At 36.2% G+C, this 72,089-nt stretch overlaps 3 protein-coding genes, 3 long non-coding RNA genes, 1 other non-coding gene and 1 pseudogene across 7 annotated transcripts; 2 read left to right on the top strand and 6 right to left on the bottom strand.

Annotated features, from left to right (window-relative positions):
* Positions 1–14,579: 14,579 nt before the first annotated feature.
* LOC114535452 lies at positions 14,580–16,081 on the top strand (annotated as a pseudogene).
* Positions 16,082–20,899: 4,818 nt separating this feature from the next.
* LOC114535451 (mediator of RNA polymerase II transcription subunit 19-B-like) lies at positions 20,900–21,502 on the bottom strand. Its single transcript, XM_028556759.1, has one exon. The coding sequence runs from the start codon at positions 21,500–21,502 to the stop codon at positions 20,900–20,902; it is 603 nt and encodes a 200-aa protein (XP_028412560.1).
* Positions 21,503–44,798: 23,296 nt separating this feature from the next.
* Positions 44,799–46,638, bottom strand: LOC114535434. Its single transcript, XM_028556742.1, has 2 exons — positions 46,059–46,638; positions 44,799–45,599 (listed from the first exon to the last, which is right to left on the bottom strand). The coding sequence occupies exons 1-2, from the start codon at positions 46,141–46,143 to the stop codon at positions 45,289–45,291; spliced, it is 396 nt and encodes a 131-aa protein (XP_028412543.1). The 5' UTR covers positions 46,144–46,638; the 3' UTR covers positions 44,799–45,288.
* A 3,456-nt stretch (positions 46,639–50,094) lies between these two features.
* Trnaa-agc lies at positions 50,095–50,167 on the top strand. The gene has a single exon. It is a non-coding gene; the product is annotated as a tRNA-Ala (tRNA).
* A 1,080-nt stretch (positions 50,168–51,247) lies between these two features.
* LOC114535450 (ubiquitin-like-specific protease 1) lies at positions 51,248–52,918 on the bottom strand. Its single transcript, XM_028556758.1, has 7 exons — positions 52,746–52,918; positions 52,608–52,649; positions 52,093–52,182; positions 51,947–52,015; positions 51,563–51,654; positions 51,351–51,479; positions 51,248–51,251 (listed from the first exon to the last, which is right to left on the bottom strand). Exons 1-7 carry the CDS (start codon positions 52,860–52,862, stop codon positions 51,248–51,250), a joined length of 543 nt encoding a protein of 180 aa, XP_028412559.1. The 5' UTR covers positions 52,863–52,918.
* A 163-nt stretch (positions 52,919–53,081) lies between these two features.
* Positions 53,082–53,717, bottom strand: LOC114535432. The gene is made up of 3 exons (XR_003688305.1): positions 53,699–53,717; positions 53,399–53,452; positions 53,082–53,115 (listed from the first exon to the last, which is right to left on the bottom strand). It is a non-coding gene; the product is annotated as an uncharacterized LOC114535432 (long non-coding RNA).
* A 28-nt stretch (positions 53,718–53,745) lies between these two features.
* Positions 53,746–54,424, bottom strand: LOC114535431. The gene is made up of 3 exons (XR_003688304.1): positions 54,246–54,424; positions 53,952–54,144; positions 53,746–53,855 (listed from the first exon to the last, which is right to left on the bottom strand). It is a non-coding gene; the product is annotated as an uncharacterized LOC114535431 (long non-coding RNA).
* Positions 54,425–54,664: 240 nt separating this feature from the next.
* LOC114535428 lies at positions 54,665–55,024 on the bottom strand. The gene is made up of 3 exons (XR_003688302.1): positions 54,952–55,024; positions 54,802–54,831; positions 54,665–54,703 (listed from the first exon to the last, which is right to left on the bottom strand). It is a non-coding gene; the product is annotated as an uncharacterized LOC114535428 (long non-coding RNA).
* Positions 55,025–72,089: the final 17,065 nt, after the last annotated feature.

The raw sequence follows: 72,089 nt of genomic DNA, 5'->3' as shown, positions 1-72,089 counted from the left end.
AATTTCAGCTGAAACGAAGGAGGATCAGGAAATACTTATCAATAAGAGATCAAAGCTTAAAGGTCCATCTGAACCTGAGATTGATTTTACCTTGTGAAATTTAGCAATGTGTGTTAGGGCAAATAAAAAATAAATGCCGAGAAAGATTCACAGTCAGTGTGTTGTTTAAAGACGTCGAAGGAAATTCCAATACAACCCTAATGCTGTTTGATAATAAGCTCCAGCAACTGACCCAAATATACAAAGAAGATAATAACCGGATAATAACTTATCATATTGATTTTAAAACAGTTAGTGATAGTCGACTACCTAATGGAAATCCTGTTGACAGTTGACGGCAAGATATTCTACAATGCAAATAAAGAATGTCGTTTCAGTATGCAGAAAAGAGTAACTTTAAATCAGCAACAGGAGTTTTATTGAGCCAAAGACTATACTAAAACTGACTGTTGATATTTTCCGTTTTGTTCTGTTTGTATCTCTAAGCATTAAGACAGTATATGATCATTGTCAAGCACAATAAACTATTATTCATAGGTTATAATTATTATAGTTGCAATTCTGATTTGTTTTGTTATTAAATTGTATAACAAGTTCTATGTGAATTCTTTCATGAAGTTTCACAATATTGCTTCCCATATTAACTCTTCTTGTAGTAGGTATTCAATAACTTTAATAAGCCTACTGTAGTGTAGCCGTCTTCAGTTAAAAGGCTGCTACTAAAAAGAGTTCCATACACTTAGGGACCATAAGTTTCACAATATTGCTTCCTATATTAACTCTTCTTGTAGTAGGTATTCAATAACTTTAATAAGCCTACTGTAGTGTAGCCGTCTTCAGTTATCAGCCAGCTACTAAAAAGATTTCCATACACTTAGGGACCATTATTTTTGCGATTTTTGACTGTGAAAATGATTTAAGTTGGGCCAAAAACAATGGGATTGCAAATCATCGCAGACATGGGGAATCAGGCTCTAGCCCCGGTTCTCGTATATCACCAACGTTTGGTCATTGATACCACAGTTCATATTACGTAAAATACTTTGTTTACCTAAACCATTTTTTCCTCTTTGCCGACATGAGAACCAGACTTAATGTATGTCACTAATTGCCTGTTTTCATTTTGGGTGAAATATTTTCCTTCTGTTTAATTATGTGACTGTACTAAACTTCACGGGCAGCATTCAGTACCCTATGGGTACATTAATTCAATATATATTCAAAGTTCCTTGTTGGAGGAATATATCAAAGAGTCTGGTGTCTTACATGAAGGGCAGTTTTCATTTCAAAAAGGCAATATTTCCTTTAAACAAACAAACATAATAAAACTACAATAAAAAAGCAATTCATGTCATACAGTACTGTTAGTGCCTGCTTCGTAACTCTTAAGTTAGACTAAGTTTGTCTGGTGTTAGCCAGAACAAAATTTCAATGGGTGTTCATCATGGATAAGTTAAGGTTGCACATAAAGTGAAAGAATGCATATATAAACCTGATTTAATCTTTGAACAATTATCCTATTTTTTTATTGGTGAATCCGAGTCAAAAAATTTCCCATCCCAAATTTCTCGGTTGTGAAAAGCTGAACCAGAATGTATTTTCTCATCACAAACCACACAAAGAATAAATGATAGGCCATACTGGTGACATTGTATATGTGCATCTTTCCCAAGGGAAAATAAACATTTCTCTGGTTGTAAATTTTCAGCAGAAATAACACAATTAAATATGATGTTTCTTGCCTTGGCCCAGTCTTCATGAAAAACTGTCATTCGTTCTTCCTAAGTAGATACTTTATTGGTAATAACAGGAGAATTCAATAATGTCTTGCATCTATTAACTGCAGTAAGCAGAGTTTCTTCATCTAAATTATAAGATTTTCTTTGACTTTTAAATAAATATTAAAATATCAGATTATCCAGTAAGAACATGAATGCAGAAAATTATTTGTGCTGAAAACAATAAAAATGATGTTAATTAATTGGGGTATAAGTTCAAGGTAAAAAGGTTTTCTTATTGATCCTATAACTCAGCAATTAAATTCCTGTATTGCTTGTTTGATTGATTTTCATTATCCACCATTAGAAAGTAAACTACTGTATTCATAAATACAAGTGTGGTATACCATAACTGTTTACATCTATCTTTACACTGACACACATTTATATTTTAATATTTTGTAACATGAATGTAATAACTGTAAATCAGAGAAATATGGAGTCTAATACACAATCCTGGGTTATTAAAGTCATTATAAAGCAAATATCAGATCAAACACTGTATCAACAAGGATGGTCCGACGGTCACTCAGTCAGTGCTGACATCATAAAACATATGATACAGTATAATAGTTGCATTGCTATTGAATAAACAACAGAAGGACTGCATGCTTACTTGACTACCCTGTATTGCCTTAAACACTTTTCTACAACTAAAAGAACTAACCTTGGCTTCTGGTTCTTCTATATAGGTCATACTTTTATGAAGATTGTGAAACTTGTTCGTTGATTATAATGAACACACACAGGTTTACAGCCAAACTCGATATCTATTACACATTACAGCCACAGAGCACATTTTTTTACAAGATACACACCCTATAGTCACATAATCACGCGGAATAAAATATAAAATATAGTTAATAATATTAAATATCCTGTCATTACACTCCCCAATGTTTATTCACTGAATCCGTGAAGTGATAAACGTTTCTAACAAAACAATTGTGTAACAATAAACCTACTGTATACAATAATTCTTAAAATATTAAACTACTAAAGTGTTAACTACTAAACTACTCCGTCCCTTCGTTTCATTTCACCAACTACTGCGGCAGTTCTTCGACTTCTTCTCTCGCATTCTCCTCCTCTTGTTTCCCTTTCTCGCCAACAGGCGCTTGTGATGACAACCTCTTCGGGTTAACGATCGATTAGTGCTTACGACTTCATGATGTGAACTGTTTGGGCTTGTAGTTATACGTCGACCATAAATGAGATTTGAAGGAGTTAAAGGGTCGTAGTTGGACTCTTCGTCATGGTAGACATACGTCAAAGGTTTTGTGTTAATTATTGCTTCGATTTCGACTAGAATGGTATGTAATTTGTCGTATCTCAAAGTTGAGCGACCAACTACGCGCTTTAGAGGCCTTTTGACACTTCGCACCAAGCGCTCCTAAAATCCGCCCCACCAAGGGGCATGTTCAACAATAAACTGCCACTTTACTCGTCTATTGACTAGGTACCGCCACACTTCTTGCAATCGAATTATCTTGTCAATTTCCTTGCTGGACGACTTGAAAGCCTTAGCGTTGTCGGATGTAAGAGTAGCTGGCAACCCATGTCAACTAGAAAACCGTCTAAACGCGAGTAAGAATGCTTGTACGACAGACATTGCAGTGTCGAATGATCCTCTTGACTGCATCTCGTCCACGTAAGATCCAAAATCGCTCTTTGATTGTGGGTATGGAGAATTAGCCTTTCGACAAACGGGTGCTTGCTTGGTAAGAAAATCGGATTCTTGCTACCGGGTGGAAGAGAAGACTCATTAACTCTCCTTGGAGTTCGAATTACCTTGAGCATCGCTTGCGGGCTTGGCCAGCAATTTAATCTCCTATGGAAAACTACATCATTAAGTTGCACGCACCCATAACATTTCGGCGGCCTTGAGATTTTCAACATTGTTACCAACCGTTGATTCTTTAACTAATCCGGCAACCTTGACCTTAACTTCTTGATAAAGCTCAATACCTTTGCAGTAACTCGTAACAAACGTTGCAAACTACTATACCATTCGACATGCATTATTTCGTCAATTTTGGCTGGTTCTATATGGTTTGCTTCCTTGGCAACCATGCTGTTACTTGACAACCATGCTGTTACAACCATGGCATTTTACTGCCTCCTGGCCGGCGTCCTTGCTAGTCCCTGTCAAGTGATGCTCTGATGGCCATTCGTCTACGGGTTTGCGTAGGAAGTTGGGACCACTCCACCACGTTTCCATGGTTTATCATTTCTAATCCAGCATAGAGTCATCATCGAATCCACCCAAAGTGACTGGAAAGTTCCCAAGGGTACTTGTGATTTTCTGACAAAGTCTAGCTAGTAATACAGCTCCAAGGAGTTCAAGGCGGGGAATGGATTGTCTCTTTAAAGGAGCAACCCTTCATTTGCTGGCCACCAACTGAACTCGTACCCTACCATTCTTGTAAACCGATCTGATATAGACCACGGCCGATTACGCTAGTGACGATACATCGCTGAAACCCTGAAGCTCGACTGGAATAGGTTTAGATGGAAAATCGAAATAACATCTTGGTACTCATATGGAGTGAAGATATGATATTTCTCGAATAACCGCTTGGAACTGAGAGAGAAAGTTGCCAGTGAGGGCTTTGTCCCAATCGACCTTTTTCGTGCATAAAATCTGGAAAACAATTTTCATTGATATGGTAAGAGGTGCTAGGATCAAATATCTTAGTGGTTAGTCCCAGTAATGATCACTTCATAGGCGGAATAGAGGTCTTCTTTCCACTTGTCGAAATTATATATAAGAACCTTAACACTGCCATTTGAGGGGTCATCTGCGTTGTGGTCAGTCATCAATTTTGCGTACGATTCATCTTCTTCTGAAGTATGGAGTGGGATCTTTCGTTGTTCTTGGGGCGGTTTGTCGTTGGGAGTTCGCTTGGCATTCTTGTGCGTTTCAATTCTATGCATAAGTGGTTGTAAATTGGGGTTCCATTTGCGTAGATTGAAACCTCCTTCTGCCATGATTTCTCTCGAGCATTTGTAGATGTTACAGGATAAAAGGATTCTTTAATGCTTTCCTCCCCAGTTACGAGGTCGTCAACGTAAAATGATTCCTTCAACAGTGACACTAGCTTCAAGTCAGATTGCGAATATCCTTCTAGATGATAGGATATAGTAAATCCAAGGATGGCTAGCGATGGTCTTAGCCCAAATACCAAATCATTTAAATCTTAGGATGAAACTGGTTGGGGTCGGCAAACCACAAAAAACGTAACACATTACGATCAGCATTCTTGATGCCGACCATTAGGAACGCCTTCTCTATATCAGCGGTTACAGCAATTGAGTTCCATCGAAACTTAACTAGGGTGTTGAAAACGTGTGGCGTATAATTGGGGCCCGTCTCGAGACACTCGTTTAATGACCTTTCGTCTCTCGAGGACTTTGCTGATCCATCATAACTGAAGTGTACTTTGACGCGTGGTGTCTTTATCACTTCGAATTACGGGATGATGAGGTAAATAAGTCACTCATTCACATTTTCAGTAGGTTTCTGTCATATCGGGTACTTGTTCAATAATACCGTTTTTGAGTTGCTCGCGAATTTTCTTATCGTACTCGTTTAACAGCGCTGGTTCCTGACGTAATTTTTGCTGAAGGGACTGAAGACAGTTGCAACACGCGTGATAACCATCAGAACTGGGGAAACGACCCTCCTTCAATGGCAAACTGACTCCGTAATTTCTTCCCTTAAACATGACTTCTTTGATAAAACCTTTGTTGGTAGCGTAATCATCAACTTTGTGAACCTCTTTATTCCTGTAGATGCCACATCTCTATTAAACTCGTAGACTGATATTCATACGGTTTCTATATTATACAAAGTTACAAAATTAAAGGTACCGGTACAATCACGTTTGAATCTTTCGATTGTTCATCTACATGTCTTTGGTTCATCCACACCCTTTGACGGTGTTCAGTCAAAAGCACAAAGTTCTTGCTACGTGTTATTACGCAACATGCATAATTAAATTAAAATAACGGAAGTTACATATCCCGGCCCCTTGAAATATCTTGGGGCAAAATGTATCATTCCAATAGAATGCACTTGTTTATTGGTCTTTCTAAAACAGCTGATTTAGTTCTTAACTTTACCTTTCTTACTTGACCTTTGGCATCAGGGTATACATCAATAATTCTTGCCAAGTACACCTTGGGGTTGTTGTATCAACCATTAAGACAACATCATTCGGTGCAAAATTTTTACGAGAAGCGTTCCATTTTTGTCTTTCTGGCAATAGTGGCAGATACTCGCAGGTCCAGCGTTGCCAAAACTGGTTTGCTAAATATTGAATCTGTCGCCATCTTCATCGTGAGTAACGATCATGTTTTGTAAACATTCCAGGTGGTAAGGTTGGTCCGGAGCGAAGTAGAAGGAGGTGGTTCGGTGTTAATGCTTCTAAATCTCTTGGGTCATTTGAGACGGCTGTAAGTGGTCTCCCATTCAAAATTGATTCTACCTCACACATCAACGTTGGTAGGCTTTCGTCATCCAAGCTTTGTTGGCGAAGTAATGCTGCTAATATCTTTCGTACGGACCTTATACACCTTTCCCATATTCCACCGTGATGTGAACCTCCAGGGGGGGTTTAAAAGCCATTGTGTTTCGCGTTGAAGAAGGAACTCGTGAATCTGATTATGATTCCAAGCTTTGATCGCTAATCGAATCTCTTTCTCCCCACCGACAAAGTTGGTACCATTATCGCTTCTTATCTTTACTGGATTGCCTCTTCTTGCGATAAAGCAACGTAAGGCATTTAAGAATGAACTTGTGTCCAGTGAGTCGGTTATTTCGATGTGAATCACTCTGGTTGATAAACAGGTAAAGATGCATCCATATCTCTTAACTTTTGCTCAACCTCTTTTGACGATAAACGGTCCAAAGAAATGGACTCCAACTTCGGTGAATGGCGATTGATCTGCAGTCACTCTTTCTGTGGGCAAGTCTGACATTTTCTGCTCCCCTGGTAATCCTTGTCTTAAACGACAATCGACGCATCTGCTAAGTAATCTTCTGATGGTAGAATTTGCGTGTATTACCCAGAACTTGCCTCGCAGTAGCGATAGTACGTATTCTCTACCCGAATGTCCAGATATCTGATTATAATGGCAAATGATAAGATCAGTAACAAGAACTGATGTCGTTTTGGAATAATTATCTGGTGCTTAGCATCTTCAGGAACCGAAGCACGGTGTAATCGACTACCAACTCGTAATAAATCGTCAATTAAAAGTGGATCCAACTTGAATTTTGTACTAGTTTTCTTTATTCTTGTTTTTCGCGTTGACTCGTTACTTGTAAGAAAACATGCTAGCTCTTCGGAAAAATTTGTTCTTTGAATGTGTTTTAACAACTCTTTCTCTGCCGTTTTCATCTCATTCACCGTGATAGACTAAATGACATTTTCCCGATTGTTCTTACGCGGTAATTTCTGTTTTCTGTTACGACACGCTTTGAAGAGGTTTTCTTTATATCGCAGAATCCAAGCAACAAATTTCTTCAACTGATTCCATGAAGAGAATTGCTCAAAAATTCGATCCACCAACTTAATGTCTTCTGTAATCGAGGCATACGTTATTGCATTCTTTTTTACTTCAGGATCGTCAGAGGGAACTTCTCCAATGCCATTGGTTCGTTTTGGCCATTGTTGAGCTGGTTCCCATAGAAATTGCGGTCCCTGCAGCCACCTTGTGTTGTTAAGGAAGTTATCAGCAGTCAAACCTCTTGATGCGTCATCTGCCGGATTGGATTTCCCATCAACATGTTTCCACTGCGACGAAGATGATCCGCTTCGAATAGCGCCGATCCTGCTGGTTCTCGACGTATCGGAGGACTGACATACTATCAGTCCAGAACATCGAATTGTCAACTGGTAAATCCAATTCTCTTCTTTCCAATTTGTCAAGTCGAACTGAAACAGTTGCAGCGGATAGTTCTAATCGGGGCACTGTCATGGGCTTCAGTGGGGCAACCCGCGATTTTCCGATAAGAAATGTACAGTGGATGCGTCCATCTCTGTTAACAATTCGCACGTACGAGACTGCACCATATGCATTTAGAGATGCGTCAGAGAAATTATGTAATTGGCACGATACGATTTGACCAAAATCAGTGGGTTTTAGACAACGATTGACCATAAGCCCGGATAGCTTTGGTAGCTCTGCCAACCATCTCTCCCAACGTATCCAATATTCCTCCGGTATTGGCTCGTCCCAATCAATTCCTGGATGACAAAGTTCTTGCAAAATAAGTTTGGCTGGTAAGATAAATGGTGCTGCTAGATCCAATGGATCATAGATCGAGGTGACGATGGACAAGATTCCACGTCGGGTTGATGGTCAAGATTTGACGGTGATTTCAAAGCCAAATATGTCCAGTTGGATATTCCATTGTATTCCTAGGGCTCTTTCAATAGGTAAATCTTCTAGATAAAGATTTTTTACAGTGACAGCTCTTTCTGATTCTTGGATAGATTCGAGAACAGGACGAGAGTTGGATAACCATTTCGTCCAACGGAAGCCCGCTTTCGCCAAGAGTTGTTGGAGTTCATGCACCAGCATTATTGCAATGACATTGTTTTCTACGGATTTTAAACAATCGTCCACATAAAAGCTTCGTCTCACCGTTTCGATTGTCTTATCTTTGAATAATTTGATGTGATCTTCTGCGGTTCTTTGTATCGCGAAACTGCAACAGCTTGGCGAAGATACTGCACCAAAAAGATGTACTCGCATCCGATACTCAACAGGGTCTTGAGTTAAATCGCTTTCAGGCCACCAAAGAAATCGTAAATAATCTCGATGATCGGGAAAAACGCGAACTTGGTGAAACATCGCTTCAATGTCACTCATCACAGCCACAGGATTTTGTCTAAATCTCATCAAAACGCCAACTAAGGTATGAGTCAGGTTGGGTCCAGATAAAAGTTGGTTGTTGAGCGAGACATCGTGATATTTTGCGGAACAATCAAATACTACTTGTAATTTCTTTTTTGTGGGGTGAAATACTGGGTGATGCGGCAGGTACCAAACATGTCCATCTGACCGATAATGCTCTTGTTCTGGGATTCATTTGGCGTAACACTTCTGTAATAAGTCTTCAATAAACTTAGAGTAACCTTCAAATAATTGTTGATCTTTGGCGAATCTTCTTTTAAGAAGGTTTAAACGATGCTGGGCTAAGGTCTTGTTATCAGGTAAAGAAGGTGGTGTTTCAGTTCTCCACGGCAAAGCGATCCCATAATGAAATCTAACTGAATTTTTCATAATATCGTACGCTTTATGATCCTCTTGGGAGAATTCTAGCTTCCACTCATCAATTGTATCATTGAATTCTCTGTATCAAAACTGTTCGAATTGTTGAGTAAGCTTAGCTTCAGTCTTAACAAAATTTGAAGATCTTGTTGTGCAACCATCCATGCTTGGTCCGTTCAGCGTCCATCCAAACTGAGTTCTGACAGCGTATGGTCCTCGGTTCTCTGCCTTTCGTATTTCTTCTGGTTCAAGTGCCTTGATGTTATCGTTGCCGATCAATAAGCCAACTTCCGCGTTTATGTGATTGAGCTTTATTCCTTTGAGGCCATCTATCAACATCAAGCTTGCTTGGGAATATCAGCTGGACTGACGGGCATTGACGGCATTGTAAACACTGTTGGCAATTCAATAAAGGCGTTTTCTTCTAGGTCGCACAGCTCGAGGCTGATGATAGAACTTTTCGTTTCTTTATTCTTCTTTGCCATAGTGGTTAGTGAGAATTTGGTTATCTCGCCCTTCAAGCCGAGTAGATCTTTTAGCGCTTTGGTGCAAAATGTGGTGTTAGAGCCACTGTCTAACAGAGCGTAAGTCAATACAAAATCATTTGGACTTCCAGGTCTTGCAGTTTTAACTTTAACTGGTACGAATGACAAACCTACGGTTGGTCTTGGTACTTTAATGGCCGTACAAGATCCTTTCTCCTTATTCAGTTGACCGAATTTCAAAAACTTTCATCAGTTTGAACGTGCCGCTCGACGGTCTGTCGCTCTACGATGGGTTGATCATTTGAACGCCAATTTTCGTTTTTCGATGCAGGTGAAGGATGCAACATTGTAGAATGTCTACGACCACACTCCCTACATCTCCTCTGTCTTCGACAATCCTTCGCCATGTGGCAAGGAGTAAAGCAATTGAAGCAGAGTCCCTTTTTCTTAACCAATTCGATGCGTTCTTCATGAGGCATGGTTCAAATGTTGCACATTCTTCCAGTGTATGAGCTTGATGACAAATAATACAATTCTTGGTTAATCTGTTCTGCTCATTGTGACGTGTGCTTTCGCTCGCTACGTTCTTCGAGAGTTTATCGAAGTTCGAACCAGTATTGGTATGAAAACTTGTACCTTTGAGCTTTCCGTCACCAGGTCTCTTCGCTTGTTTGCCAGTACTTGGGTAATCTATAGAAATGTCACCAAATACGGGATGATTAGCTATATGTGCTTGTTTCTCCACAAAACTGGAAATATCGCTGAAAGAAATTTCTCTGTCTTCTTCTTCTGTAATGTTATCTGCCTTGATACGCCACTTCTTTCTAGTATCATAGGGTAGTCTCCCAATCATCATCTTTAAAGTTTCAGGATTTTCCACTTTGTTTGTATAGCCAATTTCTTTGAGAGTATTCAAACATGACTTTAGTTGAACTGAAAATCATTGCAGTGCTGGGCCGTCTTCTTTTTTAATTGGCCGTTCTTTAGTTATCTTTCTCTACGTACGCTGTGGCAATTCTGTAATTCTGTCCAAACCGTTTCTTTAGCAGTTGCTTCGCTTCAACGTAACCTTTATCAGAATCCATGGCCAAACAGCTACGCATCAGCTCGCGGACTTCGCCGGTGGTATATTGTACGAGGTAATATAGCCTTGCGCTGGAACTCATCGTATTGGCTTCGATTATATTTTCAAAGGCTCAAATGAAGTTGGAATATTCCATCGCATCGCCACCGAATAATGGTACTTCTGGTTTCGGTAATGACAACGCCATAGAGTTCATTTGCTGCTGAATAAACAGATCATTCAAGTTTAAGGCGCCCTTTGATTGAGTTTGCATTGGTTCAATCAATTGTTGTTTTGTGTTGTAAATTTCTTTGCTATTGTCCGGTTTTAATAGGTATTTAGAGTTCGGTTTCATGTTTGACTTGATCTCTAGTTTCTTTCGGTCGGGCTTGGATGACGTAGCCCTTGACGACGGAGCATTAGTATTCATCTTGGGGCCTTCGTCAGCGTGCTCGGCTGCTTCGGCTTCGGCAAAGACTTGCTCTCTCGCAACGCATTGTGCTAATTCAGATTGCAGTGTTAATCGTTCTTGTTCCTGCTGCAAACGCATACTTTCTTCTTCTAGAACTTGCTTATTATGCAACGACTGAAATTTAGCCTCCAGCGCCCATTTGGGTTGCGGCTTCTTCGACCAAGCGTAACCTCGTTGAACTCGATGTTGAAACCGTAGACCATTTGCTGATTCCCGTTTTTACGCGAGAACTTACTTGACTAATGGAGTCTTCAGGTTGAATTTCGTACTGACTTTTATTTTTCAATTCCACGTCTTTAATCCATGACTCGACTGCCTTATCCGACAGTATAGCTTGTTCGTATTGTTCTCTATAATAACAATCGGATTGTTCGATCTCGCTTTGTTCATAAAGTTGGCTGTGAATATTTATTTGAGCTAAAGTGAAATTATTAAAGACTTCGTCAATTTCTTTCTGCTTACTCTTTATCTCGTCAATGTTATCATCGTCTTTCATTAATTTGAGAAGTTCCTTTCGTTTTCTCGTCAATGTAGCCTTGTAGCCCAATCTGGTTCGCTGAAGTTGCCGAATTCATTCGTTCACGACTGATAAGTCTTGAATTTGGGCCGCATAGCGTCTACTGCTCACATCATTTAAGTTTGTATCTTCCTCACTCAGGTTTTGAGTGGCCATTATCATGTATTGATCCTCGTGATTAAACTATTGTAGACGCCACATCTCGATTAAACTCGTAGACTGATATTCATACGGTTTCTATATTATACAAAGTTACAAAATTAAAGGTACCGGTACATAATACATTTACAATTATTTACACATACACATTACTTACAATCACGTTTGAATCTTTCGGTTGTTCATCTACATGTCTCTGGTTCATCCACACCATTTGACAGTGTGCAGTCAAAAGCACAACGTTCTTGCTACATGTTATTACGCAACATGCATAATTAAATTAAAATAACGGAAGTTACAATTCCTATTGTTTCAGTTTCCCAAAATCTTCGCAAAACATCCACTAATTGATCATCCTGCTGATTGACATTTGTGGATATGGCTTTCCCAGAAAGCATCCAACTAAAAACACTATTGACTGCTATTGGACCAGAATCCCATTAAATTTACATGATGATTTGCTATCATTATGTTTGATGTTTATTCATTTATAGTTATGTGTGCTATATATAGTACATACCAGGTTTCATGTTGAAAATACAAAAAATATTGGACACATGTCAATAGTACTGAAATATTTATACCTTAATACATTAACATCTTGCTCTTGCACTTTCCAGGATCTCCAACCGATTCTCAAACAGTCAATTTGGAAAATATGTGACAACGACGACTTACTTGACTGAAGCATTCACCATTCAGCAATATTTTAGGACTAGGTAGAGTTTTTTAGCGGATTTGGTACCACCACTCAGTTCTTGGTACACTCAACCATTGCAGAATGCAAGTTCCAACAGTTTGCAACATCAAAAATTGCAGAATGCGACAAACAACATTACATTGATACATATTGCTCAATGTCAAGATGGTTGCTGAGTTGTCATGTTCAATTTCACAGTCCCTTAATTTTAACTTTTTTGGCTTCCCAAGATGCAATGTCAGATATTTTTCCTAACCACTGATCTGTAAAATTACTGATATAAGGGACTATGGAGGAGTCAGCTAGCCTACATACACCCCCAAATTTTCAATATAATTTTTAGTAAAAATTTTTGTATCATGTATTGTTATTGTGTGCGTACCATACTGTGTGTTAACATATAGCCATTCAGCGACGAGCTTAGTTAAGCCAATCAGCTTTTAGCTTACATCTCGCAGATGCATAACCTGCAAATATTCTGGCTGTGATTTGGGTGTTATTTATTTTGTCAGCCATTTTCACATTTTGGCTTCAAAAATATATTGATACCTTGTGAAGTTTTTTGAAGTTATCCTTGGCTGTGAACATGGAAACCTCTCCTCACTGGTTTGACAAAAACAGTTAAAAAAAATCACAAATTAGAGCCCTCTGTCCCATTTCCGGTACTAATGATAGCCATAAACGACAAGAAATGCGACTTATCCAACGGTGTGTTGTATATGGTTGTAACAACACAGCTAGTTCAGAGAAATGTATGGACAAATGGCTACCAAGTGCTAGCTCTCTAAACACTTTGTGGAAGAGTGTTTTGATTATGGTTCGAGCACTGTAGAGAAGTAGAAGACCCCAAAGCTTAAGCGTGATGAAATTGAGTGAGTTACTGTTGTGCCTTCTCTGCTGCCAGAAGCGACATCTTTTGATAGTGAACGCACCATGCGCTTACAATGCTGAGGGAAGGTATGTGTCATATCTTGTGTATACTCTTATATTGCATTTTTAATTGTGCATTTTACTAGCTTTGGTTTGTACTTATATGTTTTATTACTTTTAATAGGTTGTATTTAAAGCTAAGATATAAAATCTTTTGAATAATTTTTAGAGAGCACTTGAAAGACCCCCAACTGTGGAAGATCCTCAGCCTTCTACGTCAACAAACGTGAGTATTTTAGATTTTAATACATATTATTGGTTTGGTGTATTTACAAAACAATATCTACAATTATATATTACATTTGTGGAAAGAGTTTCAACTGGTGAGGAACCTATACCTTCAACCTCTACAGAAAGAAAAGAGGTGAAATTTTTGGACTATGGAATCGATGGTATCATGTGTCATAGAGTGATGTTTAGAAAATGTCAGTCAGTGGTCATGCATACCCTGATAAGGCCATATACTAATGACAGATGCTTGTGTTGTAAACATACAAAAGGTCTACAGTATGTTGCCCAGTCAGTACCAGTGTACAGTGAAAAAATTTTCGATTCGAGATTTCTCGTTCGGAAAATTAATTAAAAGCAAACGAATTGTTCCGAAGGAAAGACGAACATTCCCTTATATGGATCATGCTTTTTGGCGGGTTTCGTTCAAGCATACTTGAGAAAGAAGCGCTGTTTTTTAGGTGAGTTGGATATTTAATACTGAAATTTATGCTTTTTACTGCGAATTAAAATTGTCTCGTGTAATAAGACGCTTTGTTCAGTATGCAGGTTTTTCTTTAAAAGCGAAATAGTTCTTACACAAGAAGTTTAAAGATAACTATACTTAAATAACTTGTTTGTTTTCGTAAACATAGAGTTTTTTTCAGAAAAAAAACAGTCAAATACTCAGCTTGCATTTAGCTTTTGTGCTCCTGTATATGGTCTCTTTCACTTAATAACTAGGTTTTGAAATTTTGAGTAATAATTTACATTTTTTCATCTATTTTTCTGCTGCGAGGCTTTATATACGAACATCTTTAGTTTAGGTAAAAATTTTGTGAATAAGTTTATAAGAGGTCAGACGCCGACTTACCATATGACATTATACAGCAATGTACGGGTCACTGATTCTCTAAGTAAAAGGCTCTATGCAATGTTTTACAGTGAACTATTACTAAGTCAAAATGAATAAACAATATATGAATGTCTCATGAGAAATACATTAATGCTGCGAAAGACGTCCGTGAATATGGAATAAGTTGCAGACGAGCTGCCGAGAAGTGGTGAGTAAGTAGAACTTCGTTACAAGACCGACTTAATGGAAAGATAGAATTCCATTAACGCAAAGGCCCAGCCCCAGTTTTAACTAAAGCTGAAGAGGATCAGTTTACCAGTTGGTTAATTAACTTGTCAAATCGAGGATTTGGTTTATCGAAAAAGGAATTCCTGGATTCAGTTAAACAATTTTTAGACAAGGACGGAAGAAGTAATCCTTTTATAAACAACAGACCAGGGAACAAATGGTACAGAAATTTCATAAAGCGAAATCCTAAACTAAAAATTCGCAAGGCATGTCCGTTGAAAAAGAAACGCGCTTGCACCACTAAAACTGATGTCGAATCATGGTTTGCTGGTTTTGAGGCTTTCCTGATAGACAAAGGTTTGGCAAACCGGCCGTCGCAGATATGGAACTGCGATGAGACCGGGTTCGATTTGCAAGGTCGGGCTGAGAAGATTATCGGTCCTTCAGATCGGAAACAAGCTCCGTACCGAGTTTTAAGTGGAAGCCGAGAACATAATACATTGTTACCTTGCTTTAATGCATGCGAGCAGTGGATGCCACCGTACTTTCTCTTTCCGGGAAAGCGGGTTCCTGTAACTTACAATCCCCTTGAAGGTGGTGTAGAAGGCAGCGTTTTTCCATGTCAAATACTGGATATATGGATGCGGAGACATTTTATATGTGGTTTGCAAATCACTTTATCGTGGACTTGCCACCAGCTAGGCCTGTGGTCCTTCTAATTGATGGCCATGATTCTCATGTTGATTTGCATATGTTCCAGCTCGCTGAAAATAATCAGATATACATGTACTCTCTTTTAAAAAACGCGACTCATCTCGTCCAACCAGCTGATGTAGGATTGTTTGGTGTTATGAAGAAGTATTGGTACTCTTCAGTTAAAGAATATACCCAGAAGAATCCCAATTGTGAAATTAATAAAAAGAATTTCTGCTCTGTATTCAAGCCAACGTGGGAATGTGTCATGCGGCTTGATATACTTACAATGGCATTTCAAAAATCCGGTATTTACCCTTTGGATAAAGAGAAGGTGTCAAAAAGCGTATTTGATGATTCATCTGATCTTCATGACCAAAGTGTTAGTTCTAACGATCCAGAAATTGATACAAGTTACAATGCGACAACCTCTGCTTCAAACCAAGCATTTAATGCGCTAGATGATGCACTATCTACACCAACCAGAAGAAGGTATCATCAGAGAGTGGAGGAAAATTATGACTTGGAAGGCAGTCCAGCATTTAAATCTTGGAAGATATTACATGCTTTAGCTCATTCAAAGTCTGACGAAGGTGTCCAAACATGTTTTGCAATAGAAAAAACTAGCTCACTGAAACAGCCCGTTATTAACGAAACACCAAACCTGACACCATCTTCTGAATTGCGTTATGTGCATGTGCCAGTGTGAACTACCAAGCTCTTGATTGGTCGAGACAAAAATTTGTATTTTGAAACGTCAATGAATAAATGTCATTCAGCAAAATTTTGATGAAATTTACAAATTTATATTTTCATAAATATAGAATATATGTATTTTTACTAAATTAGAGGGAAACTTGAATGAGGTCAGGACTTTTCACGGTTTAACAAATAACAAGACCAAATTTTCGACTGAATTCACCATGTATAATGATGTCGGAAGATTTTACACTTGATAATATTTGATCCGGCACAGCTTTTTGTAATAAACACAACTTTAATATTCTCAAATGTATTTCCCTATAAATCTGAATGTGTTATGTGATAAACAACATTATAATTTCATTTACAAACTCTGTTTTCATAACAACAAAAATAAAGAAAATCAAAGCATTCCTGTGCAAAAACCAGTCGAAGCGTAACATAAAACTTTGGAAGTTGTATGAGACATCTGATGTTATTTTTCATGGTATTTAATAATTAAAATAATTTACCATAACACTGACGGCTAGATTAAAGAATACCCGTCCACTAGTAATTCTCTCATCTCGTAGAAAAACAGAAAATAAGTCCTGACCCTTATTTTCATATTGCCAAAGAAATTCTGCTAGGTGAGAGGAAAAGGCAATCTTGGGCTTCCTAGCATTTTTAGCCTATTAAGGTTATTTCTCGAAGCCTGTGCCTATCATTTATATTATTTATAACTGTAATTTCACTATGTAAATTGATTCAAGGTACAAATAAATTGTTTCTTCTTTTTCACTCCAAAGGATGGTAATTTACATTTCGCTTGCCTCCAGTGTCCTTCTATTTTATCAGTATGAAATCCTTCAGTGTTCACAAATTCTTTAGAATGATTCACCACCAATGTTCGTAGCCATATTTTTCAAAATTAATATAAGCTTTCCAACAATCTGAAACTATGGATGTTTCCTTCGCAATGTTTTGGAGAATTATTGGTAAAAGAGTTGCTTCATCTCGTTTCTCTACCACTGCCATAAAACTTTTTCTAGAATCTTCTTCAATTCCTCCAAACACCCACTGTCCTTCCACGCAATGGCTGCGGTGGTATTTCTTCTTTCCGAATTTACTCTCATCAATCTGCACAACCTTGCCTGGCCTGCCAATTTGCCTTATCCATTTATTTCTACAGATGCTTGCAGTCTCACCTTCAGCAAAATTCCAACATCACACTTCACTAAAGACTAAAGATTGACACCCTGTTATCACGCCGGAAATTCTATCTCACAATGCAGCTTTCGTTCGACACTTATATTTATAATTCGATAGTCATTAGTCTCCTTTTTTAGTCGCTAAGTTTTTAAGATTGATACTCGCTACCAAACAGTCCGCGTTTCTTGTATGGCCTGAGATCTACGATGTTTTGAATAAGCTACTGAAAAATGACAACAAAAACACTAGTGGTGATGCCATGTTGTTATTCATATCCACTTTCGTTTCAGTTCATTAAAGCCATAACACATGCCCGTGATGCACCAAGACTAAAACCAACAACTGCAGATGTGAAAACGGCCATACTCCTTTTTCCTGGACCTGTTGTGACATCAATGCTTCCGACAATGTGCACCTAGGTATGTTGGTGGCTCAACGAAGAAGGAATATGATAATGCAGTTGAACAACTCAAGCAACACTTGGGCTCAAGTGTCTCACGGAAGTATTTATCAAAAAGACACCCAATTTGTCAACACCGTGGCTCTATTCTTACTTCTGTGAGTTTTTGAACTTCGCAGACAAATTTGCCTTGCCTATTCACAAGTCAATTTCAAAAAATATAAAGGATTTTCTTTTACGGCAAGATTTAATTACACAAGAACAGTATGATCTTTAAGAAACTTTACTATAAAACTTTTTGCATGCATTTGTATACAATATCTTTAAAATTACCATTGTTATAAAAAATGTTTTTAGTGTGCTCAACCAATTCTCACCAAAAATTATTGGATACAGCTATCAAGGAATGTTTTGCAGGTATTAACATTATGGCTGTGAGTATGCAAGTTTAAATATATTTAATAACAAAATTTGCTTTGGAATATTTTAGGCATGCACTTGCTGTAATCCATTTCAATAATAATCTGCATTGGAGGAACAGAATGAAGGATGCCATTGAACAACTTCATGTTGTATACCCAAAATTAAAAAATGGAGAGGCTTTTGTTAGGAATGTAAAAGTGAAGCAAAACTTTGGTATGTACATTTTATCACATTCTACTTTTAACACTACACAGCAATTCATACAAGTAGAAAGATATCTATTTTGCACTCCCATAATAATTATGCAAATAATTATATTATATAATTGCCTTTCTTGAAGATTATGTAAATGAAATATATTATACAATGATTGATGCAATCTTGAACAAAAAACTGAAGAAGGCAATCGAAGAGTTACAAGGTTCAACACCACCACCAATAAACAAAATGCTTGACAAGCAGCCACATGCTGAGGCTATTGACAAAAAGAAAATAAGGAAAAACATGCCCATTGTTACAGTCGATTTCACATCACATCAAATATTCCGAAGTTTGCCAATGAACTTCCAACTTTGGTAACGAACTTCCTTCTAAATTTCCGAACTTCAAAATGAACTTCCGAACTTCAAAGTGCACGAAATTCAACCTTCTACGAGGACAGGTTTTGGCGCGGTAAATTCAAAATTCGCTCTTCAAGTTTTAAGATTCCGTACTGTACATGGCTGTAAATCCTTTTACAAAACAAGGGCAAGCTCTTCCAATAGAAGTAAGGAACAGAATAATATTTCTTTGGCATGAAGGCCAAAGCCCGTCTCAAATAGGGTTTAATTTAAACCTTAAACAACAAACTGTTAGCAACATAATAAACAATTTTGCTACTTGGGGGAGTGCAGAGGCTCTTAAAGGTCGCCGTCAACAAAGAGATTCAAGAACTGACGATGTTTGTGTACACATAGAATTCTGCAAGCAAGCACGACCTAGTATGTATGCGAAAGAAATTCAACAATCATTGGTGGAGAATAACATATGTTTACCGCAAAATGTGCCTTCCCAGTCATCTGTAAGTCGATGTGTAAAGTCTGATTTGGGCTATTCCTATAAGAGACTGAAAGTAATTCCGAGAGAATCGCTTACTGCACAAGCACAGGACTTGCTGGAGAATTATTTAGCCGCGCTATGTGGTGTAAACATCAGAACAATGCATTTCTTTGATGAATGTTCAGTTGTTAAGACAACTGGGAATAGACATTATGGTCATTCTTGTCTCGGAACAAGAGCACTTGAGGTCCAACGATATGCGAGTAATGCGACTTGCTCCATAATGTGTACGGAGTAGGCCATGTGAACATTTTACCTGGTCCATCTAATGGCCTCGAACTCTTAAACTTTTTTGCTGAAGCGATCGAGGAAGAGGACTTTTATGGCAACCCAATTTTGAAAGACGGCGACACAATTGTAATGGATAATTGTGGATTCCACCACGCTCGGCATGTAGAACCTGTTTTAAGGCATATGCTAGAGGATCGTGGACTTAGACTAATTTATCAGCCACCTTATCACCCGGAGTACAACACTTGTGAAATGTATTTCAGGCACCTTAAGGGAGTTCTTCGCAAACACAGTAGACTTGCAGTGGAACATACTGAAATAGCGATTCTCCACGGTCTCAGTGAAATTACGGACTCTATGTCTCGAAACTTTTTCAAATACTGCGGATATACTGACGATTGAAAGATATATATGAGCACAATGTTTAAATGTTGCGTTTATTAGGTTTTCCCTGAAAGTAAGGCCAACGTTATAGAGAAGAGATGAGACTGCAAAGCAACAATTATTTTTCCTCTATAATACAAATAAAAAACCCAACAAATTGATTTCTCTGGAGGAAGGCTACACCTTTTTCAGAAAGTGGACACAGACCAAAATTACCCGACCTGTTGATAGTCCAAATATAATATAGAATGTAGTTATGATATGTTATATTATCCAGTGCAATAATATCAAAACCTAACACAACTCTAAAGGTGGATTTCCACTTGCAACGAAATAGCTTGCTAGCAAAATATTTTCATATTTCCTTTTGAATTCTACCAACATAAATAAATTAGTGCAACTTGACTGTTCTCAAATAAAAAGATAATTATACAGATATTTTTTTAGCAAACTATTTTGCAGCAAGTAGAAATCCACCTTTTTACTGTTACTTACACATGTATAGTTTAGAAAAAGTTGTCTTACATGTTACATTGTAATAAGATATAAATCATCCTTTCTGCATCCAATGTTTATCTTTTTAAGAATTTTCACAGGGCAACCTCAAAATTGGCTGTATTAAGATTACAAAAATATAATATCAAAATACGAGACCTCTTATACATATAAATGTTGAAATATAAGTTCCTCGAACATTAAAAATATGAGTCCAAAGCTCATGACTTGTAATACTCACATTGCCTTCCTCAATATCTATGATTACATGTTTGTTACATATTTATGTTTGTTACAGCAATTATTGAATTTCATTTGCCACATTGACAAGTGTATCCAATCCTGACCACTTTTCTGGTGAATTCACATTTATGACGGTTGTTATGCTTGAATCAGTAGTTGTCATGAGCTGGTTTGAGTTTGGCAAAGGAATGGCTGTGTCATAATGTAAAACTTGCAAAACTGTTGAATTATCTGTAACTGTATTTGTATTTTCGAACACTTGAGGAGATTTGTGGGGAGGTAAATGGCCGTGAACAGGGTATGGTGTTGCACATGTTGAAATGTATCTTGCAGAGAGGTACTCTGGCATGTAGTTATACCCTAGATGTGGAATGTTGCTGCTAGCAGGGTTAAATCCAAATGGCGGGAAAAACTAGCAGAATAATTAGTAAAGCGATCAAAATGCGCGGGTCGTTTCTTAATAATGAAATCTTCATTGACACCGTCAGAGCTTGAACTAGATGAATATCTATGTCGCTTTTTTCTTTTGTGTTTTTTATGTCGCTTTTTATCACGCTTTTTATTTTTCTTTTGTTTTTCCTCCGACGGCAGTACACTGCTTTTCCCAGACGGACAATTCTCTCGTTGCATTTCTTTGTCATTTTCATTGGCACTGTAGGTGTTTTTCACTGGTGACATTGGCAGTTTGTCTGCCATCATTTTGGCGTGGTCACGACTGTCAGTAATATCGGGTGCATCAATATCCAAGTCGAAACTTTTTTTGCATTTGCTAATTAGGATACGCAGTTGCTCAGGATCATTGACAGAGACTGGAGGGATCTTGCCATCAAGACATTTGCGTAACATACGAATGTCGCGCATAAGCTTTGGTTTGTTTAGTTTGTAACTCTGGTCTAATTTATAGAGTCGCGGTGTTAGGTTTTTTATGAAATGATACTCACTGTTGGAAGTAAAATCTTCCATTGACTGTATTTGCGATTCAAGCTCTTTCACCGTGTTAGCCTTTCTCTTTAAATCAGCTTTCAAGCCATTAAGTCTTGAGAAATATTCAGGGTGCTTATCCTTAACGCCACAGCTGGTATAGTCGACACATTTTGGCAAAACGCACAGTTTGCTTTGTTGATTTCAATGACCTCTAGTATGGCAGTTACTACAGATTAATCGCGAATTTCCCACCATAGGCTTTTCTTTTACATTTTCATTCATAGATTGTATTGTAATTTCAATTTCATTGTAATCATCTCTCTCTTGCCAATTGTGCCTTTAAGTTATTAACTTGCTTTTCAAAAGCAGGTAAAACCGCCTAAATATAGATTTGAACGGTAGATATTTTTCGATGTTTATTCGTCATTTTAAATCAAGATTGCTAACTTACGTATCTTTTCAATGTCAGTGTCAGTGAATAACTGGCCACATGTTCATATTTAGACAGTATTTAGCTAAATTTAGACGGAAATGCTTAGCTGGGCGTAAATTATATATAGTGACACGTTATTACCATTGCTGAAAAGCGTTATTTCATATTCACTGTGATATTTACTTCTAGTCTCTCATTCTATTTGATTGCTTAATATTTGAGCACATGAATTTTTGAACTTACTTTGCGTGCGGTCGATGGGTGCGGTTCAACGGATTCGTTTTCATACTCATCTTTGTCGACATTTTGATTTGAATTTTCGCTTTCGTATTGTGGTATACGCTTGCGAGTCAAAGGGAGTGGAGATTCGTTCCTTAATTTTTCCAGTTGATACAATAAGAACGCTTTTGCTCCCAAAGGCAATTCGTCTGCAGTAAACATGATGTCAATGTCTTTAGGGAAAAGCAACTTCAGTTGGGTTCTTGTCATGAAATGATTGTCTTTTAATCTTGCAAAAAATTTTTCGAATGACGGTTGATCAAGTTCGTTTTGAAATTCGGACATCCAACTAACGAGCTGTGGACTTGCCATTTTGAACCCCACTTGAATCTTTGTCTCTCTTATATGCGAACTATTATATGGTAGTAATGGTACGAACCCGCCAAAAGACGCGTGTAATATGCCGGAAGTTGTGAAATCTGAATTTCGTGCACTTTGAAGTTCGGAAGTTCATTTTGAAGTTCGGAAATTTAGAAGGAAGTTTGTTACCAAAGTTGGAAGTTCATCGGCAAACTTCGGAACGAACTTCGGAATATTTTGGCAAAAGTGATGTGAAATCGACTGTAATGTGCGACCAACAAATCCTGGTTAGTTGCCTTACTTGCTCTAGTAGCCTTATATTCAATGCTAAGTTTAACGTAAATTAGCATGATGCAATTATCATACACTTATGATTTGTACTACAGCTGTTGCCATCACTCCTTAACATGTAAACATACAGTATCATTATTATTGTTTTTTGCATTTTAGTACCTACTGTTGTGATTCCAAATCCTGGTGATAGCACTGCACAAAACAAGCCAAAGAGCAAAGCATGCAAACAACCAATGAAAAGCCAAAGATGTTAAAGATTGCCCCAAGAACCAAAATAAATAATTTTGTAAAAGGGCAGGGTTCAATTGTAAAATATATTATTATCCAAGTTCAAGGTGCCTTAACAAAACATTGATAATGTATCTGCTATTAAATTCCCACATATATATTTACAGCAAATTTATTCCTCTTCCTCCAGATCTTCACCACACGAAGAAACCTAAAAACACATTAGTCATATAGGGTTATGTATTTACTTTTTAGGGAACCTGCAGTACTGCAGTAGAGAATAGGGTTGTAGGGATAGTAGGAATACATGCATGCAGCAACCCCTCGCTATTTCAAACAAAGTACACAATTTCCTGAGTTAACCTGACTTAAACTTATATTATGAAATGACACAAAACTCAAATCAGTCTTATTATATTTTACCGAGTGTATTATAGCTAATGTTTCCATCATTCAATACAAAACTGATAATCATAAAGCTAGTCATAAAGCTAGTGTAAACATTGCCCGTTCAATTTTGCTGCATTATACCATGCCAGCAATTAAGTAACGGTTTAAAATCATAGTTTCAAACGATTAAAACAGTACAAAATCTAGCAGACAAAGAAAAAACTTCAAATGTTATTTTACTCTGTATTATGCAGTCGACGCCGACGACAAGTTGATTAAATTATCTCAGAAAAATAATATTTTAAGTGGATACTAACCTATTCTTTGAACTAACTTGTCGATATTTTTGTCCAGTACGCGTTTTAAAATTATCTGCAGCTAGTTCCAAAGACCATCTGTTGAGACAAATTGCATCGAATCCAGGGTGATTTGTAATACACGTTTGTTGAGTGTTCGTAGCATCATCATCAGATAGATGACTCACAAACACAAACAGATCTATAGTCAATGACAATGCATCGGCACAGTTTGGAATTTCAGTGCGACAGTGACACTCCTTCGCCTGTACTAAATTTTCGGTATTGCAGTTACCACGATTGCACCTAAAAAAGATACACTGTCAGTATGCTTCAGTTGTCTTTTGAAAAATATACATGCCAATATGGCAACCACACAATATCTTAACATAGAAAATTGTTTGATTATCTTACCAAGAACTCACTGGGTTTTTTCCTCTCAGACAAAGACTTAATTCTTCAATTTCCCTGGCATGCTGTTCTTGTTTTTGAATATATTCTTTAACCCAGGAATCATCAGCTGAAGCCTTATCAGTGTATGCTATAACATCCTCATTGTTAAGTAGTTCCTCCTCAACGTCTTTGGACGCCGTTTCATATGTTCCATCCTCAATTTCATACTCAGGGCAACTGTAAGAGCCCTCGTCAGAGCCAGATAAAGACTCTTAAGCCAGACATAACAATTTATTTTGAAATATTTTGCATTTTTGTCAGCCGCTAACCAAAAACTTTAGTTGATTTTATAGTATTTGACCAAAGACCGGTTCCTGAGTCCCAGCCTCCTGAGCAACACACCTTTTTTGCAAAAACGCCCTGTTTGAAACCCGATATCTTGGAAACTATTGTTTTATATCAAAAAGGATCTATACTTTATAAATTAACTTTTTACGCTTCTTCCAAATCCGTAAAGATGCCACAGTGATATAGGCACTTTAAAATCGTCTAATCTATCTAAGTAGATTTTTCCTTGAGGTTGATATAGGCACTTTAACAAATGAATAATGATCAACAAATAGAGATTCCAGGTATATCCGCATTCAGCATTTATATTACACATGTTATATAGCATTTACTGTACACTATGGTTTGATTTATATATTTTTTATGCAGATGATATCCTGAACAACATGAGACTGTGCACTTCTTGGAGTTCTGTCGCTAAAATTATCTGAATGAAATTCTGTGTATGGCACAATTATTTACCATAAATTGAAAGATCTAGTGCAATCCATTCTGAGCCCTCACATATATTGGAGCCCTTGTTGTTCAACTATTGTAAGTTTTATATTCTTGTAAAGCCTGATCTATAGTAAGGTTGATAAGCCTATAGTATTTTGATAATTTATTTTCAATTCCATTTATAAAGTTTATTATATAGATACATAAATGTAAACAATTAGCCTTTCTCACAATGACGTTTTTGGGGTACTTTCAGTTTTCTCAAATGTGTTTAAAAAATTAAAACAACATGAAAAGCAATTTTTTTAGAATCAATGCACCATTTGTGGAGGATTATTCACATCGAAAGGGAAGAGTATGTGCTTTATAAAATTTTGTCAACCAACTTGTATACTCTACAGCAGGCACATGTAGCAAATGATGAAATTATTTTGGCTGCAAGTAGCAGTGTAGATTACAAGTGAATTTCTGAGTTCATTTGAACAATGTAAAAATTTATTTAAAGGCTGGGCAGATAAATACATCAACATTTGGGAGTTTGTTTAGAGAGTGGAAGTATTGCAGGTATGAGTTGGATCAGTATATGAGAAAAAACTTTCTGGAGTGTCCTTCATGTAACCCAAGTCAACATTCTGCTCATGTTGATGGTAATATGAAGCTTTATCATTTCAGGTCAGCTGGAATGTAAGTTATTGTTTGTTACAGTATAGGTAAATATTTACTTTGAAGATTTGCTTTGAAGGTGTTCAATATTATTAATGCACCTGTCAACAGCCCGCCCTGGGGGTACAACCCTTGGACTTTGTAAAAACAAGTTCTTCGTTTCCCCTTGCCCAAGCTTGGATACAAATGCCCTTACCCCCAGGGCAAAGAGAGACATGAAATTTTTGAAGCAGATTTTAAATGGTTATTTTATTGGAACATATATAAATACCACTGTGATTCCAAACAAAAAGTCGAAATATAAATGGTAACAAGGTAAGACAATTTTTTTATATTGCATATGAATAATAGAATATACAAGACAGAATACTGATATCAACTGACTATGTCTATAAGCAAAATGCTATGCTTATTTACACAACATGCTAATGTACACTAACAACATCAACCACACTAATGTAAACTTCTGCAGCTGCATCCAGATTTTTTTCAGCTTCTCTTTTTTAATCTTTCCCAGTGCATCCATATTAGAACCATTAATGGTGGACGGAATAAAAAAATTCACATGACCAACAGGAAGGCAGCCGTTTTGTAACTCTACTTTATTTAAATAATTTCCACCAGAAAAGCGTGAAGTAACCATTGTGCAGACTTTTTCTTTATTAACATGGCATTCTGTCCAAACAAACTGGACCTACATGACTGGGACCTTCATCGACCCCACCATCGACTCTAATACAGTCAATTGATTTTCTCGAGAAGAAATGGCTGTGACACAGAGTTCGTCTCGAACTTTTTCAAATCTGCAGCATGCTGAGAAGGGTTTTTTGGGAAAATTATGTGTGGTTTAACAGCCCCAAAGCGGAGTAGTGGAGTATTACCTGTTTCTAGAAACACATATGAACTTGTCTGAAAGACTGATGAATACTTTTTAAGGTAGGCTCTTCGTGTAGTAAGCTCAGGATTTCCTTTTTCACATAAAACTGTTTTTTGCTTGTGGGTGAAGGTTGTATGTAATTGGAAGCCAGCTGCATCATCACGATTCAAAACTACTTTATCAATACCGTTCTTGAACTGTGGGAAATCCAAATGTTTGTAGAGCGAGCAACTCCAGTGTGCATCCACATTTAGTTTCATGTTAAAACCTTTCCTTGCCCTTCTTTAAATTACTTTCGCTGCACCCCAATAACGTTTTGCTGATAGGCGTCTTTTGTTCCTAGCACAACACAACTGTACAATTGTACCATAAGAAAAGGTTGTCTTGTATTTCTCTTGTGAGTAGGTTTTTTAAAAACAATTTAAGAACAATTTTATTACTTTTCCATCATTGTGTGATAATAGACGAAAACATTCGCTTGCACGTACCCACACAAACATACACACACATACACAAACACTAAAGTGATAGCTGGGTAACCACAACAGCCTGATTAAGAACATCAAATTAAGAACAAACATAAATACAAAACGTCTAGAAACAACAGTTGACTGGGTCAATTAAGGCTTTTGCACTGTTGCATTTCGGGCAGATGGTTATAAATGTCCTTGGATCATCACATTCATATGTTTTTCCAATGCGGCAAAGTAATATCTTTGCATTACTTGCTTAAAAGAGCCCAGGTTTTCCATGCTCCAAGTATTCTAAGTTCTTATTGTTTTAATCCAAAATGATCTTTGGAAAGTTGTTGTTCTACATTGTGGTACTTCGTATTTTACTGTATTGGTGTTGTTAGATGCTCTTGTGTTTTTCATTGTTTTCTTATGAAGGGAAAGGACGTGTTTATTAGGCTGTGGATCACTTTGAAAGAGTACACAATATCAAGATACTCATGCCAGTAACAGATTGGAAGTAGTAGGATAGCCTGCAGTCTGGCTGTATAGTCAACACAACAAGTTAGCTCTTTGTGTTGTTTGTTCCATCTCAAGTCGGTGGATATCCAGACACCAAGATCACGCTCATTTATGGTAGATGTGACTGACAATTTTTCATTTTGTAGCTGGTGGTTATTGGTTTGGGCTTACGAGTAACTGTCTGTGCTTTGCATTTAGTTCCTTTAAATGATAAACCCGAATTGTTTGACCAAGATTTGAGGTTTCTAATGCCTTCCTGCAGTTGTTTTGCATCGTTTTCGGTTCATATATTTTCGAAGAGTCTTGTGTCATCTGCGAATAGATTAGAATGAATCGAATTAATTTAGGTTTGATTGTGATTGTAAGACAACTTGGGACCCTTACATTTCCAGAAAATGTTAGCAATCCAGTCTGTCTCCACGAGTCAGTACCTATTCTGTTCTTTCTGGCAAATTCCTCAATGTCTTTTGCGATGTTTGGGTACTTTGAGACAGAGTCTTACTAACTCGTGGGGGGACTCTAATAAGTTTTCTGTCTTTCTCACTGCTGGCTAAACTGCACAATAACTTCATTTCTGCCTTGCTAATATTCTCATTCTTACTTTCTGGTACCAAATTGTCGATTAGTTTTAAAAGTCTGCTGTAGTTTAGACAGTTTGAGTACTCAACAACAAATAATTTATTTTAAACTGAAAATACAACAACAGGCAACTGCATCAGCTGGTGGACAAATTTGTCACACTTGTACTGATGCTGGTTGAAGAACTTTTTGTAAAGTTGTATCTGTCTTGCTTTGACAAACTCATCTGGCATCAAGTCCTTAATATGTGACACATACATGGTAAACTCTCAACCCAAATCCGGACAACAAGCTTGAACTCGTAGATTTTCATATATTCGAAACGGTGTAACTACATAAAACATTACATATTTACATAAGCTAACTACATTAGGTAATCAACAAAAAGGTTGAAAAAAGTTTAAAATAAAGTAGACTTACAGTTATAGTTACTGTATGGTAGAAATTTGAGAGTTCACGATCAAGTAGACTATATTTGACAGGCACGCAGAAATATGGTTGAGCTCTTTTGTAGATATCATAGCAAATATTATGGCCTTTAGAGTTGATAGCTAGCAGTTTTATTAGACAAATTTCCACCGTGATGAGAGCACATAGGTGGATTAAAATCTCACGTGATGTGTCACTGTGCCCTCTTCAAGCGATGAACCTACGAAAAGCTGGAGAAATGAGCAATTTCGATATGAACTGCACATGAACGAAAAGGCAAGTGAACAGGACCCCACATTGTTTTATTTGAATTCGTGCTCTCTTAACCAAAAATGGTCCAAAATAATCTACACCAACGAATGTAAAAGGAGGTTTATCAGGTGTGATGTACAGTTCTGGCAGGTCAGCCATCTTCTGTTCTCCCACTCTAGCTTGCCGTTTCCTACAATCAACACAGCCCCTTAGGAAATCCTTTAGTAACCGCCTTGCTCCAACTATCCGGTAATATTCTCTTACCAACAATAAAACATGTTCAAGGCCACTATGACCAGAGATCTTGTGATAATGCCATGCCAACAACTTTGCTATATGACTTTCTTTTGGAATGATTATCTGGTGTTTCCTTTCTTCTGATACTGGAGCATTTCTAAGACGTTTGTCGATGCGCAGCAGCTGGTCTGCTTGGTCATCTAGCTGTGGATCTTGCGTATGAATCAAACTCGCTTTCTTCACTGTACCACCTTTGTCATCTTTCGATAGCTGATTAGATTTAAGCTGACAAATACAAAGAGTGGAGAGTTCTTCTGGATAGCTTCTTCCTTGTACATATCTGATATTTCTTTTTCCACTTTCTATCTCTGCTACCGTAAGTGGTACAATAGGTCGAGTGGAAACTCTGGTGGAACTGTTGCTGCACTTTTTCTCATTGACACGAAGTAGGATTCCTCGATAGCGCAGAATCCATGCAATAAATCTTTTCAACTGTTGCCATGAAGAAAATCTCTTGATGATTTCATCCAACATGATTTTCGGCTAGCAACTGACTGGGAGGGCTTGGACATTCGACTTCACTTCTGGCTCATCGTCGCTGATCGTCGGGGTCGTTGATGGCTGTCTGGGCCAACAATTTTCCGGTTCCCACAAGAATTGGGGCCATTTAACCATCTTTCGCAATTTAGGAATTCATCCACTGATAATCCTCGCGAAAAGTCGTCAGCAGGATTTTGGTCTCCAGAAATGTGATTCCATTGGCTAGATTCACTCGTTTCTCGGATTGTAGACACTGAATTTGCCACAAACGTTTGGAACCTTTTAGTTGTGCTGTTTAGGTAGCCCAAAACGCATGTACTGTCTGTGCAGAATACAGAAGACTTAACTTCAATATCCCTTTCCTTTTGTACCAACTTCTCAAGCTTAGCAGCACAAACAGCAGCAGCCAGTTCCATCCAAAGAATCATCGTTTTCTTTAATGGGGCAACTCTTGATTTGGCCATCATAAATGAGCAATGGATCTTGCCTTCTTCATCTTCAATTTGTAAATAACTGACGGCTCCAAAACCACGTTCAGAGGCATCAGGGAAGATATGAAGCTGTGCCAAAGTAATTCCCTTTAGTTCGACTGGTTTGATGCACCTTGGAACCTGAAGGCGTTCAATGGACGGAAGCTCATTAATCCAAGAATGCCATCACAATCTGTGCAGCATGTCACAGTTAGCAGTGAAATGAATTGTGCTTTTTGTTTGCCGAGAAATTCAAACACCTCGCCATTGACAGTCGAAGGAGAGACCTGGTCCAATTTGACCACGTTGAAGTGGAAATCGACGTCACTCAAGGGTGCAAAGTAATAACAGATGCTCCTTGACTCAATCGTCTTTGTCAGATAGAAATAAGTTATTCTTAAAGGACGTATACCTACTGCCAAGGCCAACATATGACAGGGTCCCGAGACGTGAAGCGAAAGGGAACAAAAGAAAAGAGGGGTTCTGCATTGACGCTTATACATTTGATAAAAGATGGAATGAACAAATTATTTGGGAAAAAATGGTAATGTTATTCCAAAACATATTAAAGGATGAAAAAAGGTATTAAATTTCAAAATGCTAAAGTTATGTATAATTTTTGTGTAGGTCTATTATACTTGTTGTTACCCCCATGGCCCCAGGGCTTATAATCACAACAATCATTTGCCATGAATTTCAAAAGGTTTTAACAATAAGAACATTTCATCAACTTGTCTGATAAGTCGTATACCAAAAACAATTAAAACATTGACCAATAAGCTTAACTCCCAAATGCATCTGTGTTCTGTTATTTTTCACTTTGTTTCAATTACTAGACAATTTCAGGTTAAGCAACAGCTTTTTAGTATTCAGTTTTTAAACATACTCCTAAGTAATAGCAATGCTTAATTGAAATTGAAATTTTTATTGAATAACACCAGAAATTTTACTTGTCTAGTAGAGAGTGCTGTGTTTCGTTAGTTTTATGAATATTGCTGACTTTGAAATTTTGCCTGTTTTTAGTTTTGAGTTTGTAAAATCATCGGGGACAACTGTCATTCCTGTTAATTTGCCATCTGAACAGAGAATGGCAGGAAAAGTCCTAACACATGTTGCTGGGAATGGACCTGTCTACATACGGTCTTGCACTGATGTTGAGTTTCAGGTGATTAATGCTGCTTTTCTTGTCATTCTAAATATATTTTGTATTCTAGTAATTCTACATGTTGCTTGCATTTTTTTTATTGTCTTAGACATCCCTAGCACAAGATCAACAACATAACTTCCTATATTGACCTGTATATAAATGTTTTGGTGCATGCAAGCTAAATTATTAAACTAATTTTTTGTCATATTATATATTTTGTTTTTTTGTTGTCTATTTTGACCTGTTCCATTAGTACAAAATATACATGCTATTCAATCACATTGATTTGTATAAATTATAATTTCCTTTTTTATTTTTAGTTAAGTGAAGAAGGTGATGATGAAATATTAAATACTTCTGGCATATCACCTCAGCCACAGTGTAACAAAGATCTATAGTTGAGCCAAATAAAACTCTTTTGTGCAGTGATATAATAAACTACATACCTCAACCATCATCGTCATCATAACTCAGTAGTCCAGCGTGTTTGCAAAGACAAAATTCCGCAATCGATTCCTATGAGGAGAGTCTGTGTAGATCTGGGTTGCCAAGCGAATTAAATCATGAGCCAACCACATCACAGCTACAGCACATCAGTGAGATGTTTCCATTTCTTGACCATGAAATTATTTCAAAAGCTTTATTAGATTCAAATATGAATGTTGAAGTTTCAATTGACAAATTACTTGGAATGACAGGTATTTATACTTTTATAAGTGGTCAAGTAGACTATATTCAACAGAGGCACGCAGAAATATGGTTGAGCTCTATTCCGTAGATGTCATAGCAAATATTATCGGGTCGATTCTGTTCATTGATTGGCGAATCCTTTCTCTTTGAACATTCAATCCTTGTGCCCTTAACGCCCCTCACACTAATCCTAGTCCTATTTGAGGAGTACGTTCTAACACAGTTCTCACACGATCGTCAAGTTCTTGGTTAGTTAAGTTAGTGTAATTTCCTGTTGTGAATAAAGAAAATTGATATCTCCATCTTCTGAGAGTTCTTACTGAAATTCCGAGACATCCGCCAATATCAACCCAGCGAAGACCTAGATTATCTTGCAAGTATCGTAGCTGTTGTTCATCCATTGTATTTGCGAAGCAAGGGCGACTAGCTCGGCCGGTATATTGAAAAGCCCCATTCTGACCGCCTATGCAATTGTGTTCCAGTTGTTGTTCCTGATCAGAGACTCCTAATGCTGCAACGCTAAATTGAATCTTTAACCACAAAACCAATTCCAGCATATGCTGCACAAGCCCATGCAATGCTTGTCTTTCTGGATATGCCTAAAAAATTCTTCCTTGCAATAAGCTGATGATCCCCTCGTAATTTTCAAGTTTAGTTACTCAGTATCGCGAAAATTTAATGTCACTACTGACTAGTTGCCGTCGTGCTCAAATTAAAGTTGCTTCTAAATTTTTGAAAAAGTTTCCACTGCTTGGCAACCACCTGTTTGCCATATTTACTCGAAGAACGCTGTGTTTATCGGTGAACTGTGTTTATATAAACCTTCCCCCCTCCGTCCATACAAATAGTATCTGCATAAATTAGCTATAATATACATAAATTAATGGGATAAATTAATTTATTTTTCGAATGTTTTTTGTGCGACATTTCAAATATTGTGTGTGACACATCATAAAGTTTCACGTTTGTCTCATCAAGGAGTTTGTGGGATGTGAGTTTGAATTTTTTGTGACCGTTTCGGAACTTTTTGCCAGTGTTCGAATATAGCTGTGAGCTATCGAATATTTTGTGTGCGTATTGGTTTATTGTGTGTGTGTTCGTAATTTTGTCCTCTTTGGACACCCATAATTTCTCCAAGGTTCTAGCAAAATTATTGATTCTCATTTTCTCTGTTTCCAAGTATTCCCGAGAATCGTAAATATCATAATCGTCACTTATTGCAGCATGATATTTCTACTGAGCAATATAGAATTTTTTACAGCATCTTCAAACTTGTTGATCTTTAAACTTGCATCGCCAAGGGATTCACAGCTAATTTTCCACTCAGTTAATTCTTTAATTTTCTTTGTTACAATTCCCTTTGCAGCCGAGTGACTTCTTCTCAAGCGTTCAATTTCTTGCATTTCTTGTGCATGTTCATGGGTTTCGGCGGCTAAGAGGGTTTCGGCTGACATTTCTTTGCCGCATTTCACGTCTGGTATATCTGACATATTTATCACACTTGATTATAACTTTGAATTATGTAAACTCTCAATCCAAATCCAGACAACAAGCTTGAACTTGTAGATTTTCATATATTCGAAATGGTTCAAATACATAAACATTACATATTTACATAAGCTAACTACATTATGTAATCAACAACAAGGTTGAAAAAAGGTTAAAATAGAGTAGACTTACAGTTATAGTTACTGTCCGGTAGAAATTTGAGTGTTCATAATCAAGTAGACTATATTCAACAGAGGCACGCAGAAATATGGTTGAGCTCTATTCCGTAGATGTCATAGCAAATATTATGGGCTTTAGAGTTGATAGCTAGCAGTTTTATTAGGCAAATTTGCAAGACAATAGTACCCAAATTGATTATAATAATCGCTGTACATAGATTTCAGGTTTGAAATTAATATACATATTATCAACTTTATAGTTCTCACTTTATGTAACATCAAGATTAAAAATAATAAAATCCAAATTAAGATAAGTGGTGATGGTGCCAAAATGACTAATAACTCAAACTTTATTTTATTATCATGCTCTGTTTTGCAAACTGGAGAGAATGTAATGCATACTTAACATAACACAAATCAAAAACAGAGTTTTCAGTACTAGATCCCATGAAACCATCCTACTTTGGTCCTACCCCAAAATTTGGTTCCTCCAAACTTGTTTCTTTCTGTTCAATATGCTGCTCTATATCTTCAAAAAGGACTGGACTCAACTCGGAATCTGGTAATGGTATTGTGTCACCTCCACTACCATCATCACCTTTATCACTACTCTGAGAGAATGTGCTGCTGACACCCCATGATAATTGCCTTTGTGTTGACTGACTACATGTATTTGATGGTGGACTTTTCGAGCTTTTCTTCTTAAATTTCTTTGACTAATTATGTGCCTTCTGCAAAGCTTCTTTTGGAGCGTCCTTTGCACTTTCCTATTCTGTAAAATGGTGGAATTGGCATCAGCCGCTTGCTCAAATATATTTATATTGGCATATTCCTCTTTTTGTTTGCGTAGTAATTGAATGGTTTCGTTGATTGATTAATTAAATAGATTCAGACAGATCACGAATTCGCTCTTCTCGCATGTTAAATGGTGTAGTGTCGAACAGTTGTTTTAGAACACAGATGCACACAGATTCAAATACTGAACAACTTGTATTGAAAACCTATAACCATTTTTATATACGCAAGTATTGCATGCATAATTATAGCTAATTAACATCACAAATGGAACATAATTTCTCTTCTTAAATTCAGGGTTGTCATGGTTGCAGTTTCTAAATACCAATATATTCGATCTGGATGATTGCTTGGCATATACATAACCCTTCTTATGTACTCTTTTCTTGGCCAAAATCAATTAACTTTCCTTTAGATTGCAAAAGACTAGCATCATCCTTCACCAATGCTAAACTTATTTCACTCACAGACTTCATATAACTTGTTAGGTTTGCACACTTATATATGGCACTTTCTTCTTCTAATTTAGACTTTAATCAAGACTGTAAGCAAGCTGTTCATTTATTTGTCTGTGGAGACCCTGTTCCAAATTCCAATGAAGGTTATGGTCAGCCTGTAATTTGTTTCAAAGACAAGGAAAAGCAACAGGGTCCAACTAGCTCATTGGCTTCTGTTGGCTATGGTGGGTTAATTAATAAATATCAAGTGAATCTTCATATTAATGATTATTTATGCCATTCATCTATGGTATTGAACTTTCAACTAGTTTTGTGACTTTATAGGTACAAAAGTGTCAGCAAAGATGAATGCACAATGGGCAGCCCTGTTTGAAACAAAACAAAAACATTAGAAAACCATTTGGGGGAAAATAAAGAAATTAATTTGGTGTGTGTTACATGTCTTGAAAATAACAAGCCTTTTATACAGAGTAAGATGACCAGAAACAATGCATCTACTATTATAAGACACAATCAAAGACATCATACTGACAGTTCTAAGGTTACTGCAGGTAAGACAACAATTATGCATAATGGTATAAATAATCAAGGTTGCATTATAATTACTGTTTCTAAGAGCAATTTTGGATGAAGAGAAATTAGAGAAGTGGGGCCATGGCAAGAAATCCGTGACAGTCAGCAGTTCGATGTGCGGGTGCAAATAACCGGCTGCATGGCGCGCTGGCTCAGGATGTCCTATTCATAATTTTACAATACGAACTATAAATCAACAAATTGTTTGACTGAAAATTTTACTTTTAAACTGTCAATTGTGAGAAATTGAGAGATCATAGCGATATGGAAGGAGTGTACAAGCGAATGCACAATGCATTGTCTGGGGACCTTCTGTGGGGAGGACAGAAAACGCGCGGCCTTAAACGCAAGGCGTCTACTCAATTCTACGCCGTTGAAAGGCTTGTTTCAATGGGGACTGTGCGAAACAAGGTAAGTTTATCATGTTTGTTTTTGCCTTGAGCATGACGCTTTATAACGAGTTCAGTTATTGGACCATTAGTCACTGAATAAGTATATTCTTTATTATTATTTAATATAAGGTCAAATACTTGGTGAAATGGAAAGGCTATAGTGCTTTCGAGAAGAGCTGGGAGCCTGAAGACAACTTAACTGCTGACCTTTTGAGGCATGTAGCTTTTCATGGCCAACTCATTGTTTTATCACATTGGTAGTACAGTATAAATAATGTCCAGTTGGCCCATTACTGCTTGACATTTTCCCCACAGCAAATAAAAAAAGGAAAATTATTTATATTACTGGGCAGATCCACTTTAAAATGAGACAGCCCAGCAAATTATGGAATGTGATTGTAGGAAATGCATTCTTTTTGTTTAGAAAATATGACAGGCCAAAAATTACCCAGGAAAGAGTAACCAAAAATTTGGATTCACTGAGGGTTGCAGTAATGACAAAGGTAAAAAGCCATAGCAAAAGTAGCCTAATTTTTTATTTTGACCATGACTATTTTAGATTTTTTTTGGGATGGGGAACATACCTAATTTTAAGAATTTTTTATCACTGCACATTTTTGTGCAAATGGCTGAAAACTTAGCGCGGCAGGAGCAGAATTTTAAAGAATATAGCGATACACATATTTCGCAAAAGTTAAACTTTGCAAATGTTGAGTACAATTTTAATGAAATGAGAAATTTTCTCAATTGAAATGTTTTATTGCCAAAATGATGTTTAGTGTGGTCAGGACTTTTTCCTGCAGCCATCACCTAAAATTTTTGCTTTATATGCGACTCCTTCTTGTTGTCCCCTTCAGTTTCTAGGTCGTCAAAACTCTTGCCTTGTTGAAAGACTTTCTGAAACCATTCTTGTTTTGCTGCTTCTGGAGTGCTCCTTGTCCTACATTCCTTTTCATCCATCCATTGCAATGTTGCAGGCCTTGGATCAAAGTCAGCTAAAGGTGGCATATTCATATGTATGTAAAGGTAATCGCTCGTAGTTTGCCGCTTCAAGGATGATCTGTATGTTGACTTAACCTTGTTGTACAGCGAAATGGCTCTTTCACAATCAGCAGAATGTGGCTTGCATACCAGGATGCGACCAAGCACAACAGAAACGTTTGCATAATATTGTTCATCATCTCTGTTAACAATGGTTTGCAAGACTGTGTGAGGATTGCTTTTTGGTAGCTCATTACACTCTTGAAGCTCTTGATATTGAATGATTATTTCATCTTCAGTGGCAGTGAATTTGGTGAAGAGAGTAAAGGCTTTTGAGGCATTTCTATCAACTTCAAGCCTCTTGCTGGTAAACTCTTTCATTGCGAAAATAGATTCATTTCTTATTGCACTGAACTCTCTTCGTTCAGTAACATATAAGTTTGCTTCTGGGCGGCGTCTTTTCTTCTCCCAAAGCTTAATGTCGCAAAGGGTGTCCTTTTCTTCATTAAACTTTTCTTTGAAGGCTTCTTCCCAACCACCCAACAAAGGGCTTGTGCTCAACTTATCCACTCTCTTCTGAAACTTTTCTGCTTCTGGTGCAATATCAACAATGGTAAGTGAGTCATGTTGGAGCTTCTTTTGAAAAACTTTAAGGAGAAACAATAGGTCAGCAACAAAGCACATCATAAGTATATTATCCTTATTTGTAAGTAGCTTCAAAAATTTTTTCCCTTCTGTATCAACTTGCTCTTCGCTGAATTTCATAAGTGCTTGCCAAGAGCACAAAATGGCATCAAGAAGAGCAGCAGTAAATTCTGACCATCGAACATCAAAGTACTTTGGAATGCGGCGCACGGTTAGGCCTTCTGTTGCCGCAATTTTTTCCAAATCATTAGTGCGAGCTGCTGAGGAGTGGAAAAATGTTGCAATTCCTGATAGTTTCTTGATTAAATGATCAATTTCTGGTACACTCTTACACAAATCTTTGTATGCATTTGCAGTTGAATGCACTGCACAAACTGATTTTAGGAGAGGGAAATTTACACCAAGATTCTCTCTTTCATCATAAAGAAGTTTCCAAAGCCCATTATGCTGTCCAATGGAACCAGCGTAAATGAAGTCGATTCGTATGACTACTTGGGTGTCCTATTGGACAAGTCTTTAAATTACAATAAACACATTCACAGAATCATTAAAAAAGCCTCAGGGAGAGTCAAGCTCTTGTCACGCATTCGAACAAATATTAGCCCATATGTTGCTGAGATGATTTATAAAGTGATGATAGAACCAACCATTTGTTATTGCAGCAATCTGTTTCTTAGTATATCTAACACTGCAAATTCCCGGATTCAACAAATTCAAGATCGTGCTTTTAAAATCGTTCAAAGGAAAAATGAAACCGTAAACCGCTGGTGCTCTATAAGAAATGTGATGACACAACATTGTGTACAAGAAGTCTTTAAAAGTTTAAATGGTCTCGCACCTGAGGTCTTTAACGGCACCTTTGAAAAAATTTCCCATCAAAAGGAAACAAGAGGGAACAATTCAAAATTGCGATTACCAAAAGTAAAAACTGAATCTGGACGAAAAATGTTTTCATTTCAAGGTGCTCTAGTTTTTAATGACTTACCGGAAGAACTAAGGAATGTAAATCGTTTTTTATGGATTCGTAGGATATTAAACAACCACGTCTATAATTGATAAGGACTTTTCTAACATCTACTTTATAAACTCTATTTAGACAATATATTAATATTTTATAATTTTATTATAGTTTTTTAATACTTAGTTTAACAGGTCCTTGAATGATAGCAGCTATACTCTGGTTAGCTGATCAAGTAAACCTGTATAAATATTGTATATTATTATTATTATTAGTGTTTTTATTTTCCCCATCTGTCGATAGATGATTGGCAACTTTCATCACTTGATCAAAGCCAACAGTATCATTTGCACCTGATTTAAGTGCCTCAAGATGACCAGCTGCACCATGCTCCATTACATGCCCAATACCAATGAACTTCAGATCTCTGGTCCCATCTTGCTTTATCACATTAAGAAGCATGTATTCATGATCCTTTTGTGTTTGGTCCATTGATGCATCACAACGAAATGATGCAGCAATGCATGAATCAATTTCCTTCTTGATTCTTGGCAAATCAGCAGACACTATGGTGCGTAGAAGTTCTTGTACAACAGGTGGTCGAATGTATTGCAGGTCGAATTCAGAAGCATTATATGATTTAAATGGTTTATTACAATCAAAGTCATGTGCCATTTTTGCAGCAATAACCCTGGATGGCCAAGATAATGCTGATGATGTTAAGCATTTTGCATCATTATATACGTGAAGTATTAACGATCCAATTTTATTGGCCAGCTCCTGACGCTGTGAGTTAACCATTTTCAAAAGTGGCGCAGATTTGGATTTTTCTGCAGTTGAAAGTTTCTTTAAGCGGTCAGCTTTGAGACATTCATGATGTGCTTGGCTTTGCAAGTGGTCCTGAATTGTTTTTTCCCTTGCTTCTGTACCTTCAGGTAGACAGATTGGCGGCACTCTTCCCCTGTAGCACATGCGCTTGACAATTGCAGGATTTGATGAGCAAACTGTGCATAGTACACGTTTCCTTTTCCCCTTGTGACCTGCTACACGTTGAATTGATTTGTCCTTAAAGGAAGCGATTGATTTGGATGTATTCGATGAAGTCGGTTTGACAGGTATTAACTGTGTGTCAGATACTCCAAGTACAAAAGCATTCAAGCTATTATGACCATGAGTACCATCCGAATTACTGGCAATGATATTTGTAAAATCTTCATCGTCGATTTCAGTACTAGATTCTTCACTGTTGTTCGTATTATTGGCCATGGAATTAGGCTCTGTATTCTCCGTAGACGTGGTGGATTCTTCTTCGTTCCGACGCTCGATTGACTTCATAAAATTCACAATATTTCCCTGTTTTACACGCGACATTATGCTAATATAAAATATGTAAATGTACAAAATGCAACTAAATATGAACATGCATCTGTTCAAACACAGCTCTCTCTTGTAAAATTGTAAATTGTAAAATTGTGAAATTGTAAATTGGATATCGGTCTAACATTCTGGAAGATCCCTTACAAACGAAGTTTTTTCAGGAGTGGATGGACAAGTGCCTCTTTCCATAACTGTGGAAACTGACCAGTTTGAAGAGAGAGGTTGATAATTTGTGTTATGATGAGAAGCAATGCATCACACTGAGAAACAAATTTAGATGGCATTGGATCTAAATCACAGGTTTTCAATACAGCACGACCAATTAAAGTTTTCACATCAACTTCAGAAAGGGCACTAAACTCTTAAAACATTGGCACAGACTCTTCAACATGGGGGGGTGTGTGCGCGCAACAGGCACGTTCTGCAAATCTCTAGATGAGCCATGCATCTCGTTATTATCTAGTTCTTTCCGTATGTTTCCAATCTTTTGTACAAAATACTTTCCGATGTCACTAACAAAAGCTTCACAGTTTAAATTAGGAGGAAGACTCTTCTCTGATCACCACTATTCTCCTCGATGAAACTCGTATAATATTTTGTACGGGCCCTACGCATAAGTCTGTTAACTAAGTTTTGTTTGCCTTTGAAGTTAACAAAGTCTACATCTGACTTAGACACTCTCCATTTCCTCTCTGCATTTCGTCTCTCACGCTTTGCTTTCCTAAGCTGTTCATTAAACCAAGGCACCTGTGGTCTAACTATTATCGTTCTTCTTTTAGGTGGTGCATGTTTATCAAAAAGTGCCTTCAATGTGTTATTATAAAAGGCAACCAATTCATCTAGCTTGTTTGGAGGGTTCGTGCATAGATCTGACATAGCGATATCATGGTTCAGAGAAGAAACATCCACTGATTTCCATTTTCTATAAGTTACACTTTTAACAGTTAGTGATGGCTTATCAAATTGAATATCACACAAAATTGAAGCATGGTCAGAGAGGTAACGGTCAGTATAAGGTGGAGTTCTTATAATTCTGTTTGTTTGGCGGGTTATAAACAGATCAAGGGTATGTCCATGGAAGTGGGTTGGACATGACACATGCTGTTTGAGACTGAACGACTCCAGTAAGTCTTGAAAAATAATCGCGTCAGAATCATCCATAGCATTAATGTGAATATTGAAATCGCCAACGATTAGAAGCTTTTCATCCGTCATAACAATTGACTTGAGAAAGTCTGAAAATTCACTAAAGAAAACCTGCGTAGAAACCTTATGCTTTTCAGAATATGGGGGGAGATACACAAGAAAAACACGAAGTTTCTGTTTTGACTGAAGTTGCACACACCAGTCCGAATACTCAAATGACACGATTTCATCCGCGTTATTTTTTACAACATTAAGACAATCTCTGTACAAATGTTGTAAATGTTATAACGTGGACATCACCCTCTGAAATAACTTTGTAGCCATGAGATTCTGATTCCAAAAATGAGATAAGGTTGTTGCATGAGAGTGAAATTTCCTGTTCGTGTTGTCATGCATTTCTGGTGGGAATTTTGTGGTACCACTTGGCTGACTTGAATGCTCAAAATTTCTTGATATGCTTGTAGAGATTCTGTCAGCTATATAATCCAGACTTTCTTTACTGAAAAGATTTACACACAAGTCTTCAACAGCATTAGGGTCAGAAACAACAAAATTACTGATGGATGTCTGAGCAAGTACTGATGAAGCTATCTTTTTTTGCTTTTTGCTCAGTTCATCTTCAAGGACTTGATCTGAACCAAGGAGTTGATCTGTGTAATTTTGGCCAGAGGCACTACATTTGACAACTGGATCATCTGGTGTTCTAGGGACATCGGGCTCCTCTAGGATTGGTTTTGATGACAATTTATTGTTTGTTTTCATGACTTTGATTGCTTTAGCATTGTCTTCCATGACAAAATGCTTCATGTAGTCACCAATGTGTATGTCACAATGCATTTTCATGTGGTCTTTCATCAATGACTCATTGTACCAGCTAAAACAAAACTTTTTCTTCTGCTGTGGTTGTGCTTTGCATGTGCTATAGCATATCAAACAAACAGCCTTCTTAGTTTTTTGGTGACCAGACTTTTTTCGTTTCACTGGATTTTGAGATGTGGGCACTATTTTATTTTTATTTTGCATCATGATGGAGAAAAAACTATTTTATTTATTCTCATTTTCTGCTTTAGATTTATCGTCAACTGGTTTCAGATCTATTAAAAGTTTATGCACACCTAAATAATTAACTAATATACTAGGGTACCATATATATTGCCGATATCATAAACTATGTCCTGTATGCGTGTTTTAATAAGAAATAAACAAATTGGCAATAACTAATTATTGTGCATGTGCGTGTCAGTGTGTAGAGGGGGCCCATCCTGTGTGGTCTGATAAACGCAAGGCTGACCTACATTATTGACAAATTAATGAAATATGTGGTAGTTTCTGTTTTAACAATAAATTAACCTAATGAAATTCTGAAAGAACACAAATAATGAAAATTTGGTAGTGATTTAACAGCAGTCATACATACCTGCAGCTTTACCTTGGCAGTGAAAGCAATTAACTGGATTTCCAAATCCTTCCTCGCCGACTGGTGTACCACAAAACATGTGACATGGTTTTTTACAAATCTGGCTGTTGTGCCCACCATCATATGTTTACACACAATGCATAATGACACTGAAATACAGTAATACAGTTTAATACAGAATCAAGTCAACATATGTAATGTAGCCTGGGGCCATGGCCTGGCCCCTGGTGCCTGTAATTCAATGTGAATTGACTGTTACCATCTATGGACTATGAAGACTATGAATTTAATACTCAATAATGGCAAGTATTTGCATTTTGCAAGTTGATTGACTGATACAATACAATCACACTCACAGTGATACTGATTCTTTAATCAATATACTAAATACTAAGAGTGTTTGACCAACAGTGAGTCCAATGACCTTCAAATGACTACATGACATTACCTTTCTCCTGTTCCTTTGACAGCCTTCTAAATCTATTTCAGAGGGAATTGAATGTCTTGACTGTGTAGTAGTAATCAATTGTTTAATGCCTTTCCAAGTGTTCTTAACATTATATTTATTGTTTGCAAAATAATTATTGTAATATTTTTTTTGCTCATAATCAAAAGCTGATTTTGTTTATTTCTATATATTTTAAACTTTGAAAAGTAATAAGAATTTTTAGACTTTAAATATTTTTTGTAAAATTTGTTCTTATTTGCAATTGAGATCCTAAGTCCATTTGTAATCCAAGGTTTGGCTAAAGAGCGCATGCGTTTTTTGTATAATTTTCTCAAAGGGACATGCTTATCAATAATTTCTGAAAGTTTAATATGAAAGAATTGAAAAATTTGGTTCACATCTTCAGTAACAGGCAAGATATCCTCCCATTTGACTGACTGAACTTCCTCAATAAGTTTTTGTTCATTAAATTTATAACAATCACGGCGGTATATAGTCTGATTAGAAGAAGAACAAGAAAGCTTATTAATAAACAGAAAATTAGGGAGATGATCTGATATCACACATCAAATTTCCACTAATACAGTAGTGCTCAATAGAGTTAAAATAGATGTTGTCAATCAAGGTAGCTGTCTGATCTGTTATTCTAGTATGTTGTAAAATATGTGGTTGGAAACAGAACACCCCCAAATTATTAATAAATTTTCAGTTGGGGTGTGTGATTCATCATTTAACAAGTTAATATTAAAGTCACCCATAAGGATACAATATTTCTTTTCATTTGAAATTTTATCCATAGATGCTGTTAAATAATTAGAAAATTTTCAAAATTTCCATTAGGATGTCTGTAAATTGCCGAGCATACTATGTTATGTTATGTTATGTTATACTATGTTATGTCGAGCACGTCCTCGCGTGCATGCGGAAGCAAATTTATCGCTCCGTGTTTTGGTCAAGAAAAAACGTTAACATCCGCGCAGTGAATACTACATTTGCACATGGTTGCAGATAAATATCCTGTCGACATCTATCTGCACTTTGTCATTTTTGGTGATTTTGTGAGTAAATTTGCATTAAAGCTGTTCATGATAAAACCATATGCTAAAAACACTCTTGATGAACGAAGAAGAATCTGCAACTACAGGATTTCCCGTGCAAGACGTGTTATTGAGAACTGTTTTGGTATTTGTGCTTCAAGGTTCCGAATATTTCGTAAGCCAATTATTCGCAAAGTAAATACAGTTGTAGCAATAACGAAGGCAGTTGTTTCACTGCACAATTATTTAATGAAACATGAATCAAATTACTGCCCCCCTGGTTATGCCGATGTTGACACACCATCTGGAACAAGAACTGGGGAATGGCGAGAGGAGTTCCAGAACTCTACAGGAATGGTTGCAATTGGCCATCAAGGTTCAAATAATTTTACCAGATCAGCTAACGAAGTCAGGGAAGACTTTTGCACATACTTTAATTCTGATGCAGGATCTGTATACTGGCAATGGGACATGGTTAACAGAACAGCAGACTCAAGTGACAGTGACTAATTTTCATCATGATAGATGACTAAATTAATTGTAAAAAAGTTCTTTTTTGTTAAAAATATAACAGTTAATGTTAAAATAAATTGTGCAGTTCATATTTTCTAATCTCATATACAGTATAAACTAATCATCATTTTAATAAATCAATTTTTCATTTCCATTTAAGCTTACAACATATATTAGTAATGCATTAATGTTCACCTGGCATAATTATTAATACTGATACTTGTTGAACAAATTAGAGCCAAAAACTACCCTCTGCAACAGTTCCTCATACTGCAATGAATTCAAGATTGGCCTTAAACTACTTGCTCTTTAGGACCAATCTTGAAATTCAAAATTTTATGAGAAACTAGGGTAACATGACAAATTGGCCAGCATAATAGATGGATTGCATGTGAATGTAATTTTTTTGCATTATTGAATATTGTGCATCTAATCCAGTCTGCATGATGTGTAATTCACAAGATTGTGTTTTCATCCCTTCTCCCTCTGCCATCTCTTATCCCACCTCAGATGTTAAACATTTGCAAATCTAAATTTTCTGGACAAATTGCAGTAAGAAATCATGTGTCTTAATTATATAATATTACTGCTTCAGTCTTACATTTCAATAATTATCTTTAATACCATAGTTAGAAACATACACAAGTAAATATCAATGAGTACAACATATATTAATGCTTTAAAATTAATGTTATACAAAATATTAAAATTATACAAAGGTAACTACCATAACAATTCATTGCCAGTGCATATGTTTTGTTTTTGTTTTAACTTTTACATTCATAATTATGAACAGAAATAAATAAGAACTTCAAGTAAGTTAACAATGAGAAAACTTCTAAACTAACGATTCCAAAACTGAAGTAAACATGCAAAGTTTTGGTGGATTTCCTTTCCAAGATGGTCGACCACAGTTCATTAAATATCATCAGGGTCTTCCATTGAGTTATAAAAAAGCTCCCCTATCTTCATTTTTACATACATCTTTTTTCTCTTACTTAGACCCTTCAAAGAATCAACTAGACTGAGACAAAATAATGTGTCTGGATCTTCTTCTGAAGCCTTCTTTGTGGGTGGCTGATCTTTTTTTTCATCACTAGTTAATGCTTTTACAATTAATGCATCAATTCCAAGTTGCACATCACTACTATAAGAACTGGATCACTTGTTCCTTGGTTTACGAGTTCCTTGGTTCCCTGCTGTAGTTCCTACCAATGATAACTCTTCATTATTTTGTTCAACAACATCTTTTTTGCTTGGTGTTAATGGTTGTGATTCATCATTAACAATCTCAACATTACTCATAGTCTTTCTGTTTGATACAATATCTTTTAGAAATGACAGTTCAGTGAAAAAGTTACAAGTTGGTAATTTTTTATTTCCTGCTCCAGATCTTGTCATTTTCTCTCTGCGTTGTAAACACTTGCGATAATTGTCTTTTAACTTTTCCCATTCACGCTTTATGTACTCCACTAAAAAAGAATGTTTTTCAATTTAAATTTAATCTGATATCTCACATACATACAAGTCTTAAACTTTGCAGTATCCACACAATACTAGCAAATACATACACATGACAAATTCAGTATTCCAACTAGTTGCCATGAAAATTTCAACTATTACGGTGTATCCTGTTTGCCATGTATTACAATAATTACAATAGCAAGCTTGGGAAAAATGTGATGTCTTAGAAGGGGAGGGGGGGAACAATATCCTATGGGGCAACCTTCCAAACATCCATCCAATGGGGTTCAAATTACTATTTTTCCTAAGAGGGTATAGGACCCTTCATTTGGGGGTGCCTATATTAAGTAAAACTAGGGGGGTATCTATGTGGTGCCATATGGCATTATGGCTTCTCTGACAGTGGTAGATAAACCTGCTGGCTGGTAGCTGTGACTTTAATATATTAAAAACAAGGGGACTCTTACCTTCAACTCCCAATTTAACACTGATCTCCTCCCATGATCTTTGTTTTCTATCCTTATCCTTAAACTGTTGCTGGTAGTTCTCCATAGAACAGAATACCCTTGAATTAAGTCAATCAACTTTGCATGAAGTGTTTTGCTCTTTATATCAAGTGGAGACAATCGTACATCTTCTTGGTGTTGTCCACCGTCAGCAGATTTGGTGAAAAGAGTAGCGTCATGATCGTATATCTCCACATTTATAGGTTCAACTCGATTGTACAGATTGCCAAATACAGCTGGAGACGAAGGACGAACTTGAGTTGCACTTCTAGCAGTCGCTACGGTTTGACTATGCTGAAGTGTGTTTTTAACTGCACCAGTAGTTTGCAGCAAAGACAAATGTACTCCGGTAGGGTCAGGCACGAATCCTTGAGCTACAGGTTCTGCGTTAGGTACTTGGCGCTGCAAAATAAGCAGGTTATCTGTTCCCTAGGGTCATCACTCTTTGCTGGCATCGCCATTTTGACTTTTCAAGTCCAATGTCTCACGACACATGCAGATATTCGCGTAATATGATTGGTTAAATTCTAAAATTTTCCACGGAGAAATAAAAAAAGTTGAAAATTTTCTACTTGTGATTTTCTTTCCGTTTTTCCGTGAGAAAAGTTGAGCGGAACCCCGCGAAACTGTTTTGACGAAACTACACATGCGCCGTCCGGAAAAAATTCCTGTCCGAGGAAAATTTTCCTGAGGGGAAACGTACCTTTAGACACTGCGTCGTCTTTTCTAAATCTGTCTATTATCAAGCAACTCATTCCCGTCCGGTGTAGATTAATTTCGGACGTTAGAGTCCGAATTTTTTTAAATTCCAATAGCTCTGCGAATGCGCGAGCAAAAAACACATAAATACCACCAAAATATAGCTTGAGAAAAATACTATAACCCAATCGCTTCTGTTTTAATCCGGAAATTAATAAATATTTCTGTTAACCTGACACCGCAGTGCAGCTGTCAAAATCATGTCAAATTACAAGGTGATGACAACCGGAAATATAACTCGCCTTTGGAATTTTGTTATTTTCTTCGTTATTTTTCATCCTTTCGTATTTTAACCGTTATATATAAACTAGAAATGCTTTAGTTATCTTTTCTGATAGTTTTTGAGTCAGGATGGGCAGAAAAACTCGAAAAATATTGATTTTTCTGATTTGTTATTGTTTTAGCGAGACACGTTGCTCAGCGCACGCACATGCGGTTGTTGCCTGAGCTTAGAGGTGTCAAAAACTCAACGTTGCCTACCCCCTAGGGGTAAAATAAGCCCGGAAATCGATTCCTGGGGTAAAAATCACTGAGCTATATAATAATTCCTGGAGGACCGGCTCCTGTCAAAAAAGTGAAGCCACTAAGATGGCGGATTTTGAGCTTTGCTGACGCCACATGGTTCCTTTTGCTCATGGTTGTTACCACTGACATACCGCGATACACAGTGAAAAACTGTGTCCATCACCCTCCCGATTTTTATGAAAATATTTTCAGCTTTCCGTATATATTTTTTTGTTTTTCATATAAAAAGGATAAAAGTGTTTCTCTTTTTCCCTGTTCAACAAATGGAAAGGACACGTAGCTTCGTGCTCTGCGTCTGACGTTGTGAATGGCTTAATTCACCTATCGGTAGAGTGAATTTTCTCATTTTGCTCTTATTTTATAACATCCAGGTAAGCCGTTTTTCAACTTTTTTTACTATAAATTTTTTGGCCTTTCGAGTTTGGACTATAGTATAAACTGATTACCAAAGCCTCTGAAACAATAAATCCATCAAAACGTGTGGTACAAACAGCAAAGATACTATTTTTGCCTTTTGGTACATTACAGTGCTGTCAATGCAATGTTATATACCTAAATTTTATCATTTTTTCTTAACTTGTGTGGGGAAAAAATTAAATTCCTGGCACTGTCAATCTTTTGAGTTTGGTCTATAGATGTTGTTTTCATGATAGCAAATATCAATGTTAATATGTAAACCATTTCCCCAGTGAGTCTACTATAGTCACACTTCTATTGATGCCACCCAACATCAATTAACATGATCTGATGGTGCTGATACAGAATGATAAGATGCTGTAAACAGTGTAAATTAATTCCAACCTCTGATAGTGAGCCCTGTTAAAGCCTAGTTAATATATTATCTTGTTTACCTTGTCAAATCCAAAGTGAAATGATCTGATCAATTATCACAGCTTTTGATTTATTTTTTAGCTTCTTGCACCTTGTGAATAAATCTTGATCATATCTCCATTTTTATTTTTCAGGATGAAGTTCATGCATTTTATGACTGTGCATTGTTATTCTTCATTACCATGTTATCTCATTTTGTTGTTGGCTGGTGTTTTTATACCATTTGTCATATTTATTAATGATTGAAATAAAAATAAACGTGCATTGACTGAGCAGTGTGTCTTCAATCTGCAGCAACTTTTATAACTTTCTGTTTATGGTATCAACCTCCAAGAGGGCTATATTCATTAGGCTAATCAGTGGAGCCTATGGAGGGATAAATGCTACTCTTTACTATGACCAGGGGTCCAGGGATGCAATTAGAGAATGCTGAAAACTTTTATAGCCTATTAAGGTACAAGTTGATGACTTGAATGAAAAGTATATTATACAAATATGATTTTTGGTTGAAGCTATATTCCTGCACTTAGTATTAGTCAGCGGCCCAGCATTTGGCCTGAACTTTGGATTTTGGATTGTGCATAGATATAAAGTCTTGAAGGCAATATCACATACTGAATACTGATTACATACTTTCTGCAATTCATCAGTTAAGTTTAGGGTTTAGAAAGTCAAATTGTTGCCCATAAATTTCTAGTTGTCTTCAAAATATGCGAGGATAGTACCAAAACATTCAAACATTTGTAAACTTTCATGTTGGAAAGTATAAATAACAAAATTATTATTACGAAAATAAAATAATAAACCTGTCAGTTCGTGTCAGTATTTAAAATCTTTAGTTTGTCCACATTTTTCCATATTTTAATATATATTTGTTCCCGCACTGGCAAAAACAGCATGTATGACTTGTATTCATCTTAAAATAAAACTTTATTGTATGTCAGGGCGAAAAATATCAAAAAAACAACCTAAAAACATTTCAAAAACAAAAAATATTTCATGATCATTTATTTACAAAATCCAGGGAGGAGAATGCTGCTGTAGCGGGCTCAGAATTGAGCCTGGTCAGTGGTAAATACCATGGTCAAAAGGAACCATGTGGCGTCAGCAGAGCTTCTGCGGTTGCGCAGAAGGGTGAATCCGCCATATTGGTGGCTTCAAAAAGATGGCGGCGAAGTTACCGAAAAATAAGAGCAGGGTTTGGCAGTGTCAATTACTGGAGAAGACCCGCACGAGAAGACCCAATTACATGAGAGAGCCTTGGCCATATATGGAGTGATACATAGAGGAGTGATATGCACTGGTGATATGCAATGCCGCCATTATTGTAAAAATCCGTTTTCTAATTCAACTTGTCGGACCATTTTAAAGATATTTAAAAAGTGAGATCTATATGACAAGTTGGCTTAAGGAAGGATTGGGAGTTTAAGCATTGCCAATAGAAAATGTCTGAGACTACTAAGGAAAAATACAGCGCAGATCGTGTAAGTAAAAATATATATTAAAACTATATAATTGTGAATATTTTACATGTGATTTATATAGATGTGAATATTATAAATGGACAACAATGTTCAACTAAATACTAGCATATATTTACAAACAAATTTTAAGTTGATATTTTCAAAGACAATGAAAATTTCCCTTGGGCTTTAGCAAAGTCCAATTGAAATGTTTCATAAGGACATAGGTGAAAGAAGATTCTGATAAATTTGTGGAGTTGTCAGTATATTATGTACACAATGACCATCAAGGGTGTCTAAAGCCGGTTTTCCACTAGCGATATTATTCGTGCGAATCGACATTTTACATTTAATAGTGATAATGCAAAGACTCAGGTGTGCATATTAATACCATTTATATCAACCACTCGAACCGTCTTGACCTTGTAGCTCAGTTGGAAGAGCATTGGACTAGCAAACCAAAGGTCGCGGGTTCGATTCCCACCGTGGTCAAGCTAATTTTTCAGCTTGCCCGGTTGGTGACTCAGAGTAGCAACATCACATATACATTAATTTTACATTTGTTCCAGAGCTCTTAACTGCAACCATCTGGAACAAATTGCTCAAATACAAAGGAATAAAGTCGCTTCGCAAAAATATTGCTAGTGGAAAACCGGCTTAACAGTGGCAGCTATCTGTGAAAATATCAGCCTGGTATTATGTTCAACAGATATTATGAAACATGATGTTTTCTTAAAGGTTTATGCCATATATAGTCCTGATGTAATTACTTCCAACTTTCTTTAATGCACTCTTTACTGCAGAATCCTGGATATTCAAGAGTTGAGTAAAATTTTCTGAACTCGCCAAATTTACCATTTCCAATAAAGCCATACATTTCTTTAAATGACATGCCACATTGAAAACAAGTTTTTATTTCATACATTTTGTAATTCTCCTCTTTGAATTCTTTTGATGATGAATTCCATTCCCACACACTGTTTAACCAGGCGAAGTGAGTGGTGCGTCTAAAAGAGTCTCTTCCCACTATCTGTCTAAATCGCTTACAAACCAAGCTAATTGTTGAGAATCCTTTATCACCTTCCTTTAATACTTCTTTAAAGACAGACTCTAAGCCATCATCTGATAGAGACAGAATATTTCTAACCTTTGCTTTAAGTGTGTATGTGGCATGGTCATCCTCATTGCAATGTTCAGTTTGTTTCCTAAAAGCAATTGGTACTTGTAAATGAATTGTCTTTTACTAGCTACCCAAAATTTAGAGTATGTGTTAGTGAGAATTTCTCAACAAATTCCATTATGTCAACAATAGATTTTAAGTGACATCCATTTAACTGACCTTATTGGTATTTGGACGTTTTTTTCAGGATTTGCTAGGCGAACTGCCATGTATTTCCTTAAACATAGTATGTCTTCCTTTAGGTAAAAAATGCAATATGATTTATCATAAATTTAAACATATTAAAATACAGCAGGGGTTTTTCTGTGGTTTAAATAATGTAGTTACCAGAAATTGTACTTCGATATAATTACCTGTGTAAAGTTCACATCCAAACCATTGACCATATTCAGCTACCTAACAACAAAATATGCCGCTAGACATTACAGTAATTGAAGCAATGGGAAAAACATAACTATTATATTAGATTTTATATCAAATGTATTTTTCACTTACCATGCATACAAAACCCCACATGAACTTCCATCAAGTTGTCTGGGCTCAAATTTTGTGGAGTTATCAAAATATTTAACATCTGGTGGACTCATTTCTGGGCATATTGCTTGAAGGTGTGCTATCAGTAATCTATAAGTTGAGTGAATGTTAAGTAATACATCCATGTCAAAACATTTTTTAACACCTAATTTATCTGTCCATTGAAGGCCTACCTAATTTTTTTGTGGAAGCTTCTCTCTTCTCTTAACATCGCCATAGCCATAGGGTCATAAAGAAATATGGTACATGAAGTAAAGTCCACTACCTATAAGGATTATTTAGAACAACAGTCCAGAAGTGAAAAGTATTGCCTAAAACGTAAATTTATTGAGTTGAATTTATTTTTTTAGGAACCTGACTAAATAAAATTTTGTTTTCTAAATTTTTAAAACAGAGGCATATACTGCATGTATATTGTATTCTATCGTTCTATGCGGTTCTCGCAGTTCAAAAGGCACTTGTTTTTAAATGAAGTCTTTATGTTTACTACTTTCCATTACAAAATTATAAAAAACCCTGTTTTTTTGCTATTATACTCGCATTTAAAAAATACTTACCCCAAGACTCCAGTGATTATTGTCCAAATTTATTGGTATGAAGCACAGGTCTGCTTTAAAGAATGGGTTCTGAAAGATCCCACACAGAAATCAGCGTTGAGCAATATACAGTATAAAGCATTATTTTGAAAGAAACGAATCCATACCTTTTGAATCCATTTCGTTATGGAATGGACGCCATATTTACATAGTTTTGTGTACATGAAGCTGCTCATGACTGCTACACGATTGGTACCCTAGTAAAGATAAATATTTAGCTGATTAATATATATCACAAAATAAGGAATACCAAGTGGTCTTATTTAATTATAGAGGATATAGCACGGATTTTATGTTCGAGTAGCAAAAACAATCTCACGAGTGAGCGCACCGAACGAGTGAGAAATTGTTTTTGACACGAGTGCCATATCTTCAAGCGAACCGTATAATGTTCTGTTTATTATATTGATTTAAGCGAAAAATATTTTGAATGTTATTCCTCAATCCTCAGCGTGACATACGAAAAATACGCGCACCTGGTCCCTGATGTAGTGGCGTATGAGCATTCCACTAGTGTTTTAGTTCCTAGTAAACTACCCTTGTTCATATAATAAACTGTTAAGAACACTATCTGCAGTTGTTATTCTAGTTTCAGTACAGACAGTAGTTTACTTTCCCCTACCTGAGATTTTCTTTGTACGTCGATTAGAAAATTGTTTATTATCTAAATTTCAATAGAAAAATACATGTTTATTCATGATGTGAGTTACTGTAGCTATGTGGGTTCTCGGAATACTATATCAATTACACCAGTGATTACCTTATCATTTAGCCATCCTTCGTTATACGTTTCTCCATGTTTGGTTGCGTATTGTTCAAGCAATGTTTTTTCATAGTCGGAAGGCGCTTGGTCAAGCAGCTTGATGTCGTAATACATTAACAGCGTTCCGTTGATGTGTGATACAATGTGATGTAGCTGATGTCCCTTGCGCAAGTCCCAATACTCTCAACCTACATCAAGGAATGAATGGATTTTATACTGTTTATACTAAAACGTTTAGAGCGTTGGTAAATCGAACAAGATCATGCAGGATATGGTTTCAACAAAACCTTTTCTGTGAGTGTACTGTCCTGTACACATTCAGGCGGACTCGGAGGTGTCGTTACTTCCATTTTATCCTTTATCTGGTCTAAAACATATTTTGAGTAATAAGATAAATTATCTATTGTTTTATCCATTGATTAAGAATTTATTACCGTTTTTCGGTCTTAACAATGCGTTATATATCAAGAAGTAACGTTTCTTTACCGATTAAAGTAATCGTACTGTATAGTATCGTTAGTTATGATAGGTTCGAGATCAGATGTCCATTTAGAATTTTATTTAGATATAATATATATAACGGCTCAAGCCAAGACGCGCCTACGGGGATCAAATCGCCAACAAAAAGTTTAAAATATAAAAATATGCACCTTGCTCTGATATCGATGTACTTTCATCAGTCATAATTTGAACCTCAAAATGTTCTAAATAAAAAACACATTCCTATCTTTTTAAATTTGGATTAAAATGAAGACTGCTAACATTCAGGAGCGTAACCAGTAAAGGGTTGATTATAGGCTTACACCACGCTTAAAGGATAATAATTAATAAAAATCCAATATGGCTGTGACAGTTAGGTAAACGTTTGTCGGAATGGTCTGTCGTATGTTTATATATAGTTGATCTTACACTATACTTATAGGTTTTTTCAAAACGTATTTATAGCAAACCTTCTGTGCTGTAAAACAGCATATATACGTCTCCTTTGAAGATGGTTTCGCACAACTGTTGTGGCTTGACCAGTTTGTCGTCGATTAGAAACCACCTTTTATTTCGTAAAACCGTACAGTTGAAATGACCCTCTTTTGCATCAATTCCATAGTGTGTCTATATGAAACATTTAATTGTGCACGTCAACGCGAAGCCCGTACAAAAGAAATCAAGCCCGCTTTTCAAATCGTTTGAATATACATTTATACTTACTATAAAAGCTGAAAGTTTGTATGTATGTCTTCGTCCCAACAAGTCGTGAACGCCAATTAATTCCTGTAACTTAAGGCGAACATGCTGTTTTTCCCCATTCTTTGTTACTGGGAGGATGTTGCAAATTAGACTCGATGGTAGTTTCATTGGCTGTCGCAATTCTACGATATCTTTCTCTTTTTCTTCACAGACACTATAATTAATCAACATGTCTCAATAGTCTATCGTATATACTAAAGCATAATCACAATGTATATTATATTAAAGACGAAATGCTATACTATATATCCGTACCAAAATGAAGATTTAAATTCCTTATCTTCCAGCTCGAAGTAGTTTAGCAGCATATTTTCCACCGTTTGAAGACATTTTTCTCTACTTGGCAGGTTTAAAACTGTGAAGGCAACATCCTGGTGCTCGTTATGTTTTCCACAACTTCGGCATACTAACTGCACCCTTTCAACTCCACGACAGGCACTGATTCTGGCCATGTTTGCCAGTTTAATCAAGTCATCTTCAGTATAGTATATAAAAAGCAATGACTATGTTAAAATAAAGAAAAATTCAGTACCTTCAAACAATGGCACATTCTTGTCTAGAAAATAGAAAGATTTATTTAAATTCTTATCACACAATTAAAATAGAAAGATTTATTTAAATTCTTATCAAGACAATTGTTTAGCTGTGCATTATAATTTTTTCTGTTGTACCATTTTTCTTATCCATGTCATCTGTCTCCAGATCCATTCCTCCTATATTTAAAAAACTGCCTGTATAAATTTTTGCTGTATGATTTATGCTCACCGGACCGTTTATATATTCCTATATTAAAATTGTCAAGGAAACCCACCTTCCGATATCGTAGCTTCATTCTCTTCTGCTGCAGCGAAAAGGCAAAATAAAATTAAATTGAAAAAAATTAACATTAAGCAAATGTTGCTAGAATTCGGTGAAAATATTTTGTACTAAATTCAAAAAAATACAACTATCATTGACGCACCAGTATCACGACCACTTCCTTGCTGCTCCTCGCTGTCGGTAGCCATCCCGCTTTCTGTCGGAAAACATAGAGTATTTATATTGTAATTTAGCAGTAATAGGCGAAAATCATTAAAATAATGCCTTTCTAAAAACCTTTTAGGTTTTTTTTCTGCTTTATAATCGTGCTTTTTAGATATATGAAAGCTATAAAACATATGTAAATCAAAAAGCGCGCGAAATAATTTGATATTTGATTGGTGGAGAGAATGGGCGCAATATGGATACAACATGAAGTATTCTGCACTTTAAAGGATTTAAATTATTGCAATTCTAATTTGACCATTTTAGGCAATCTGGTTTCTGAGGTAATCTGGTTTGTGAGATAATCGCATTTTGCTGCGGGATTAGAATTGTTTGTGTATCATTAGAATCATCAATATTTGCAACCTCGCAATATTTGTGGGTGTGATTGCGGAATTTAGTGGGCTTGTAACAAACAAAATGTAATTAACAATACATCATGTAATTTGCAGACAACTTGGATACTCCCTTAGGTGCGTAGTATTTCTCAACTGTTCATACGTACATGAAAGGTCCTTTTCGATCTTTTTGTTTTGAACGTGAGCCAAATCTCTGAAAAACAACTTTAAAAAGTACAAAGTAATAAAAGGTAATATATTATAGACTTATAGTTTAATAGTACATAAAATTATTTAAAACTAATATAAATAATTCACAGTCATTTAAATTAGTTTGGCTAAATGCTATTAGTTATCTTACATTTACACAATTTGCTATATGTATTATGACCGCTGAAGATTCGCCGACACTGTTAGACAGTGCTTTGTAAACACTGTAAACAACTTTCTTTTTGTTTACATTGTTCTTGACTTCACGGACATGTTGTACAACGAAAGTTATATAGTGCTGCACGCTTCAATCCCTGTTAAATTTCGCTTTAACCCTGATTAAACCGAATTATTTTTAAAATAAGGACTCTCTTTAATAATTGTCAGCCTGATGTTTTTGAATAAAGCCATTCTTGTATCACAATGGCAAACATGATATATACTTAATATACTAAAGTTTGACATCTATAAGACTATAAATTAACCTAATAATTGTTATTTTTCCTCATAACTATACCAAAACATATGTTATTTCACTGGCACCTTTGATGAATTTCTAACTGCTTGACCCCCAATATTGAGAATATATTAATAAATCCTCATAGTCTATTCATTCTTAACAATCCTTTCTAACTTCCTGATTGCTTCTTTTTTCCTCTGTGTTGCATTCATTGACCATTGCATGTACTTGACAGGAATGGTGTTGAGGACATGTGTTGCATCTTTTAGTTGACATTATAGCATAAGTTTGATGAATTTCTAACTGCTTGACCCCGAATGTTGAGAAAATATTAATAAATCCTCATGGTCTATTCTTTCTTAACAATCCTTTCTAACTTCCTGATTGCATCCTTTTTCCTCTGTGTTGCATTCATTGACCATTGCATGTACTTGACAGGAATGGTGTTGAGTACATGTGTTGCATCTTTTAGTTCACATGATAGCATAAGTTTGATGTCTAAGTTTCTATTGTTCAGCCAGGATGATGATGATAATATTTTTATCAACTTTTTTTAATCCTGAATATTTCTATCAACTATTTAATTTCCCTGAGTATTTAAATCTCCTTTCATCAACATGTCTTGTCGTTGGGAATTTACCATAGTCAACATCTAAATGTATAACTGGTACTTCTTGATTTCCAATAGAATCTTGAGCATCTTTCACAGTTGTCGATTCAAAAATGGGCCACGAAACACATTATGCATGGCTAGTATATGATGGAGAGGACAGCTCATAAAGGCTTATGAAAATTGTTGTAGCTACTATTATTGCATGCAGATCTTGTATACGAAATATTACTACTTGCATATTGTTAAAAATCAACATCTACTGTTAATGTTAATTATTAATTACATTATTTAATTTTACATTCTAAATTTCAAATTGGTTAAACTATTTTTTCGGGTACATCAAATGGCATCTCTGTTTCTAATCTTCATCTAAAAAACAGAAAATATAATTGTAGTAAACTCATGTAAAGTTTATGCAGGCAAGTATCAGAAATATAGAAAAAACAATATATGTATATACTTGCCTCTGTAGTAATTTTTCAGTCCTTAATTACGACTATGATCTGTTAATCTTCCATACACCTGTGTAGGTGTATACACATTACACTTATCAAACACCATATATAGTAGATTCACAAACTTTTTGTCAAACCTCGAACACATCTACAAGCGCGGATATAATTATATAAGGAAAAGCATTGTCATGGTAGTTTATCCCAGTTAACACAGATTATTTTTACCTGACAAGGGTATTCGGGAATTTTGTGTTTGGCCTCAAAAACTTTTTTGCATATTTGCACCGTGATATGTGTGTTTTATTGTAGATAGGAAAATTGTATATAGAAAAAGAAATATTTGCTGGGAAATGTTTAAGATTTTAAAAAATACTGCATTGGAAAGCAGCCTCTTGATTAACCTGGATAATGGGGTTTTGTAGATTGCGAACTGGTTTTGATTAAAGCCTTTGGATTATAATTAGAGAATGATATTGACAATTAGCCTTCAAAATTACTCATCTTGATTGTCAGTTAATGAAAACAAGTCCGGATTACAAAAGCATTGTCGTGGTAATTTATCGTAATTAACACAGATTATTTTTACCTGGCAAAGGTATTCTCGAATTTTGTGTTCGGCCTCAAATACTTTTTTGCATATTTGCGCCGTGATATGTGTGTTTTATTGTATATAACTGTACACAATGCGTACTTTTTTGAGAGGAAAATAAATATTTGCTGGGAAATGTTTAAGATTTTAAAAAATAATGCATTGGAAAGCAGCCTCTTGATTAACCTAGATAATGGGATTTTGTAGATTGCGCCGTACCTTTGATTAAAGCCTTTGGATTATAATTATAGAATTATATTGACACTTAACTTTCAAAATTATTTATTTTGATTGTCAGTTAATTAAAACAAGTCCGGACATAGTTATATCACGAAAAGTATATTGTTTCGGTAGTTTATTTTAATTATTAACACAGTCTATATTTACTTGACAGGTTGATTCTGGAATTTTCTGTTTGAATTTGCATTATTTTTTTTATCTGCGCTATGATTTTTGCGTTGCATTGTACTTTACTGGAGAAAATGTGCACTTTTTTGATAGGAAAAGAAAAACTTAATAGGCAATGTGTAAGAGTTTCAAAAAGACTAGGGTGGAAAACAGCTTATTTTTTCACATAAATAATTGGCTTTTTGGAGATTGAACCATTGCTTCGAATGAGGAATTTCCATTGTAATGAATGTTATTGAAAAATTAGCCTGTAGGCTAGGTTCATATATGAACTAGCCATGTTAATGTTGCAGAATTAAAACAAGCGCGGATATAATTATATAAGGAAAAGCATTGTCGTGGTAGTTTATCCCAGTTAACACAGATTATTTTTACCTGACAAGGGTATTCGGGAATTTGGTGTTTGGCCTCAAATACTTTTTTGCATATTTGCGCCGTGATATGGTGTTTTATTGTATATAACTGTACACAATGCGTACTTTTTTGATAGGAAAAGAAATGTTTGCTGGGAAATGTTTAAGATTTTAAAAAATACTGCATTGGAAAGCAGCCTCTTGATTAACCTGGATAATGGGGTTTTGTAGATTGCGACCTGGTTTTGATTAAAGCCTTTGGATTATAATTAGAGAATGATATTGACAATTAGCCTTCAAAATTACTCATCTTGATTGTCAGTTAATGAAAACAAGTCTGGATTACAAAAGCATTGTCGTGGTAATTTATCGTAATTAACACAGATTATTTTTACCTGACAAAGGTATTCTGGAATTTTGTGTTTGGCCTCAATACTTTTTTGCACATTTGCGCTGTGATGGGTGTTTTATTGTATAGGGTACCATGCTACGTTTTGATACGAAAGAAGATTGCTGGGAAATTTACGATTTTAAAATACTGCATTGGAACAGCCTCTTGATTAACCTAGATAATGGGATTTTGTAGATTGCGCGGTACTTTTGATTAAAGCCTTTGGATTATAATTATAGATTATATTGACACTTAGCCTTCAAAATTACTCATTTTGATTGTCAGTTAATTAAAACAAGTCCGAACATAGTTATATCACGAAAAGTATATTGTTTCGGTAGTTTATCTTAATTATTAACACTGTCTTTATTTACTTGACAGGTTGATTCTGGAATTTTCTTTTCGAATTCGCATTATTTTTTTTATCTGTGCTATGATTTTTACTTGCGTTGTACTTTACTGGAGAAAATGCTGCACTTTTTGAAGGAAAGAAAAACTCAAGGGAAATGGTAAGAGTTCAAAAGACTACGGTGGAAAACAGCTTATTTTTCAATAATAATGGCTTTTGGAGATTGAACCATAGCTTCGAATGAGGATTTCCATTGTAGTGATGCTATTGAAAAATTAGCCTATAGGCTAGGTTCATATGAGCTGCAATGTTAATGTTGCAGAATTAAACAACGCGGATATAATTATATAAGGAAAAGCATTGTCGTGGTAGTTTATCCTAATTAACACAGATTATTTTTACCTGACAAGGGTATTCGGGAATTTTGTGTTCGGCCTCAAATACTTTTTTGCATATTTGCGGCGTGATATGTGTGTTTTATTGTATATCACTGCACACAATGCGTACTTTTTTGATACAAAAAGAAATATTTGCTGGGAAATGTTTACGATTTTAAAAAATACTGCATTGGAAAGCAGCCTCTTGATTAACCTAGATAATGGGGTTTTGTAGATTTGGCCGTACTTTTGATTAAAGCCTTTGGATTATAATTATAGAATTATATTGACACTTAGCCTTCAAAATTACTCATCTTGATTGTCAGTTAATTAAAACAAGTCCGGACATAGTTATATCACGAAAAGTATATTGTTTCGGTAGGTTCTTAATTATTAACACTGTCTATATTTACTTGACAGGTTGATTCTGGAATTTTCTTTTCGAATTCGCATTATTTTTTTTATCTGCGCTATGATTTTTGCGTTGCGTTGTACTTTACTGGAGAAAATGTGCACTTTTTTGATAGAAAAAGAAAAACTCAAGGGAAATGTGTAAGAGTTTCAAAAAGACTACGGTGGAAAACAGCTTATTTTTTCACATAAATAATTGGCTTTTTGGAGATAGAAACCATAGCTTCGAATGAGGAATTTCCATTGTAGTGAATGCTATTGAAAAATTAGCCTATAGGCTAGGTTCATATATGAACTAGCCATGTTAATGTTGCAGAATTAAAATAAGCGCGGATATAATTATATAAGGAAAAGCATTGTCGTGGTAGTTTATCCTAATTAACACAGATTATTTTTACCTGACAAGGGTATTCGGGAATTTTGTGTTTGGCCTCAAATACTTTTTTGCATATTTGCGGCGTGATATGTGTGTTTTATTGTAGATAGGAAAATTGTATATAGGAAAAGAAATATTTGCTGGGAAATGTTTAAGATTTTAAAAAATACTGCATTGGAAAGCAGCCTCTTGATTAACCTGGATAATGGGGTTTTGTAGATTGCAACCTGGTTTTGATTAAAGCCTTTGGATTATAATTAGAGAATGATATTGACAATTAGCCTTCAAAAGTACTCATCTTGATTGTCAGTTAATGAAAACAAGTCTGGACATAGTTATATCACGAAAAGTATATTGTTTCGGTAGTTTATTTTAATTATTAACACAGTCAGTTGCATTATCAGCAATGCACACTTGCTCACAACACAACTTTAATTGTGCCAGGACGCCCACCACCTCAAAATACAATCCTCATGTCTGGTTTTGAAAATGATAAAATGCTTTTGTTTTGACAAGTGAGTAATTTTATGACCCCTTTTGCAGAAAAAATTAAATTATATTGATTTGTTTGAAAATGTTTGAAAATTTCAAATGATCTATCAATTTAACAAATGAATAATTCTTTATAAAGAGTAGGAATGAATTCCATTTATGAACATTGTATTACTAGGTATACAGGCAATCACCTCGGAAGCACCACAAGAGTGCCCAGGCCCAGTGAACTCTACTGGTGTTTGAATAGCACAAGCTTTGAGAACTGTTTACGTACTACCTTTTCGTGCATTCTTGCATTCCTCAACTTGCATAAATGATGCATACGGATCGTCACGTAACTCTGACAGCAGCATTTGATCAAAGCAAGAACATGGTTATCGACTGCACTCGAGTCAAACATGTGTTCATTTAAGGTGCTGAAGACCCCACCTCTAACACAGATTTCTAACACAGTCTTGGCAATCGCATTCGAAATCCCAGCGCTTTGCGGTAAACCACCTTGATTTGAGTTCAGCATTCTTACGATGCACTTCTCCGTTTCTTCACATATCTTGGTAACGCCATGTGATGGCAATATCAGACCACCATTCGACTTCCATGTTACGAACAAATCTGGAATCTCCTCTTCGGTCGTCGTCAAAACCGTTGTACATTTCGTACATTTGATCTTTTTCATTACCATCTTCACCACATACCCAGCGATGTATGATATTGCAGCCTCTTTGTATTCCAACAGTTCTATGACATTCGACACGTCACAATAATCATGATCGACGGCTGCTGGCTGTCTCACCTCAACCAAGAAATCCTGTTTTCCTTCTTGTCTTGAAAACTGATACGCCTTCTGGATCCTTCAGATTTCGAATGTACACGCTCACCTGGTCCAGAAACTTCTTCGTGTACTGGTAATTCGATCTCCTGATTGGCGATTTGTAATTCTTCGCCAGCCGGTTTCTAGAATTCAGAACATCAAACAGGCGATCAAAAATACGAATAAACTTCACTGTTGGACCACATCCCTGAAATTGTGGTAATTTCAGCTTACCTTCACAGTATTCTAACGCATCAGCAACACTCGAACTGAGCGCCTGCGCCGCAAGATTTACCTTCATCTTCAGGGGCTTCCACTTGATATGCGCTGTTCGAACCTTATTAGCTAGATGTAAACCTTCCGATTCCTGCAACTGATGCAATTTCTCGATAAATTGCCACTGAATGGTGTCATCATCTTCATCTCTCAGGACTTTCCAGTCCGACATGACGTTCAGTACTAACTTTATCATGTGACAAGCATCTAAAAACACATAGATCTTGGCTTCGGGGTCACACAGATGTTTGAAATACACTTGCAGGTCATCAGTTGACAGCTTGGCTCCGAGCTCCTTCAACATTGCCTGGTGGGTAGAAGGACCATCGCATGTGAATGAAATCACCTTCACTCCAACCTCGTGCAATTTCTCAATGCATTTTTTCGTCAGGTTTGCCTTCTGTTCACCAGTCAGTCCTTTCACCAGAAAATATCCACAGGGTATTTTCCATCTCGAATTTGCGCAAACGGCCATGTACACCAGCGCATCGGTAGCTTCAGGCAGCGAGTCATTTTCAATACCCGTTCCGAGGTCAACATAGCCACGCATTCTCTTACCATCCCACTCCACATGTTCACGTATGGAAATCTCGTCCAAGTTCAGAGCGCAAACAACTTCTTTGCCACCATCTCTTTTTGCAGCTAAAACTTTCGCTTTTAAAGCTGTCAACGCGTCTTTCGTGAAACCGGGTTCGCCGTCCATCGAGGTATACCATGATCAAATCACCGATATGTGTGGCAACCCTAGATCAAAGCTTTTCCTGACATAATTATATGCCTTTGTCGAATAAAATTTCAAGGTCAGTACGAATCACCTGAGCTCAGGCGGATACGCGCCAGAAATTTTCTTTTGCGATGTTATCCTTTTCATGATGAGTTCCTTTGGAACTCCAGAAAGGGTACTCTCTAATATAGTAGCACAATCACTATTAATAAGATTTTTCTCTTTCAGTTCACTTACCGCATCAGTCAATGTGCTAACCTTTCTTTCTAGGCGTCCAGCTTTCTTTTGGGATGATTTTAATCTCTTCTTCATGTTTGGCATTTCATCCACCATATCATCCATTTGTCGTTTCAAACTACTGGGAGATTTACTGACACAATATGTGTGATCATGACTGACAGCATTCTTACCTGTTTCATTCAAATTGCCTACCTTACTCATGCTAATTTCCGCATTAGAATGCTTTCCTTTTTTTCCAGTCATACTTACTTTGTCTGCCATACTCCCTGATTGTATATTGAGCATGTTCTCTTGGGATACATCTTCAATCATCTCGAGCATACTTTCCTTATCAGTGACACTATCATCACTTACCATTTCATCCATGACAACTTTTTCTACAAACTCATCATCATTATAATTTGCATCTATAACTTCATCCCCAATGCAATGACCATCTACAGCAACAGGATCTTCATTCACCATAACCTAATAGTTTAAAATGTCAGTAAATTAGGTAGGGCTGATATGATTATCATCATTATGATCTAAGAGGTATATATATCTTCTCTATCCTCTCTATATGGTATTGCATGAGCACTCGATCTCTAGTATTTTGTAAACCAAATGGCATTTATATTTAAAGTTGTTTGCATGTTTACATGAACTCTTTTTCCAGATAATCTAATCTTTCAAATTTTAAAAATTCCAAATTCATATGGTGGAATATTATGATTCTAATATAAAACAGTAAACTTCAATCAGCCAGCATAGCTATCGATTACAATCCTGATAAAGATTTTGCCCATTTAAGAATCATGACACCCCAATTGTGTTGGATATATGTTGGAAAGTCAAAAACGTTCGCGTATTGGAGTATGTACATTAAAATGATTGGTAAGAATTGCTTTAATTGTTATTGTATTAAACGTAGTGGGAAGCAATATCATAATTCAAAATCATGATTTATTTGGTTTCACAAAAAGCTTATAACCACATATGCAAAAAAGATTGTTTCTTTTCTCAAGAATACTTCTTACGTTCATACAAGCAACAAGAGAAGTTGATTGGGAATTGCATCTTTCCACGTTCCGACTGATGATTCCGTGGTTCTTTGCTTGTGACAGAGTCAATTACGCCAGATACGGTTCCGCCTACTGGTTGGAAATGACTTCACTAGAAACAACCCATCCAGGTTTGTTGTAGACAAATTGTCAGCATTTGAAATTTTATATCATTAAGTTGAATAATTACATTATTGCTATATATAACCTTAATTTTTCTTCTTATTTATATAGGAATCCTTCCCGACATATCATCTAACTTTTCAGTCCAACGACAAAATAATCACGGTTTTTCCGCGGTAGCGTGTGATCAAACCATCGAGCAAACCGTTAACCGTGATTCAAAGACAAAAGGTGGTTTGACTGGCATCTCAATGAACCGGCCGGCAGTTCACAGATGGTTATTGTCGCAATCTGAAAGAGCTGCAATCACAAAGCAATGTAAATCTATGTCTGGAATGAACTCTAAATCACGGTACGTAATCGACTGCGTAATTTAAGAATATTGCTGTTTTCTAACATTAACGAAAAATTTGTTGGCTCAGTATGAGTACTCACTATGAATACTGTTTTTTTATTTGTCATTACTTCTAGCCTAAGGAAAGATCTTGATGAGAGCAAGAGCTTATTACATGAAAAGTCTGTTTGTGATGTTTTGGCCACTATCTCTAGCATGGCAAATCCCTTTGTCTCGAATCAGGTGGAGCTTATTTGTATTTCTAGTGGCGTAGAAATCCAAACAGACGTTGCTGACAGAATCCTACAAGCTGAAGACCTTGGTGAGACTCAGTTCTCTGAATTATGCCAAAACAACTTATTTACTGACAATCCAGATGTTTTCACGAAAATCAAGAAAAATAAGTTGCAAACTTTTTCCTCTAAAAAACTGACAGTGAAGGACAGCCAAGGCCGCCAAGTATCAATGAAGACAAGCAGGGATCTCTTTGCTAGATTGCTGATTTTGTCAAAAACTTGCAAAATCAACCTGAAGGAATTGCTCTCGTATAGACTGAGTGACTATCCGCTTTCGTTGGCAACCAGGCTAGATTTTGTCGCTGATAGATACCCTGAAGTAAGCATAAAAAATGCAGAGCGAAGAAGGAGGGCGTCCGAAGGTGTCCAGAGAGTTCACATACTTAGCAAGGACCAAGCGTCCCCAAACAGTGGAAGAAATATTTGAGCTGTGGAAAAAATAAAGAATCATTGATCGAATTTCTGTGTGGCTATTGGAGTATGTGTAAGTCCTCGCGTCTGTCCTGCATAGAATGCCTGTACATCACGTCAAAGTGTAAATGTCACCTGCTAACAACTGGGCCTTCCTCAAATGATTGTGTTCTACATCATGAAGTTCCTGAACTTCAATGTGATCATGAAGAAGCCGACACACGTTTACTTCTTCATTCAAATCATGCGGCCGAGACTCACGATACTATCATTGTTAAAACTTAGGACATGGACGTGTTTTTGCTTTGTATTGCCATGTGCAAGACAATTGGCAAGAAATTACTCGTAATGGTAGGGACAGGTAACAGATTTCAAATTATAGATACTTCAGCCATATCTGACGTACTTGGACAAGAGCTACGCTCTTGCTTGCTGGGATTTCACGCCTTTTCAGGTACACAGATTTTTTTGTATATTGTATACAATATGTGTACGAGGTAATGAATTACAAAAACTAAAATAACGATTTTTTTTCATATTTTGACAGGTTGTGACTCCACAAGTGCCTTACGCGGAAAAGGAAAAGCGAAGCCATGGAAGATACTTCAGGATAATCCAGAATTCGTTCAAAGTTTCTGCGATCTGGGAAAATCGTCCACTTTATCACAGGATCTTGTCATGTCGCTGAATGTATTTGTTTGTTTGCTGTATGGCGACAAATCTTCAAGACTGTAGATGAGTGCCGATACAATCTTTTAAGGCAGGAAAATGTTCAGATGAGACTCTTCCTCCAAACTGTGATAGCCTGCTGAAACACATTGAGAGAGTAAATCTTCAAGCAGCTATATGGAGTCGTTGTTTATACCAACAGTCACAACTTTTCCCACCAGTAGGTAATGGCTGGAGCTTATCAGATGGCCAACTAGAGATTGTCTGGATGACTCGTCCCTCCGCACCTGATTCACTCCGTGAGTATATAGATTGCAAGTTCAAGACGGGTTGTGGGACACAGCGCTGTTCCTGCCTAAAAGCAGGCTTAAAATGCACTGAATGTTGTCGTTGCGCAAATTGCCAAAACAAGCACGATGAAAACACAAGTACGAAGGAAATCAGTGATGGCGAATTATCCAATGAAGGTTTTTCGGACAGTGTATGCAAAAGCGACGATGAATTATTTGAAGAATAAAGCATCGAAAAGTTTAAAAGTAAATAGCATACTTTTTATTCTACACTTTGTTTTTGGTGAACTCCAAAGACTAAAGAGGACAAAACACACCTTAGGCTGGTGTCAAGAATTTCCAGGAAACAACGCTGATGAATTATTGCGTGAATAGTGAGTAAAGCGACTGTTGTAAAATGAAGTTAGGTGACTAAAAAGTCTGCCTTTTCATTTTCTGTAAGGCAATAATTTTTTCTATTAATAATATTAATTTTATAGCTCAAAACAATTGAGAAAAGAAAAAACCCAATGCAAATTGCGTAAAACCGCGCGGTAATGCCACCGCAAAGAGTCTGAAACTAGCGTAATAGTTTAATATTACATGAAGTAATCAAGAGAAAAATGGCCAATATGTGAATCTCAACAAGCAAAATTTCTTGAAGTTTGGTCACGAAATACTAAAAAACTGCAGGTATGCACGCGTGACAACAACTGAAATCGAATTCAGCATACAAACATTTATAGTATTATGTAAATTAGAACTACTGCCCGAGGTTGGACAACAACATGAACGAAAATCAGGCTCAGAATACGGCCTATGTGACTTATGTCCTGTGCAATTGCAATAATTGCACTCTTACTGTTTCAAAATAAAATTTAAAGTGCCTATGTCATTTTTGGGGAAATAGACCTTTAGATAGTTTAGACGATTTTAAGAACTTTGGCAATATATTTGATAAGTCGTATAATTTCATCTTCATCGACTTTGAGGGCGTCAAAGTTGGTGATTTTGACTAAAACTGTGACCTTAAAAGGACTAGGGCAAAAACGGTTGTGAGATGGTCTGTGACGTCATTTTGGGAAGTCGCATTTCTTGTAAAGCCGTAAAACACCGTATTTTATATACTTCGCGAGCGAAGATAGACTTTGAATTGTACTCTTTCAATATTACTGTGGCGATTTGTTTAATTTGTGGATGCGACTATGTCGTGAAGCTTTACTTATCCGATCGGCGGCGAGGTGAATCAGAAAATAATGCCGAACAAGCTGTTCATTGGCATTGCTACGATCGAACAATCTTGAAGATGACGCTTCTCTGAGGCTCTGACTCACTCAGTGCTGTGACTGCAGATGAAAGTGTCCATACCTGAATTATAGTTTTAAAATGTGTTGCCAACTATTACAAATAAAGTCGGAACATGAAGATAAATTGCAAATACTTAATACACAGCTGGTTCGAAAGACGTGTAGCAGGAAAGATGGTGAGTAGAATTGTTTTTGTAATATACGCCATAATATTAACGTTTGCTATTTGAATCATATGTTTATTTTACAGTAATGGTGAAGTACCAAAACTTATAAGAGTAGACCAGCGTTTTTCAAAGTAAAACGACAAACTAAGCATTTTGGGTATACACATGAATTCTCATCTAATTATGGTGTGCTGAACAGTGGTCTACTAGAAGGTACCTGTAAATTTTATCACCAAGCCAGTCAGCATTCAAAAGTCAAAGAGACAAGAGCTTTTGAGAAATAGTGTTTATATAGCATTCCTTGGTACCATTCATATGTGTATAAGAAACATCTTCAATGCTCCCAATTAGTTCATAATGCATTCTATCATTTTACTTTGTAGCTATCTTGACTTGTACATATTGCATATTGACAATACATGCTTGTTCAATTATGGCCACTTAGAGAAAAGAAGAATGTCATGACCGCCATCTTATATGCAGTAAATTTAATGAAAAGGACTTTCACAGAGATGACCATCTTTAAGGATTTATTTTATATTTCTTTCATTTACATATTCTATGGTTATAAGTCAACTCGGTCAGAACTCAGAAGAGGTTGCTTCTTTAGGAATTTGACTCATTGCTGCCTTTTGTAAGCAACTTATATTATAATATTTAAGCTTTGTTGTAACACTTTTGCAAATTTTATTATAAATTAAAATTTGAATAGCTTGTAAAAACAAATTGTGTGTGTAGCTTGCAACAAAATATTGTCTGTATTGCAGTGAACTAGTTTTTTTTGCATTAAAACACAACATCATGCATATATCCAAGAAATATATAATTTTGAAATAATAAATGTATAAACAAGGCACTTCATTGAAATTTTGAGGGTAGTTTAAAGATTTATTAAAAAAGTATGCTCGTTTAGCAGGGTTATAATACCTTGATTTTGACCATTTGACATAGCAATACATAATTACTGTTTGATAGGTTTATGTTTTAAACATTTGTGTGTTGTTAAACCACCAATAAAATATTTACAGATATACATTATTCAATAACTGATTATTTTTTCCTGCAAAGACAGTTCAGAACATTCCAATGACCTTTTATGGGTTTGTCACAAGTCGGCAACATGGTTTTGCTTGTTTTCAATGTGGATGTGTGGATCGAGTTTCCCAAGTTGAAGTTGTTGAAGCAAATTAATAGGTCTCAATCTGTTCTTGTGATTTGGTCATACTTCCAGAATCTGTTAGTGTACAAACATATAAATATCAAATTACTATTTCTTGGAGAAACAAAAAATATATTGAAAGTACTTGGTTTAATAAACAGTGTGATACATTTCTCATGTTCTCTATTGTTGCATTACGCACAATATCGATGAATCAAATCAAGTGAACAAAGCATTGATGAAACTTTGCGATGGTGATATCTTGCAGAAAATGTCCTGCTTGTTATGATAATTTGACGGGCACACATATATACTAATTGTGTCTTACTTCAAGCGATGAGCCACAAGTTCCACGACGGATAATCTGTTTCACATTAAAACTTTTGTTGATACCAATATAACTGCTCACAATCTCTTCTTCCTTAATAAAAATGTTCTGATCGAACTCATCAAAGGTCAAACAGCTCTTCTTTTCCACATTACTGTAAAAAAGTCAAACCGAGCTTTCCCCTGTCTTTTGCCTCGGGCGGTGTACCATATTATAAAATGGCTATCTGTAAAACAAGATTGCTTTATTTACGTATTCAATTGTTTGTTTTATCTTTATATATAAGATATTGCGCGTAAAATATAAAGCATAAACGAATAATTTTAATATTGATAAGAGACTATGGTAATAATATAGAAGGGGCTAGTAGCTTAGTCCATTCCTGGTTTTACAGATTCCAGCTTTTCTCATTCCTGGTTTTACAGATTCCGGCTTTTCTCATTCCGGGTTTTACAGATTCCAGCTTTTCTCATTCCTGGTTTTACCGTTCCCCGTTCCTTTCCCAGATTCCCCGTTCCTTGTTCTACAGATAGCCATTATAAAATTCTATGTACGGTAGCGCAGTTCTTTCGCGTAAATCAGCAGTGTTGGAACTACAAAGCTGTGTTACATCCTTGGACCATTATTAATAAATGTCGAACACATAAAGGCATTAACACATAAACTTTACAAAATCTTTGCTTATCCGAGATATAATAATTTAACACTCTTTATTTTCTATCATATAGCTTATCAATTGTTATTTTCGCAACTTCCCGATTTGATGTCACACATGACATTAGTTACCATTTTTTCAGGGTCACGGAAAATCACAGCCTAGTCCCAGGGCTTGTAAGCGCCCGCTGTTAATTATGCAGGCTAGGGGGCCCACGCTGAGAGGCCTAGCACAAAATGTTGAGATTTCAAAATTGTCCCTGATGCAAATATTTAGAGATCAGTATTGCTTGAGAAAAATGGTGGAAAAAATACCGAAGGCATAGACCCAGTCGTAGACCTCGCAGACATAGAATATATAAATGGTGAGATATTTAGATAAAATGTCATATCACGGAAAATTATAATAAAGATAAAGTGTCATATTACGGAACTGCATATGCCGCATTGAGGTGTTAACTTTCATAACATTTAGTAGCGTAGCCAGCCTGACGATTTGTCCTGCTATGCTGCTAATATTTTGGTGTTCACTGACTATGAAAACAATGAATTTCTAAACAAGTGAGTAATTATAACTCAAAATTACATAGCGGGACAAAATCCTCAGGCTGGCAATGCCACTGAAATTATGATACTGAATTTCTGAAAAGTAAACTGGCTGCAAAATGTATATTGAGCTGCACATTTGAATTGAAACATTATCTGGTAATCTGGGCATGTAAACCATATAAAATAAAGAAAATCTCTATATCCAGTTGCAGCAAAATTTTGTATAAAATATGTTTTATATTTATGGAACAAAACAGATATAAGATTTAATTATTGCCATCTGACAAAGGAGAGGTCACTTTCTTTAACTGATTATTGCAGACCATTTTATGCTAACCTTGGAATAAAAGACTGTTCAGGTTAAAACTTAGATACATCTTCACATTATGTTGCAAAACTGGAAAATGAAGTCTTTAAAGGTTCGAAATAAAAGGGCTAAAGGAACCCTTACATGAACTGGAAAAGAAAGTGAATATACATGATGAATGCATTGTAACTGATTGGAAATGATGAATTAATAAAGGCTACACTAGTTAAACCAATAACACTACAAACATCCTCTCTCGCATTTAATGGAGCAGATGCACTGAGCAGCAAAAATGGAATATTTGGAAATGTTTTGTGTAAAGTTTTTAGAAACTTGTAAGCCGGTCTAGAATCATGTTCCCATTGGCTCACACAATGTGCTTCATCAGTAACAAATTGTCGTAACTTCTTCTTAAACAAACCGTGTAAAAGTTCCATTAGAGGTGGTATACTGGATAAAAATTCTGCAGTTACAAACAATATATGAAAGTCAGAATCATCACTTGCTAATTCAGCATAGACTTTTTCCTGGTCTGAATATGATATATCACCATGTTATACAGCAGCAGAAATGCCCAACTCCTTGCACCTGGTAAACTGGTCTTCAATTAGTGATTTCAAGGGTACCACAACAACAGTCAGGCTATTTATCACAATTGACGGTAACATATAAAGAAGTGATTTACCTCTCGAAGTAGGCAGTAAAGCAAATACATTTTGCCCTTTAAGTATAAAATCTAAAGCTTGTTCTTGTTTTGGTTTGTATGCAACATGACCAAATACTTTCTGCATTACAAGCTTTAGGTCTGATCCTTTTGAAGGAGACAAAGTAGTGGGGCTAAATATTTCTCGCCACTCTTTGATCAATTTGTTATACCACCACTTAGGTTCAGCAGTCTCATGACTGCTAGAAGTTGGTAAAAACCGCACTTGTTCTGTGACATATGAAATGTCCAACAGAGCCTGAACATGTTTTTCTGTTGCTATGCTTCTTACGCATTCCATTTTAGCTTTGTGTCCTTTAGCCCTCTGTCTTCCACACATCATAAACTTTCACAAAATCCTCATTTGTTATTGTTATTTGCTCATATGTGCCAGTTGTAAAATCCTTTAAATAGTTTATTTGCCTTTAATAGTACAAGGGCCAATATATAAGCAACTTCCTCATGACTATCACCACTCATTTCAACTGACTTGTATAGAAAGTTTGCCTTATACACTTTACTGGCAACCTAGTATATGAAATAATTAGCAATTATTGAATGAGGTTGAACATGATATGAAGAATTATCAAGCCGAAGTTTGTCTGAAGACAAACTGAGACTTGATAACTCTTCATATCATGTGAAAACCGAATTCAATAAATGTTTTATTATTTATTTAAAAGAATGAACATGTATTCCTCAAAGTTGCTGAACCTTTCACTTGAGGAAGCCATTGTTGATGTCTTCGCCATTTGTGTGACGTCAAACGTGGGATACGACTATTTATCACACTAAAAAAAGTCGTATCACAGTGAAGGCTATTTCAGATATGTCATAGCACCTGGTCACCAGGCCTCCAACCCATACGCAACCACAATATC

The sequence above is a fragment of the Dendronephthya gigantea genome, unplaced genomic scaffold, assembly GCF_004324835.1.
Source record: "Dendronephthya gigantea isolate DGI-Jeju-01 unplaced genomic scaffold, DenGig_1.0 000118F, whole genome shotgun sequence".
In the NCBI taxonomy this organism is placed as follows: Eukaryota; Metazoa; Cnidaria; class Anthozoa; order Malacalcyonacea; family Nephtheidae; genus Dendronephthya; species Dendronephthya gigantea.
This window is presented reverse-complemented; position numbering and strand designations above follow the sequence as displayed.

Bases quoted from the DNA above. Each gene is read 5' to 3' on its own strand.
- LOC114535451 (XM_028556759.1), bottom strand. From the start codon at position 21,502: ATGGAAGATTTTACTTCCAACAGTGAGTATCATTTCATAAAAAACCTA.
- LOC114535434 (XM_028556742.1), bottom strand. From the start codon at position 46,143: ATGGAGAACTACCAGCAACAGTTTAAGGATAAGGATAGAAAACAAAGA. The intron at 45,600-46,058 runs GTAAGAGTCCCC...ATTCTTTTTTAG, and splicing joins TGTTAAATTGGGAGTTGAAG to TGGAGTACATAAAGCGTGAA.
- LOC114535450 (XM_028556758.1), bottom strand. From the start codon at position 52,862: ATGTATTACGACATCAAGCTGCTTGACCAAGCGCCTTCCGACTATGAA. The intron at 52,650-52,745 runs GTAATCACTGGT...ATTGAAATTTAG, and splicing joins AAGGATGGCTAAATGATAAG to ATAATAAACAATTTTCTAAT. The intron at 51,480-51,562 runs GTAGGCCTTCAA...CTCAACTTATAG, and splicing joins AGCTTCCACAAAAAAATTAG to ATTACTGATAGCACACCTTC.